The 72,089-nt window shown below is 33.3% G+C and overlaps 2 protein-coding genes across 2 annotated transcripts; both read left to right on the top strand.

Annotated features, from left to right (window-relative positions):
- The first annotated feature begins 14,108 nt into the window (after positions 1 to 14,108).
- LOC127713878 (uncharacterized) lies at positions 14,109 to 39,528 on the top strand. The gene is made up of 5 exons (XM_052219844.1): positions 14,109 to 14,266; positions 18,281 to 18,368; positions 26,159 to 26,263; positions 27,172 to 27,245; positions 37,247 to 39,528. The coding sequence occupies exons 4-5, from the start codon at positions 27,194 to 27,196 to the stop codon at positions 39,526 to 39,528; spliced, it is 2,334 nt and encodes a 777-aa protein (XP_052075804.1). The 5' UTR covers positions 14,109 to 14,266; positions 18,281 to 18,368; positions 26,159 to 26,263; positions 27,172 to 27,193.
- Positions 39,529 to 40,031: 503 nt separating this feature from the next.
- On the top strand, positions 40,032 to 43,445 carry LOC127713877 (uncharacterized; the record flags this gene model as incomplete). The annotated part of the gene is made up of 3 exons (XM_052219843.1): positions 40,032 to 40,792; positions 41,850 to 41,973; positions 43,383 to 43,445. Coding segments are annotated over exons 1-3 (948 nt in total), but the record flags the coding sequence as incomplete, so codon positions are not given.
- Positions 43,446 to 72,089: the final 28,644 nt, after the last annotated feature.

Here is a 72,089-nt window from a genome sequence, read left to right as displayed (position 1 = left end):
ACAAACATGAAATGGTTGATTTGTGTTTGTGCCAGAAATAATCTCAATGCCAGATGAAAACATGAATATGATTTTTTGTGCTTTTCGCTAATTTGTTGTTATAACAAACTTGAGCCATTTTTTTATATGAAAAAGATCCCTTAACTTCTACATTACTTACTTATAAAACAAGTATAAGTTCAGAAGAAGAATATCACATTTCTGGTAGATCTTAACATCTTTTACTGCATCCTTATATGCAAGCTCCAACCTACAAATATATAATAATGATTGAAAATACATACCAAGTTACCATCATAAATTGTTCATCATATAGTATTATATATGCAATCAATCTGAATTTGAAATATTCATATGATAATACTGAGTGTCAGTGAACTTGTTTAAATGAAGATGTAATACATATACCTTTTTCTAAAAAAAAAAGGCATGTATGAATTATCAAGAATACATAAAGAACATTCAAAAATATCAGATGAGGTTCAAACGTATAATACCTGTGTGCCGAGAGAAGAATATTTTTAATATCAGTAACAGTAAATGTTACTTTTTGTAAATCACAGTAAGGGTGTATGATATCTACAACCTCCATTTTAAGTTGTCTACTGTATAAGTCCATTTTGTATGCATGCAGCTCCCAAGGGTGACTGGGGAATAGAAGTATGGTCACCATTGGTATTCCTCCGACGGGCAGTGAAACCCTTGCCAAAGTGGGGCGTCCGTTTGGCTGTGCGGGATGTACAAATTTGAGCCACGTCCGGTCAGAATGGGGACGTTAAATCCGATGCCTCGTGTAAAGAAAGTGCCACGCTCTTGCACGTTAAGAACCCTTGCAACAACTCTTTGAGGGGTCCGTAGGTGACCTGTTGCAAGGCTAAATTTCTGTCCCTATCCAATATACCCTCATTTCCCGTGGCAGTCTAAATTTCGCCGACCTTAACCCCGGACGCCCCTATCACAGAACCTACCTTTTGTATTTTTTGTGAATTTGTTCTCGTCCTGAGTATGCATGAAATGTTTGCCACTGGACGTTAAGCAACCAACAATCAATCAATCAATGTATGCATTCAACTGTTACTTTCTTGATGATTGTCACATACTTATAATTAATTTTGTGAGGTTTTTATCAATTAGCTAGTGTTCCTTCTAATAATGGGTAAAGAGTTTGTACCTGTCCTTCATAATGTCACATGATATTTGTTTGTTCAAGCATACCATTAGGTAGTTGTAAATTTTACGAGAGAGAAACCAGACAGATTGATTTTGTAGTTTATGTTGTGTTTTTATTATTTGATAATTCTATACAGCTTTTTATTAACAAACAACTTCTCATTTTTGTGTACTAATTGTTTAACCTTAACATCACTTTAACATTTGTCGTTTTTTTCAAGCAAAATAGTAGTAAATCAGATAAAAAGGCAATATTCAAATGAAAAAGTAAATATTTTGTTTATTATTGAAGAAACAACATAACTATAAATTTTATAATTGAACATTCATTTGTATCTTTTCTTTAAAGTTACAGACAGGTAAAATAAAATCACAGGTTTATATTCAATCATAAATCACCTCAATACAAAATATTACTGCAAGAAAATGCCATATTTTTTCCAACATACTTTTTTATACTCATGTACTGATAACAATAACAAATATAAATCAATTGCTTTAAAAAAGCAATTGTAAACGGTCTTTCCCCCCTTCTGAAACATGATTGATTGATATGTGTGTGTGTGTTTGTTTGTTTCTTTCTTTCTTTCTTTAAAGGGTCCATATTAGTGTGTTGGTTAAGTTTCTATATTTAGTTTGGAAAGTTTTTATTCTATTTTAGGTCCCGCGCGCGTCTTTTCATTCGCGCCAGATTGTGGCGTCACGTGACGAAGCTTTATAATAGCGAAAACTTAGTATTTTTATTTCTTTTTAGGTGGAGACGTTGGACAGATAACATGTATAGCGACGGAATACACACAATGTATTTCTTTTGTCATTGTAGGTAATTGACGTTTCGATCACAGTTCACGAGCAGTGCATGCTTTGGATTTAATTGATCCTGTGTAACTTTAAAACAAGTTTATCGATTATTTTCATACAATGTACATTTTTCAGCAGCAGTTTGTAACACAGATTTGTATTTCAATCTAGGAGCGGACATTTTATTGTAGGATTTCACTGAGATTTACGGAACTAGCAAGCGATTTTTACGGCATTGCAATTTCTTTTCTCTAGAATTCTTGAGAGATATCTGCACCACGTTGTTTTATGAAGATGTAATGCATGTATACCCTGCTGACTGCAAATTTTGGGGTCAATTGGACATGTAGTTTCCCAGAACATCTGATAACAAGCATGTGGATTTTTTTTTTTCAGAAGAGATGTAAATACAATATTACACACATGAGACGGAAACATGCATACAATGAATGATTGATTGATTGGTTGGTTGGTTGGTTGGTTTATTGATTGATTGATTAATTAATTAATTGGTTGGTTGATTGATTTGTTGATTGGTTGGTTGATTAAACACGTGGGATAGGGTCTCTTGAAACAAGCGAAAAAAGAAACAAAGGAAATCTTGGAACCCCGTATTAAACACATGAGACGGAAACATGCACACAATGAATGATTGGTTGGTTGGTTGGTTGGTTGGTTGGTTTATGGATTGAATGATTGGTTGGTTGGTTGGTTGGTTAGTTAATTTAACATGTGGGATATGGTCTCTTGAAACAAGCGAAAAAGAAACAAATGAGATCCTGGACCCCATATTAAACACATGAGACAGAAACATGCATGCAATGATTGATTGACTGATTGATTGATTGATTGATTGATTGATTGATTGATTGATTGATTGATTGATTGGTTGGTTGGTTGGTTGGTTAACACAGAGAACGGATTCACTTTGATCATGCAAAAACGGAATAGAAAGCCTAAATACTATATCTTAACACATGGGGTTTATCTTTTGAGAGATCACTTAACAAGTAGTAAGGTCAAAGGTCAATGTCAACCTACAAAAGCATCAAAACACACATCAAACTCTTTAAAAAGTGCCAAAAACACATAATTTGCCTCTTTGTACATGACCTTGACATTTGACCTTGACCTATATTTTCAAGTTATGGTCCAATGATTTCAAATCAAAAGATCCCCCAAGGGTGACTGGGGAATAGAAGTATGGTCACCATTGGTCTTCCTCCGACCGGCAGTAAAACCCGTGCTAAAGTGGGGCGTCCGTTTGGCTGTGCGGGATGTACAAATTTGCAGCCACGTCCGGTCAGAATGGGGACGTTAAATCCGATGCCTCGTGTAAAGAGAGTGCCACGCTCTTTGCACGTTAAGAACCCTTGCAACAACTCTTTGAGGGGTCCGTAGGTGACCTGTTGCAAGGCTAAATTTCTGTCCCTATCCAATATACCCCCATTTCCCGTGGCAGTCTAAATTTCTCCGACCATAATCCCTTAATCTATTACAGAACCTACCTATTGTATTTATTGTGAACTTGTTCTCGTCCTGAATATGCATGAAATATTTGCCACTGGACGTTAAGCAACCAACAATCAATCAATCAATCAAATCAAAAGACCCTAGGTCTTTATAACTTACGGTTCATGAGATTCATATGCATATTGAAAAGTAAAATATTCAAGGGGAAATAACTCCTATAAGAAGTCACTGGATCGCTTCGGTTAAAATTATTTAAAGTTGCGACATGTGGCAAGAAACATTTAAAAAAAAACCATTTGCCGGTAACTCTTATAGTTTATGAAGTGTAGCGATAACAATGATTTTTGTAATTGGGGAGATAACTCCTATAAGGTAAATAGTACACTTTGGTGCTCCTAATACAAGATAGATTTTATTAACTTGATACTTAATACCAAAGATCATTTGGATCTGTCGCGTACTTTTTTTGACTTTTGACTTTGAAATCGGACGAGGAAAAAGAATAATAATAATAATAAACAAACGAAATACAGTAAGGTCTTTCCATTAAGAAAGGAAAGACCTTAATAACTTAAATTAGATACACACAAAACAAGTCATATTTTTGGTTTACATTTCGTTTGATGTGTTTTATCATTTGATTTTGCCATTTGATTAGGGACTTTCCGTTTTGAATTTTCAACGGAGTTCAGTATTTTTGTGATTTTACTTTTTTCAACAAGGTAAAAAAAAAAATTATATCCTTATGAGCCAGTTGGAATGAGAGGATGAATTAGTAATTTAGTTAAAATACATTTTTTTCGAGGGGGGGGGAGGTAGATATCAAGTTTGTTTAATATACTCCAACCTATTTGTTTTTATAAATAGCAGTCATTTACCAAAAATGTTGATCCATTTTGGAGTAACACTGTACAATTTTTGGTTGCAATTCCAGCAATAAAATCTTTAAAATAATATGAATTTGTTTAACAAAATCTAATTGTTTATTTCCAAATTTGTCATATTCAATTAATACATAATACCTAATTCAAGACCTAACAATCAATTTATTTTCAATTCATATGAATCAAAAAGGTTAAAAAATAAGGAAATGTTTCGACCATAATTACAAAACATATATTATTACATATGTTAATGAAAATAAAAATGGACAATTTATTCCACATATTTAATAATAATACTTTTGTAAAAATCATGCACAGTGTATAACATAATGTACAATGTAAAACAAATAATTTATTTTACTGGCGTAATGTTCGTTACCGCTATATGAAAATGTACTCTACTAATGCATCATATGTGATGTATAATACTTATTCATTTAAGACAATTTAAAAATTTGACCACAAAGTGTTTCACAAATATTCACTCCTAAATCCTTTTTAAACTATGTTGCCTTGTTAAATAAATCAATTGACTTTTATTCATTTATCTGACTTTCATCTAATATTTATCTTTATTGAATTTAAACCCCCCAAGGGTGACTGGGGAATAGAAGTATGGTCACCATTGGTCTTCCTCCGACCGGTAGTAAAACCCTTGCTAAAGTGGGGCGTCCGTTTGGCTGTGCGGGATGTACAAATTTGCAGCCACGTCCGGTCAGAATGGGGACGTTAAATCCGATGCCTCGTGTAAAGAGAGTGCCACACTCTTTGCACGTTAAGAACCCTTGCAACAACTCGTTCTGTCCCTATCAAATATACCCTCATATTCCGTGGCAGTCTAAACTTCTCCGTCACATCTTTTACAGTTAGCTAGAAAAAGTTACTCATTTAGGGTCTGGTTACATCTAATACAAGTATATTTAAAACTAATTACTATGTCCCAACATTCAAGAATTTAACATGGCTGTGATTGATTCTACAAGGCAAACAGTGTCCACAAATGTCTCATACTGTGGCAGCATAGCAAACTTGGTATCTATGAAGTAATTCATTAATGTGATAGCTTTGATAGTGGATGATTCCGTAATTATGGTCCATGGGTAGTTGTCCGATTGATTGATTGATTGTTGGTTGCTTTACGCCGCATTAGCACAACAAGGCTATATCGCGGCGAGAGCTAATTCGAATATTTTTTACAATTTAAAGCATATTCTTAAAATCAGACAAAAGGTCCTTCAATAAACTAAAATTCTAGATTAAAGCAAATTGATTATTTACAAATAAAAATGAACATTAAGATAACGTGATAAAAATTTTAAATCGTTTTAAATATAATAACATTTTTATATTTTAGAATATATTCCAACTTCTTTTAAAAATGAAACAATATTTGTAAATGAAACATTATTAAATAAATCATACATATTATTGACATTGAAATGCTTCTTACGAATATCAGCAAAGTCAATACATTTCATTAAAACATGTTTAATAGTATACTTGCAGTTGCAAGGTATACATTGTGGTTCTACTTCATTGTTTAAAAGATATTCGTGTGTTATTCTAGTATGACCAATACGACATCTAGAAATAACACACTGATCTTTTCTGCACATAAAATTATTGAAAGGTTTACATAAATTAGGTTTAATTTCATGTAATTTATTACCATCTTTTTTACTCCATTCATTTTTCAATATATTAAAAACATATTCTCTAATATTAGATTTAAAATCGGTATATGGTATATCACAGTTAGATAAAGGGTCACCCAGGGCATTCTTTGCCTCAAGGTCTACAGCTGTGTTTCCAAGGATTCCAACATGACTCGGCACCCATAGAAATAATATTTCTTTAAGAAGAATTTTTAAATTCCTCATTACATATAAAATTTTGAGAATTGTTGGGTTTTTAATTTTAGTATTTTGTATAGCTTGTAAACATGAAAGTGAATCAGAACATATAATAAATTTGGATTTATCTGAAGAAGCAATAAATTTCAAAGCCAAAATTATTGCTTCTGCTTCAGCAGTAAAGATCGATGCATCAGATGGCAAACGGAGAGTTGCAGCTCTGTCCCTGAAGACAGCAGCAGATGCAACTCTGTCACCATCTTTTGATCCATCAGTATAGACAGTTGAAAAATCTGAATAATTGGCTTTGATTTCAGCATAGTGTTGCTGAATTAAAAGAGGATTTGTTTTATTTTTATTGTGTTCACGGAGATCAAATATCATTTTTGGTTTGGGAAGTTCCCATGGAGGACATTTGCAAGTTTCAACTTGAGCAACAGATTTTAAATCAAAAGAAGCTAAATGTGGTTTTAAACGTATACCTAACGGGGGAATTTTATTTTCATGTTTTGCAAAAATATCTTCATAAATTGGATTAAAAACACAGCTGTAGGCAGGATTATCTGAGTAGGTTTTTAGTTTGACAGCATATTGAAGTCCAAGCTTCAAACGTCTGTTAGAGAGTGAGTGCTCATCAGCCTCTACATACAGACTCTCAACTGGTGAGGTTTTAAATGCGCCAAGACAGAGACGCAAACCCTGATGATGCACAGCATCGAGAATCTGTATGTAGGACTTCCTTGCAGAGCCATACACTATAGAGCCATAATCTAGTTTAGATCTAACTAGAGATCTATATAAATTAAGTAAAATGTTGCGATCAGCACCCCAGTCGGTGCTGCCGACAACTTTTAAAATATCTAATGCTTTTAAACATTTCGATTTTAACATTTTGATATGGGGTAGAAAGGTTAACTTTTTATCGAAAATTAACCCAAGAAATTTGGTTTCATCAACCATTTTAATTGGGTTGCCGTACAAAGTGAGTTCTGGATCAAGATGCAATTTCCTTTTGTTACAAAAATGCATCCCGACCGTTTTTGATTTGATTGATTGATTGTTGGTTGCTTAACGTCCAGTGGCAAATATTTCATGCATATTCAGGACGAGAACAAGTTCACAATAAATACAATAGGTAGGTTCTGTAATATATTAAGGGATTAAGGTCGGAGAAATTTGGACTGCCACGGGAAATGAGGGTATATTGGATAGGGACAGCAATTTAGCCTTGCAACAGGTCACCTACGGACCCCTCAAAGAGTTGTTGCAAGGGTTCTTAACGTGCAAAGAGCGTGGCACTCTCTTTACACGAGGCATCGGATTTAACGTCCCCATTCTGACCGGACGTGGCTGCAAATTTGTACATCCCGCACAGCCAAACGGACGCCCCACTTTAGCACGGGTTTTACTGCCGGTCGGAGGAAGACCAATGGTGACCATACTTCTATTCCCCAGTCACCCTTGGGGGCCCGACCGTTTTTGAAGTGGAAAATTTAAACCCATTTTCCGAGGCCCATTTTTCAATTCTTCCAAGACATAACTGTAATTGTCTTTCTATGTTATTCATATTTTTGCCTCTATAACATATTAAAAAGTCATCAACATACAATGAACCTTCAATATTACTTTTTAAAACTTCAACAAGGCTGTTGATTTTAAGACTAAATAATGTAACAGATAAAATACTGCCCTGAGAGACACCCATCTCTTGATCATACAGATCAGACATGGTTGAATTTACTCTAACAATAAATTGTCTGTTAGATAGAAAATTCGAAATAAAATTTGGCATATTGCCTTTCAACCCCATATCAAACAGATCTTTTAAAATACCATACTTCCATGTAGTATCATAGGCTTTTTCTAGATCGAAAAAGACCGACACTACATGTTCATTTTTCGCAAAACCATTACGGACAAATGATTCGAATCGAACAAGATGGTCAAGAGTACTGCGACCTTGGCGGAATCCACACTGGATATTGGCTAAAAGCCCATTGGATTCCAGGAACCAAACAAGGCGATCATTAACCATCCGTTCTAGTGTTTTACAGACACAACTGGTAAGAGCAATTGGCCGATAATTAATAGGATCCGTGTGATCTTTACTTGGTTTTGGAATAGGCACGACGGTTGCAAGCTTCCAGATTGATGGTAAATCACCAGATTCCCAGATGTTATTCATAAGCTGCAAAAGAGCTTCCAGCGAGGAATCTGGCAAGTGTTTTAACAGTTGGTAGTGAATATTATCAGGCCCACAAGCTGTATCATGGGCTTTTGATAGAGATGTTTTAAGTTCTTCAAGAGAAAAGAGTTTATTATAATTTTCACCATTTTTTGATTTAAAGTTTAATTTAATTTTTTCTTTTTGTTTTTTAACTTTTTTAAAATCTTCCCTGTAGTTGTTAGAAGAAGAAGATTTCGCAAAAGTTTCACCAAGCTTGTTGGCAATATCCTTTTCAGATGTTAATAAATCATTGCCATTTTTTAACTGTTTAAATGTGGCTTTAGAATTTTTACCTTTTATCTTTTGTATCATGTTCCATACTTTTGTCATCGGAGTGCGAGATGTTATCTCCGAGACAAATTTCTTCCAAGACGTTCGTCGTGCTTGCCTGCAAGTCCGCCGTGCCTTAGCGCGAAAAACACGGAAATTACTCAAGTTTTCTGTCGTTGGTTGTTGGTTGAACCGTCTTTCAGATTTTTTACGGTCACCTATTGCTTGATCACAAGCATCATCAAACCATGGTTTGCTGGGATGTTTCGGATTTGCCGAGGTCTTAGGAATAGTTCTGTCAGCAATTGACGTTAAAACTGTATTAAAAGTTAAAATTGGATCTTGTACAGTCTCAAACATCTTTGACTGAAGTTCTGCTTGACAGAGATTCTCAAACAAGGACCAATCCGCCTTGTCAAGTTTCAAACGTGGTACTCTCTGTTGGGCAGAAGTAAAAAGATGTTCAAGTACTATTGGAAAGTGATCACTTCCACATAGATCATCATGAACACGCCATGAATAATCCAGAAGAAGAGAGGGATCGCAAATAGTGATATCAATAGCAGAATAAGACCCGTTTCCAGGATGAAGATAAGTATTAGATCCATTATTAAAAATGCATAATCCTTCTTGAGAGACAAAGTCCTCAATGATCTTACCTTTGATATTATGAGACTTGCTTCCCCACAAGGGGTTGTGTGCATTGAAGTCGCCCATAAGTATAAATGGTGAGGGTAATTGATCAGTGAGGTTTTTGAGTTTAGCTTTATCTATAATTGAATTGGGTGGAATATATATAGAACATAATGTAATTGTTTTATCTAATGATAAACGAATTGCAACTGCCTGCAGATCCGTGGTGAGTTGGACTGTGCTATGAATGACGTTGTCCTTCACAAAAATGGATGATCCGCCTGCAGCACGTTCATCTACCTTAGAAAATGTGCTATACATGTTGTATCCTTTTAAAGATACATTGTCACTTTCTTTTAAATGAGTTTCTTGAAGACAAAATGCAGTAGGTAAAAATGACTGAACTAGAAGCGTTAACTCGAGAAGATTTATTTTAAGACCTCGGCAATTCCATTGGATGATATTAGTCATGATTTGTTAATAGACGGGCGAATGCTATCGAGTTTGCCAGCATTCTTATTTCGCTCACCCTGAGATTGTAAACTTTCGGGTGGCGGAACACTTTCGATTTCCATTTCTGATTCGTCGTTAAGTGTTGATAATCTGTTGTATGAGGAGAGTCGTCGATCTCCAGGACCATGCGCAGCTGGTTTTACTCCGCCTCGACCCCTACCCCGCGACCTCGAATCAGAAGACTTCTGAGAGGATGTATTTGCTGGCTTCTTTGGGACATCCTTCTGTTCTGGAGAACGAAGAGGAGACGGGGCTTTAGAAGACTTTGTACTAGATGCAGAAGATAAACTAGTTTTATTAGATGCAGATGAAGGAGGACTATTGGAGATGGAAGAATCATCTTTGTCACTGGGAAGATCCCAGACAGATTCACCGCCCAAACTGTCTGATTTAACTGTATCTTTTTTATTTGATTTCTTTTTTTCATTATTTTTAGATGATGACATTGAGCTCTGTAAGGAAGATTGAGTTGACTGAGTACTGGTTTTAGAAGGTGTTGGTTTTCTTGGAACTAATATTTTATCGTTAGGTTCTGTTTCAACAGGCAGCATTGTAAATGTCTCAGCATCAATTGGCCAGGTCATGCGAGTTTGTGTATGCTCGTGACTGAATGAGCGGACAACTTTGCTGGCGTACGATGGTCTGTTCGAAACAAGGAGATCATTCGAAACAGAAGCTATCTGTTTAGCTTCTGGGTAACTGATGTTTCTTTCTGTTTTAATTTTGATAATATTTTTTTCTTTAAGGTAAACAGGGCAGTCCCTAGATGATGAAAAATGGGATTCACCACAGTTTACGCATTTAGAAGATTCAGAGCTACAGGTTGTTCCCTCGTGTCCTTCGTCAGAACACTTGAAGCATCTCTGCGTACCACGACATTGTTTGCTTCCATGACCAAACTTTTGACAAGTGAAGCATCGAATTGGGTTAGGGATAAACCTGTCAACTCTGATTCCGAAGCAACCTAAAGTAATAGATGGAGGAGGAGTTGGAGTTCTAAATGTCAAAAGATATGTATTTAATTTGATTATATTTCCATTCTTTTTTATTTGAAATCTAACAACATCAGTTACACCTTGGCTTGAAAGTTCCTCACAGATTTCTTCCACGGTAAGGTCACCAAGGTATTGACTTCTGTCTCGAATGATCCCCTTACAGCTGTTCAAACTGTTGTGAGGAGAGGCAGAAACAGGAAAGTTTGTAATTGTTGTCAGTGTAAGCAAATTTGTTGACTGACTTTTGTTGGAACATTCAACCAACAAATTGCCTGATCTCATTTTTGAAACTTTTTTTACAGTACCAGCAACGCTTTGAATTTGTTTGTGAATCACAAAGGGAGATATTTTGGAAATTGGTTTTTCATCTGTTCCTTTTATTACAATAAATCTGGGCCAACTGTCATCTTCCTGACAGGGCACTGAATCATCACATTTTCTTTTTTTATGTATTAAAGCTGATTTAGAGGGTTGGTTTTGTTGTGCCATAGGAAATGAGAAAGATTCACCATTCTTGTCATCCACCCACCTCGGAGTGCCTACAAGGGCGATGCTGTGTTTCCGTGGCGAGCCGGGGTCAAGTGCTAATGCTGAAAACGAGCTCCAAGTATAACATGTATAACGTAGCTGGTCCCCAAAATTAGCACCCAAGATCCACTGCGGAAAGCACCAGATGTTCCAAGAATAGTATACTCAAGCAGAGCGTATCCATCAAGCGAAATAGAAAGCGTACCACTTGATTGACCCATGAGCCATCGCCTTCTTCAGTTATCCGGAATATAAATAGCTTAATTTAAAACACATGTGTATATAATGAAAATTGTTACAAGAAAGCTTATTGTTGAGGATTAACTGAAGGGCTCGACATGACCAGCCGATTGATCGAACCGGGTCCATCCGACCTCCCGTTTAGATGATATTGGAGCCAAAGCAGCTTATTGAACTATAGTCTCGTCCGTCCGGGTATTTTTCTGACCGTAAGAAGTCTGGCTACAGCCCTCATCCGCAAGGATCTCGTCAACCACCGACACGGGTAGCAACCCACGGCCAACGGGTTGGAGAGCCTATTTTATTTAAAACATCGGGCAACTCATACGATGTTCGGATCACTTTAGTCTGGTCTCTACCCTTCGACCTGTCCAGCATGGGTAACCCTACCAGGAGACGAAGCTCCAACTGGCATAGCTCTTGGGGTCACTGAGACACGCAAGCCCCCCGACCACGGCAAGGATAGAGATCCACCGGGGGGAAAACGAATAGACAAACAAAATTTAATGTCAATAACTGAAAAAAAATATCATATATTTTTATACGCCCGTTTACGGGACGTATTATGGTATACCGTTGTCCGTCTGTCCGTCCGTCCGCGTTTACATACACATACATATGTGGCTACAATTTAGTATTTTAAATACTTATGTGGCTTTTTTCTCTTATGGGTCTAGCCACACAAGAGACCAAGTTGGACAGTTATTTTTAGCATACTTGGACTATTTAAAATCATTTTAAAAAAGAGACTCCCTGTATATGGATTTTAAAGTTCCAATTAAATGGAAGTCCAAGAGAGGTGAAATTGAATTACCCCCCTTACACCAGTTGAAAAAAAGAGCGCCAATATAACTATTTTTCGCGCCTTTTGATCACGTGATCGGTACTTGTAAATGATAAGTCCCGAGAAGTTACGAGTAATTTTGATGGCCATAATGGTGGGAAGAAAACGTCGAAATAAGTGAGTATTTTCTATGAGTTGTTACTACCCATTAAGAAGTAATAAAGCTATCCTCTTTTTATGTGGCTTAAGTTATTTCCGGTGATCGATACATTTTTAATATGCCATCGATTTTTGTTTTGAAATTAGAAGAAACAAGTGCAATTTCGTCATTTGATGGCCACATTTATCAGTATGATAATGGTTGGCTACTTTGCTTCGATAGCTGGGGAGAGTTTACGATTGAAAAACTGCTTTTAGATTGATTGATTGATTGTTATTTGCTTTACGCCGCATTAGCACAGAAAGGCTATATCGCGGCGAGAGCTAATTCGAATATTATAACAATTTAAGGTATATTTTTAAAATCAGACAAAAGGTCTTTCAATAAACTAAAATTCTAGACTAAAGCAAATTGATTATTTACAAATAAAAATCAACACTAAGATAACGTGATAAAAATTAAAATCGTTTTAAATATAACAACATTTTTATATTTTATAATATATTCCAATTTCTTTTAAGAATGAAACAATATTTGTAAATGGAATATTATTAAATAAATCATACGACATCTAGAAATAACACACTGATCTTTTAGAAGAGGCGCGTGTATTTTTTTCAAGAATTTAATACTGGAAGCTGCAGGTGAGGTTTTCAGGCACGGACCAATTTTTTTCGAGGGAAATGGGGAGAGGGGGGATCTTTAGAAAAAAAAAATGAATTGAATTACCCCCCTTACACCAGTTGAAAAAAAGAGCGCCAATATAACTATTTTTCGCGCCTTTTGATCACGTGATCGGTACTTGTAAATGATAAGTCCCGAGAAGTTACGAGTAATTTTGATGGCCATAATGGTGGGAAGAAAACGTCGAAATAAGTGAGTATTTTCTATGAGTTGTTACTACCCATTAAGAAGTAATAAAGCTATCCTCTTTTTATGTGGCTTAAGTTATTTCCGGTGATCGATACATTTTTAATATGCCATCGATTTTTGTTTTGAAATTAGAAGAAACAAGTGCAATTTCGTCATTTGATGGCCACATTTATCAGTATGATAATGGTTGGCTACTTTGCTTCGATAGCTGGGGAGAGTTTACGATTGAAAAACTGCTTTTAGATTGATTGATTGATTGTTATTTGCTTTACGCCGCATTAGCACAGAAAGGCTATATCGCGGCGAGAGCTAATTCGAATATTATAACAATTTAAGGTATATTTTTAAAATCAGACAAAAGGTCTTTCAATAAACTAAAATTCTAGACTAAAGCAAATTGATTATTTACAAATAAAAATCAACACTAAGATAACGTGATAAAAATTAAAATCGTTTTAAATATAACAACATTTTTATATTTTATAATATATTCCAATTTCTTTTAAGAATGAAACAATATTTGTAAATGGAATATTATTAAATAAATCATACGACATCTAGAAATAACACACTGATCTTTTAGAAGAGGCGCGTGTATTTTTTTCAAGAATTTAATACTGGAAGCTGCAGGTGAGGTTTTCAGGCACGGACCAATTTTTTTCGAGGGAAATGGGGAGAGGGGGGATCTTTAGAAAAAAAAAATGAATTGAATTACCCCCCTTACACCAGTTGAAAAAAAGAGCGCCAATATAACTATTTTTCGCGCCTTTTGATCACGTGATCGGTACTTGTAAATGATAAGTCCCGAGAAGTTACGAGTAATTTTGATGGCCATAATGGTGGGAAGAAAACGTCGAAATAAGTGAGTATTTTCTACGAGTTGTTACTACCCATTAAGAAGTAATAAAGCTATCCTCTTTTTATGTGGCTTAAGTTATTTCCGGTGATCGATACATTTTTAATATGCCATCGATTTTTGTTTTGAAATTAGAAGAAACAAGTGCAATTTCGTCATTTGATGGCCACATTTATCAGTATGATAATGGTTGGCTACTTTGCTTCGATAGCTGGGGAGAGTTTACGATTGAAAAACTGCTTTTAGATTGATTGATTGATTGTTATTTGCTTTACGCCGCATTAGCACAGAAAGGCTATATCGCGGCGAGAGCTAATTCGAATATTATAACAATTTAAGGTATATTTTTAAAATCAGACAAAAGGTCTTTCAATAAACTAAAATTCTAGACTAAAGCAAATTGATTATTTACAAATAAAAATCAACACTAAGATAACGTGATAAAAATTAAAATCGTTTTAAATATAACAACATTTTTATATTTTATAATATATTCCAATTTCTTTTAAGAATGAAACAATATTTGTAAATGGAATATTATTAAATAAATCATACGACATCTAGAAATAACACACTGATCTTTTAGAAGAGGCGCGTGTATTTTTTTCAAGAATTTAATACTGGAAGCTGCAGGTGAGGTTTTCAGGCACGGACCAATTTTTTTCGAGGGAAATGGGGAGAGGGGGGATCTTTAGAAAAAAAAAATGAAGAGAAAAAATAAACTGGCCCATATATTTCTGTTGACTGTTAAGCAAAAAAAAATCAAAGAAATTTTCTTCCAGTATCATGTACTTGTAGTTGTATACGATATTTAACTTTAAAGCTACCACTCAGTGACTGTGTATCATCAGAACACCGGTTATAGGTACTAACCAAGCAGGTGTGATCGATTTTTGCCTCACACGGTATAGAAAATCTTTGTTTTGTTCACATAATATCAATGTGTACTTCAATCTGTCAATCTAAACCTAATTGTTGTTTTTAGAAATGATTTGTTGGCAGGTTTATGATAAATGATGTCTAATTATCTTCCCAAAAGAAGAACGAATATTAAAAACATGTGCAAAAACTTGTCAAAGAATTTGGCATTCGTCTCATCCGATATAATTCTGTATTTATTGCAACTCTTTTTCTGATAGAAGGCCACTGTGCATGTGCATTAAGTATGGCTGTATCAATAATTTCATTTGCATTGGAATCTTTCATGCATATATTTTTTTGATATTTTATTCTGAAAAGAAGCGTTGTGTATGGTGGTTAGCTGACCACATAAATCTGTTTGTACGGTGCATAGTTTAAAATAAGTAGCTGTATGCCATACACAATTTTCATACTCGTTTACTACCCAAAAGGTTTCAAGGAATGAATAATCACAGGTAGGTTTATGATTGGTAACTATTCTTTTTTGCCCTGTATTGGCTTTCTTTCAGGTAAAACATGTAAATGTCTCAATTGTATCGAAATTGAAAGTTGGTGTTGACATTCACAACTACATGTATTTGCGCATTTGCTAGTCAATTGTTCTTATTACAGGGGTTCAAACTAACATTTGGTACTGGAAGGTCCAGGACCTTTGACACTCGAAACTGAAAGGTCCACAACCTAAATAAAAAAAGGCTAAATTCCAGGTCCTACTTTTACTTGAAATATTTCCTAGCTCAGTAAGATACAATATTAATGTGTTTTTAGTGTTAGGTTAATTTTAGCTGGTTTCAATGTCAAAATCACTGTTGTTTAACATGTTTAATAAAAAAATGTAATTGTCTTGTATATATTATCAATTCAAATAATCTTTTTTGGGGGGTATTTGGGAGGGTGTCGTTGTGGATGGGTGTGTAGTGTCTCAACTATTTGTAATAAGTTACTAATTATACCATTATATTTAACAGTTCAAATGCATACAAATGACTTCTTTTAGAGAACCACTGAATAGAATGAAACCAAACATGGCATGAATGTTCCCAGGGGTTTATCTGGGTATTTTGGGAAAAAGGACCCTGGCCAGTTTTGGGAATTTTTTAACGCGGTTTTCAATGAGATTGGGAAAAACAACCAATATTCCTGATGTTAGTTTTAGTGTGTTTAATTCATTAAAAACATTTTTTTGTTGGTGAAAATAAAGTAAGGACTATACCTTCTTTGTTTTTAAATATAACAACATGACATTTGAGTATCAAAATAATGAGTTCTAACTTCTTGAGGATTGTTACATTTTTTGTTTTGACATGAAAATTTGTGAACTGAAATATTGTGAGTTCTGTATAAAATATATCCTGTTTCTATTTTCTTTTTTTATATATCTTTTAGTTTTCAATTTTAGTGTTGCTAAGTCAGCTGTCAAATGTTTGGTTCTTTTAATTTTTTTATTTACTGTTTTTTATTGACAAACCCGGAATTATATACTTGTCCGTTTCCCGATTTGATCTGGTTTTAGTATTTCCCCCATACTTCCTGTTTATTTATGGCAGCCATTTTTTGTCAATGTTGTTTGTTTAAAAATGTTCAATATGTTTTAACTTGGATTTACACATTACTTGTTGGCAATTTTTGACATAAAGCTAGCGGTTCAATGAATAAAATAAACATCTATGTCATTAATAATAAAGATGGAAATGAATTTTGTGATCATTTGGGAATTTTGCTCCCAAAATTGGGAAAAATGTAGGGTTTTTGCCGTTGGGAATGGGTCCGAAAACTGGACCCTGTGGAATGCTAGAAAAATCCATGGTTCCTTATGAGGTACTGACCAAGTGTTGTTACTTTGTAGCCGATCCATCATTCAAGATGGGCGCCAGCGGGGGACTTAGTTTAACATAGGACCCTATGGGAAATGCATACAAATGACTTATTTTAGAGAACCACTGAATGCAATGAAACCAAACATGGCATGAATGTTCCTTATGAGGTGCTGACCAAGTGTTGTTACTTTGTAGCCGATCCATCATTCAAGATGGCCGCTAGCGGGGGACTTAGTTTAACATAGGACCCCATGGGAAATGCATACAAAAGACTAATTTTAGAGAACCACTGAATGGAATGAAACCAAACATAGCATAAATGTTCCTTTCGTAATGAGGTGCTGGCCAAGTGTTGTTACTTTGTAGCCAAATTTTATCTTTTTTTTATATGATTTCAAAAACCCAGGTAGAATCAGGTGAGCGATACAGGCTCTTGAGAGCCTTTAGTTTAAATTCTAGTTCTTATTTTTCATAATTTATTATAGATGTATTTTGTCAACTGCCTGGAATTATTATTTTTTCATTGTATTTGGTTGGCAAACCCGGAATTATCCTTATCTGCTCCAGAATCTGATCCGGTTTAATAATTGTCTTTATTTCTGGTTTATGGCATCTGTTGTTTTCAATGTTGTTTTTGTCAGTCAGATACGAGTTTACTTGGATTTACACATTTCTTGTGTTGACGATTTTGGGTATAAAGCTAGCGGTTGAATAAAATGAACATCGCTTTCATGAATAATGAAGATGAAAATAATTTTGATATCGTTTGGAAATTGTGGTCAAAAGGTCGGCAAAGTTAATTTTTATTTTCTTTCTAATAATTTGAAGATCTGTCGGGCCTAACTAGTAACAAAAAAGAAAGTCCGAAGGCTAAAGTGGAAGGTCATGGACCTCAGACCACAGCTAATTTGAACCCCTGTATTAGAATATCAAAGTTGTCTCATACATGTAGGAAAAAATCAATGCGAAAATTATTTTGGAGCAGGAATTTCAGATGTTGAGAAATGTACACTGAGTGATAAAAACTATAAAAAAAAAGATTTTTATTTACCGTGTCAGTTGAAAATCTATCATGCTCGCTTGGTTAGTACCTATATCTGCTGTTCGATGATACACGGTGGCTACCCACCCTATAAAAATGATAATACCGGAAACACAGATTCTTTTTTAGGCCTTATTTATATATATTTAAAAAGAGGGCAATAAAGTAGTTTCAGATGGAGACATCATGAAGTGGGGGAGGACCTGCTAATAAGCTTTGAATGTTATTATATATTTGTAGGTTGGATACACCATGTGACTTTAGAAAAAAAAAAGAAAACTGTGAAACAGACTATTAAAGAATCAACTGGTGGCATTCAATCAGATAGGTAAGTGTCTGAAACTCATTTGCAGTTCTTATTATTCTTTTTGTACTTCACCTGGCTGAAGACCATGTCAGCTTATGCCATCACTTTGTGTCCATCATTGTCTGTAAACTTTAAAAAAAATCTTTTACCGTTCAGAAGTTATGGTTCTTGAAAGATTGAAAAGTGGCTTTTCCAGTTGTGTCCGTGCATTTACTCATGAACCATTCAACTTAAGCTTTTCAAATTTTAATATGTTGATACTGATGACAAACTGGAGGTCAAATTTGATATTGACGATTTTCACTTTCACCGTTCATCAGTTATGGTTCTTGTGATATTGGCAGGACACAAATTAATGTTAATAAATCCGATTTGCTGTTGTTGTGACAGCCTCTTGTTTGTTGTTGATTCTAAGTTTTAACCGGATTTTTGTGACAAAAATGTCTGTTATTGATTTGGGGATGTAGGGCGGGCGGGCGGGCGGCAATCAAATGTTGTCTGTGCATTAACTCATGAACCGTTCAACGAAAGCTTCCCAAATTTTAATATGTTGTTACTGATGCCAAATGGAGGTCAAGTTCAATAATGACGAATTTCAGTCACCATTCATCAGTAATGGTTCTTGTGATATTGCCAGGACACAAATAAATGTTAATAAATCCGGTTTGCTGTCGTTGTGACAGCCTCTTGTTAGCTGTTGGTCTAGATTTATGTCTTAGGCCACTTTTTTTTATTTGTTGGTTTACGGATCCGCCGACCCTGTATTTCACGATTTTAAAATAAAAATAAAATTCCGCCGACCCTTTTCTGTTTGAAGAAGTACAAATAAAAATAAAAACATGATAAAAAAAAGATCGGTCTTTCTTCTTCCAGTCAGAATACCCTCGGAGTGGATTCGAAAATCCCGTGCGGTTCCCTGTTCAGTCAACGTTTCATCATGATCTAATGTGGTGAAAAGGAACCAGTTGAAAGGCGGTTCCCTGTTCAGTAAACATTTCATCATGATCTAATGCGGTGAAAAGGAACCAGTTGAAAATGGAGGACCAGATACGATTTTACAAATTATACTTACATGTACTTAGATTTACACATTAATTGTTGGAGATTTTCGGTGTCAATCTAGCGGTTGAACAAAATGAACATCGTAGTCATGAATAATAAAAATTAAAGATCGTTTGGGAATTTTGGTTTAAAAGGTCAGACCACCGCTAATTTGAACCACAGGCACTTGTTTCTATCCATATTCTATTTATATGGATAGTCGACCTTCCTATGGATAGAAACAAGTGCCTGTGATTTGAACCCCTGTTTCAGACAGTCAGTGAGGTTGACGGCGGGTCAACTTTGGTTCAAGTGTTGATCAGAAAGTTTGAAACCCGTTGAAAGGGGCTGTTTTAGTTTCATTACACATATGAGGTACTAGTCCAAATAATTATGACGTCTGGCAAGGCTTCCTGGCATCCCATATTTGTTTTTAAATAGCCTTGCCAGACGTCCCTAAAGGGAAGGATCTTTTTACTTGCTGCCAGGGATGAGTGTCTGATTAATTGGTCTTATTATATAAATACCTAAATACCATCCAACGGTACCCATTGAGATTTAATGGAACAGAGATGGGATATGGTGAACAAGATCCCAACACAAAATCAGAACATGTATTACTGTCATAGAATGCCTGACAATTAAAATCACTTCGACATTAATTTTATAAAAAGGGACAATCACAGGACACTTCGAGATATAAGCTAATACTTAGCAGTGTAAAATAGCATAAAAAGCCTAAAAAGGACATGTTTTCATGTACCACATATGTTATTATGAAGGCATATGACATGCAGAGTGCATATGATATTTCCTCAATAAGATTGTATTGTGTTATGAGGAATTTTGTCACTCCCTGATCTAAATTTGATAAATAACTTTACACACTTCTTAGTTATATTAATCTTAATATCTGTATACTTTTTGCTGATGATTCAAAATTTCATTTTTGAGTTATTGAGTATTTTGTAAAAAAGGGGGAGGGTTTTTTTACATGTCGTGCCGTATCTCAAAAACGATTTATGAACATGCTTAAAACTTTACACACTTCTTTGTTATATTAATCTAAAGATCTGTATACTTTTTGGTGATGACTCAAAATTTTATTATTGAGTTATTGAGTATTTTGTAAATAAAGGGGAGGGTTTTTTTTACATGTCACGCCGTATCTCAAAAACAATTTATGATTATTGCTTGAAACTGTACACACTTCTTTTTTATATTAATCTAAAGATCTGTATACTTTTTGGTTTGATTCAAAATTTTATTTTAGTGATATTTGTAAACAAAAACAGGGGGGGGGGGGGGGGGGGTTTCACATGTCCCGCCATGTCTCAAAAACAATAAATGGTTATTGCTTAAAACTTTATCAGAAACTATTTTTGATTATTGCATAAAACTTCCACACAAGACGTCGGGCGTATCATGCGCTCATGGACCAGCTGTTTATTAGGCCTTGTGTTCCTATTCCTGTGTGTGATTTTTTTTTATTTGCAGTCAAAAAGTACTGGATGAATGTATGATAGAATCTGATACATGTTTGTCTAGGCCAACATTTTTTTTGATATCTGTTTTGAGAGAGAGCTTTCACTATTTCCGGAGAAATTCTTATAAAAATAAAAGTGAATGTTATAGCTTATATTTTTATTTTCACTCCCTATCCTATCATAATGTACATGTAGCAGTGTTTCCCATTTTAGCACCGCAATGAAAAACATTTTATTTGTCCATGCCTCAATATTTTTTTTTCTTTTAGATGTTGCATTCACCAGACACATAAGTTTTGTCCAAATATGCCCAATATTATGAGGCTATTTCTCCAACCCATAGATGTTGCATTCACAAGACACATAAGTTTTGTCCAAATATGCCCAATATTATGAGGCTATTTCTCCCATAATGCAATTTAAAAAAAATGGATTCTAGTTCTGAGGACCACATGGAATTACCTGTTGGATTTTTGCTCATTCTATCTGACTACGATTTCTCAGTCATTTGCAGCTTTTGTCAAGATAACAATTTGGATGTGCTTGAACTTTATATTGATGGAACCAATGCACTTGCTTTTTATGATTTAATGGAATTTAATGCTGTAGTTATTTATTCAAACAACAATTCAATTGAATACATGAAATATTCTATAGATTTTGAGCAAGGAAATTAGGTATTTATATGTTGATCTTAACAATACATTGTTTTGTATTCATAACCCCGTAACACAGTTTCAGGTGGTATATTTGGAATTACCGTCAGTCTCTTGTCTGAACATGTTCATAGGTCCCCACTTTTCTTGTGAGTGGGATTTCTCTTACATTTAAACAAAAAATTAAAATAACAATCAGATTTATCAATGTCATATAAAAATTGGTAGAAGTTTCAGTACATATATTGTTACTCGAACAACAGCATATACTAGGTACGTTCTTGGATCACATGCAGTGACATGGTGACATTGATGAATACTACTCAAAACAGATTTTTATGGCCTTGCCACTGAATGGTACGGGCAAATAGTGTTTCAGACTGCAGGGTCACCAAAAGATTGTTACTGAATTTTTGTTTGCTTTTGAATTGAAATAATTGACTGTGAATAGAAGAAGCCAGTTGAAAGTATATATTTTAAAGCTCGACTATTTTATGTATTACTTGGGACTGTACATAATGTTTCCAATTATAACTCTTTGGCAAATTCTTATTTCTACTAACCAGATGATTTATGCAAATTGCACAAACCTATCGCAATATAAATTTATGCACTCAGTTTGCTTTATAATCTAGAATTATGGATGCCTTTATTTTATCTATCATATCTTTATATTTTGCTTAAATCAATTCAAACATTATACAGGGAAACTTTGTTTTGCCGAAGAATTTCTTAATTCAGAAGTTTATGAATACCTTCACACACGTTCGAAATAACCAATTTATATAAATAGGTATGTAGCTATAAAAAGATACCAAAATTAAAATGATGTTCGCCAGACACGAGTTAAGTCTACAAGAAAAGCATCAGTGACGCTCGAATGAAAAAAGTTAAAAGGCTAAATACATGTACATTTCAAATTTAAGGAATCTATTCTTTGGGTAGAATGAATCTATTTTCAAATTCAAACATTCCACATTGTGAATATGGACCATAATTTGGTATTCGGCCTTTGGTTTCTTTTGGTATCCTTTTTTATAAGTTCTAAAACTTTAACTTTTATTCTGTGGGTTGTGTTGGTGTTAGAATAGTATTAATGGAACAATTGAGTTTTTCAAGAAAAAATTAATACATTTTGATTCACCGTTTACGTGACAGGAAACCAAACAGGAAACCAATCTTTATTTTCTTTATTTTGCACAATATTTTTCAAAAGACATAAATGAACACCATTACTAGTGTTACTTGCTTCATGTTGATATTTAAAATCTATTTTCAATGTTAAATTAAAGTTTTTTTTAAACGCGACAGGAAACCATAAGAAACCGAAAACATTTTTTAAGTTTTATTTTATTGCAAAATCTGCTTAAAATAACCTGAACAGTATACCTTTTCTTAAAATCCATCTTTAATGTAACAGTACTATGAAACTCCTAAATATGTGCTTGTTTTGAAAACAATTAGTACAATGTATTCAGAAATTTCCATTTTTTCTTCATTGATACAGGATACCATAATCGTTGTATCTTGATGTTTAAGCCAAAAAAATGTATTTATATTTGGTTTTGAAATTCCAGTTATATACAATTTATTCCAAATCATTGGCAATGTAAAATTCTTTAAATCCAGTAAAGAAAAAAACTTTTAACTTGGAATTAAAATCTTTAAAATAGGCACCATGTGATATTTGTGACCTGTACACCATCTACATGGTTTCCACATTTTAACCTACTTTAGTGGGCTTAAATCAATAAATTACTTCCTTTCAAGTCATGCATGGTAAAAGTTTACTTCTCCTTTGACAAGTTTATTGCGTTTCTGATAAGTGTTTGCAGAACATGAATAAAAAAAAATAATTAAAAATTGTGACAAAGATACCAACTTTGTACATTCCAAGTGTAACGGTATATTAACATGTATTTTTTATTAAATTATATTTATTCACCTAAAATATCCAGTAATATTTACTGCTGAAGTAAAATTAATCCAACGAGCATTGGTACAATGATAAGAGACGTAATTTCGATTGAATTTTCCAAGGACTCTTTACATCGTTATCGGGAAACGAAGTGTGTTCTAACGTCTGTCAAATCTGAAATCGATTTTGTCAAGTCATTGGGCATTTATTTTCACACAGGATCGTATGTAACATTATGCACATAGGAAAAATAATAGACCCCCGGCGCAATATCTTTGAAAATTGTATTTTCCTCTTTTAAACAAGACGAAACAAGTCTACAGATTATGTTTGCTAACATCCCGTTGGAAACAAAAACAATGTTTAGACCTAGTATTTCGTATATCCGGCCGTAATGGCGTGATCACATGTTAGTCACATGTTTCACGTATGACCGGAAATGAATAGACAAACATTTTTTATTAAAAAAAAGGAAATAACTGGACTTCTGTTTCGTGTGAAATGTAACGCATAACGATAACGTCATTTTTTAACTTGATTATTACGAAGAACAGAACTAGAATGTAAATCCTCTCTGATTTACCTGTTTGAACATCTCGCGAGAGTTCATATTTGCATATTGTTATAAAGAATTCTATTACAACAAAGCAGATTACATCATCTAAAATTTGCGTTACGAAATCGGACTCCAAAGTAACGCCACTATTCTTACATCTGCTACAGAAATACTTATAATTCTCGGCATTTTCTTTTGACTATTCTTATTGGTCGATGTTCTTTATTATTTGAAAGCAAAAGTTACGAATTTGCCGGTGACGATTATCTATAAATCAGTCAGCGTTATGCACTTCGGAAGCGAAAAGTAACGCGAGAAACGACACAAAAATACGGTCGTATAATCTTTGAAATTTGTAAATTTCAATTTTTTTTCTAGGGATGAGTAGCATACACTTGTATGTTGATAAAAATAAAGGCTTCTTTAGATGTAGTTACGACTTTTCTTACAGTAATACACATTTTTATCACTTTTCTATAGTTATAGGAAACGAGCCCAATAGCAAATTATGGTCCATATATTACTATGCAAAATATAAGCAAATGCTTCTAAATCCATGCTAAAACAGTATGAAATAATCAACATTATGGTCGTAATTAAATTTTGTTGTGATAATTGTAAATTATTTTTAGGGTTGATGTGAGCTGCAAGGATTAAATCATGCTTTATGAATTGAAAACACACAACTATTTATATTCACGACCGTTCAAAGTTTGAATATTTACTAAATTTATCTTACTTTCTGTTTTCTGAATATATAATAATACAAAAAACAAATAATTACTCATCAAACCCAAATAACAAAATGGTATGAAATAAATAACGGAGAAATATAAGGATTATTGTTTATAAACATTTTTTTGTATGATGCAAGAATTTATTAAGATTTAATTTTTATGTTTCTTGTACAAATGAATATTTAAAAATATCAAAGGAGAGTATCTTGTCATATAAAATGCTTATTTCTTATTTGCAACTCTGAAAACTTTCTGATTTCAATTATTGTTAGTTTCTTCAGACACATAAATACAGTATATATTTTATACATATTTCTATGATTCGGATTGAATAAAATAAATTTGATAAGAATGATATTATCTTTCTGTTTTCCGATCTGATATTATTTTTTTAATCAGAATGTTTTCTCTCCCAAATCTTTGATGGAATACACAGTATCCCGTGGTAAAATCTTCAAACATAATTAGTTTACATGTTATCGAGACAACAGACACTACCACTTTATAATTGACCTAGATACACACACTGTACAGTGGTCATTTTAAAACATATAATTGCATCGTCAAGGGCCATCAAGGGACCACATCAAAGACTTGTTAACGACCTGTTAAGACCTGTATTAATGACCCAAAACTTTCGAGACGTTTCAAGAAATTTATTCTGACTTCCGGCCGAGAGATATCGAGTGGCCCATAGACCCATCTAAAACTCGCCAATATATAAGCAGGGGGTTCATGCAAAAATCCTTCCCGAGTCCGAGAGTGATTGAAATTTTACCTGAGGGTGTCTGAGATTTTTCTATCTTGTACGTACTTCCATCTGTGTTTGATTCATTTTCTAACTTTCACACTTCATGCCAACCATTTTTTCGCTCACTTTCATCCGCCATTTGTAAACATTGATTGAAATATAGAGAAGAAAATGTGGTGCAATTGCCAATTAGACAACTCTTCACAAGAGACCAAATGACACAGAAATTAACAACTATAGGTCATGGGGCATATGGCCTTCAACAATGAGCCAAGCCGTTACTGCATAGTCAGCTATAAAAGGCCGCCCTGAAATAGCAAATGTAAACAATTCAAATGAGAAAACTAACGGCCTAATTAATGTACAAAAAATTAACAAAAAAAACAAATATGTAAGTCTAACACAGCAACAAACAACTATCACTGAATTACAGGCTTCTGACTTGGGACAAACATAAATGTCAGTGACGTCATAATGCTCCACTGTTTTGTCTCAACCCTAGGGTGAAATAGATAAATCTCAAACCAGTTAAAAACCAGAACAAATGTATCTCAAAAGTGAGAAAGTTACTCTGAGTTTGGTATTTTTGTAATCTACTTTCTACTGTTTGAACTATACATGTCATATGTGATTTTTGTTTATAGAAAACATTTTGTTAATTGTAGGATTGTATGGTCCAAACTGCCACAAACACCTATCCTTTGGCCTGTAAGAGTGGTGAATCAGGAGCATTTAGAAACTGAAATATATTGCTACTCAGATAACGCATAGTAAGATTATTTACTTATTAAATTCACAGGTCTTCCTTTGTCAGTTACAAGTATTTTACTGTAATGTTGTTGCAATCTCCCTCTTTGGTCCATAAAAATGTGGTTCACTACATTTTGTGTTTACTACAGCATTTGAGGCCTTGTATGCCAATAGTAAAGGATTTAGTAATTCATTTATATTTTGAAATTAATTAAAAAAAAAAAAAATAGTGCAAGATCATTAGATGTACATGCAGGTTGCAGTATTAGAAAATTGAGCATGGCACATGGCGTTTTCAACCCCTGTCATAGCCTTTATAGCTCACCTCATAAAGTGAAGGAGGCTTTTGTGATACCATGAGTGTCCTCATTGTTGTCCAGTTAGAAAGAATGATTAGTCCATTCCTGCTTTGGACTGTTCAATTAAAACATACCAGGTATCTAGGAAAGTTACATTTTATCCAGGGAAGGAAGTTGATTGGATGAACGCTTTGTTAGCTGTGACCTATATTTATATAAGGTTGAATGACTCCACCTCAGTCTTGGTAAGGCTGAATGGTTAAAGTCCATTCCCAACATTTTGGGTTTTTACAATGCAAGAAATATTTGAAAGTATATTGTGGACATATGCCTACATCATTATTCCTTCATATTCCTTTTCTTACACAGTCTGTGCGCAAACATATTACAAAATTGTGCACAAACATGTTTCTCCTGTTTTTATCACAGGGTTAGTATACGTAGGTCAAGAAAGGGCATCCAACAGAGTAAATACATATACATATCACGTCTATCAGAGATATAAAGGTTATAAAATGCCTGATAACCAAGATATTAAGTTTTTAGTTTCTGTCATGTCTGTATTGGCTTATTAAGTCCCTGAGCCAATTTCAGATCTAGATATTCACTTAACATTTCGTGCTTTTCAGCATTGCAGTAAAAACAAAAGACATGCATGTGTTTCCTGGAAATGACTTTCACAAAATAAAAACTGAAGCACTAGGTATCTGATAATTCTGTTTGTTGTTTGTTTATAAGGGAAGGACCATTTAACTTCAAAAGGTAGAGTGTTTAGTTTTAAAAAAGAAATATATATTTCATCCATAATTAGTTTATGTTATGTTGAAGAAAAAAAATTTGGTGAGGGAGGGCAAGAAAAAAAATGTAAATAAAAACAATATTCTGATGTAAATATTGAAAAAAATATTTGATTAAATATGTGCTCAATAATTAAGTAAATGAATTTTCTTGCGCTGTGTGTGAAAAATAATCTGAGCTGGGGAAAAACCCAAGCCCCCCTTGAAATGAAATGGTCAGTCCCTTACTGAGTTAAACTTAGTTTTATAAAGTTTGTTATTGACTTATTGAGTTTATTGTTACTCTTGCTCAATTATATATATGCTAGTAGTCTGTTGTTATTTATGTATTATTGTCATTTTATTTATTTTCTTTTGTTACATCTTTTGACATCAGACTCAGACTTCTCTTGAACTGAATTAAATGTGCGTATTGTTATTCGTTTACTTTTCTACATTGGATTGAGGTATAAGGGAGAGGGTTGAGATCTTATAAACATGTTTAACCCTGCTGCAATTTTGCGCCTGTCCCAAGTCAGGAGCCTCTGGCCTTTGTTAGTCTTGTATGATTTTATTTTTAGTTTCTTGTGTATAATTTGGAGTTTAGTATGACGTCCATTATCACTGTACTAGTACACATATTTTTTAGGGGCAAGCTGAAGGACACCTACGGGTGCGGGAATTCTCGCTACATTCAAGACCCATTGGTGGCCTTCGGCTGTTGTATGCTCTATATTCAGGTTGTTGTCACTTTGACATATTCACCATTTCCTTTCTCAATTTTATTCAACTTACGACTTTGTATAAAAAAAAAATAGACAATTTATTTTTAGCTCACCTAGCTTGAACCATGTGAGTTTATGCATTCACTATGTGTGTCCATCGTCCATACACTTTTTCAAAAACCTTGACTTCATGGAAACTACTGAATGATAATGTTCATGGAAGTAATTTTCAAAATGACTGCCACCTTCCTAAAAAGTTTTTGGCTACATGTATGCTTTTCTGTTAAAATTTGTAAAGCCTTGATGTTGGTGGTGCTAATTCCTCCAGTTCAGTGTGATGAGTTCTACCTGTATTCAGATTTTCATGAAAATTCTTGAACCTATATTGGAGTTATGGCCCTTGTTATTATAATTTAATGTGTAGTGTATTAAATCGTTGTTCAAAATTACAGTAGTTTTATTTTTCAAAGTGTAATATGCTATAGGTGAGCGATTCAGACTTGATTTTTGTCTCGCCTTGACATAGCAAGACATAGATATAGTTTGTGATTATATAATTAGGTGTAGTTTATGGTGAACAGCAAGTGGTAGGTCAATCATACTTGGTATGCAGTTGTAAAAACATTGGCACATCTCATATCCATGGAGATTATTTGGCCCTGCCCCCTCAGTCATGGTCTATTGACTCAGAGTACGCGAACATGTTTTTTGAAATGTCGGTTCATGGGACGGACAATGCAAGATTATTTGTCAGTCCTACAAAATCTTAGCCAGTCCTAAAAAATCTGTCAATTTTATCCTCAAATAAAAATAATAACATATTTTATCAATAAATAATTTTATTATTATTAGTTTTATTTTTCACAGCCACAGACAAAGTAACAATTAAGCCAAGGACCAGTTCTGTTCTTCTGATTGTTCTTATTTAAAGTCATCTTCACTATCTATTTCATCATCTGAATCACTTTCTCAGTATTTGTTATCTCCATCAAAAGATTCAAACCCTGATTGATTGCTTGGGATGGCTATATGAACAAATTTAGTAGGTCACATGTAGATCAGCACTTTGGTTTCAGTTTGTTTATAATAGGAAACCCGTACCAGATATTAAGCTGCAGGTAAATCTGATGACCGATGTAAACATGTACTGGAATTAATTGCGGTACATCTAATTACCAATAAAAAGGCACTGCAACGGCCATTTTACATCTGTCATTTGGACTGGCACTAGCCTTCAAAATACTCGTCCGAGACTCATTTTGACCAATAGGACTGACAGGACTGACCATTTTCGCGAACTCTGTTGACTTGGAAACTTGCTTATTTTGCATGTGTTTGTTTGTGATGAAGTCAGTTTATGGGGAACCATTAGTGGTAGGTGAATGATATTTGGTATGCAGTTGTATAAGCATTGGCATATCTCGTTTCCATGGAGATAATTTGGCTCCGCCCCTAAGTCATGGTCTATTGACGTTGAAATTTTTTCTAAGTTATCTTGTATTAGTTTGTGATTAGGTTAGTTCAAGGGGAACCATTAGTCCATTAGTGGTAGGCCGATGTTAATTGGTATTCAGTTGTATAAGCATTGGCACATCTCATTTCCATGGAGAATATTTGGCCTTGCCCCTTAGTCTAATGACTTTGAAACTTATCTTAGTTTACATGTACTAGTTTGTGATTAGATCAGTTTAAGATGAACTGCTTATGTTAAGTCAATGATATTTGGTATACAAATTTATTTGCATTTGCAAGTATTGTTTCCATGGAGATTATATAGTCCCACCCCCTCTTTATGGTTCATTGACTTTGAAACTTTTACAAAGTTTACAAGTTAATGTTTGTATTTATATTTGGGAACGACTTATAATAGGACAATGGTATTTGGTATGCAGTTATAATAGCATTGGCACAGTTCAATTACATTGGACATTGTTTAGCCATATTATGGTTTATTGACTTTGAATATTTGCATAACTTGTGTAAGATCTTAGATTATTGCTATTTGGATTTCAACATTTGCATAATCAAAATAACAGAAAGGCGAGACATATCTCTGTGATAACAGTTTTTTAAATCATTAATAGAAATATTACAAAATATATATTCAAAGCCTCATCAAATCTTTCAGTAATTATTATATGACCGCAAAAAAAAATTTTGTGGTCGTATATTGGTATCATGTTGTTGTCCGAAGACGGATGTTTCTGGATAATAACTTTAGTAAAAGTTAATAAAAATCAATAAAATTTTAACACAATGTTTATAATTACAAAAGGATTGATTGATTGATTGTTGGTTGCTTAACGTCCAGTGGCAAATATTTCATGCATATTCAGGACGAGAACAAGTTCACAATAAATACAATAGGTAGGTTCTGTAATAGATTAAGGGATTAAGGTCGGAGAAATTTAGACTGCCACGGGAAATGAGGGTATATTGGATAGGGACAGAAATTTAGCCTTGCAACAGGTCACCTACGGACCCCTCAAAGAGTTGTTGCAAGGGTTCTTAACGTGCAAAGAACGTGGCACTTTCTTTACACGAGGCATCGGATTTAACGTCACCATTCTGACCGGACGTGGCTGCAAATTTGTACATCCCGCACAGCCAAACGGACGCCCCACTTTAGCACGGGTTTTACTGCCGGTCGGAGGAAGACCAATGGTGACCATATTTCTATTCCCCAGTCACCCTTGGGGGGTAATTACAAAAGGAAGGTTGGGATTGATTTTGGGGGTTATGGTCCCATTGGTTTAGGAATTAGGGACCCAAAGGGGCCCAAAACATACATTTATCCAGAGATGCAAACAGTTTTTTTTTCCTGTCAGACATTGGGGCCTACAGGGTAACAAGTTTTGCCAGACCCATCACATTTCTGCCAGACCTTTTTTTTTCACTCAAATAATCTGCTTGTATATAATGGAAAAAACCCAGCCTAAAAGCACATGACTTTCAACAATTGTAAACAAAGCATTCAATTTGTGATCATGGATTACAGCTTTTAATTAATTTAATTTGGATATAGATATTAAACTGAAGGTACAATCAAGCAATGTTTTTATTTTTTATTTTGGATTAAAACGAATTTGAAAGAAAAGTATAGAAAATAAAATAATCTTTGACATCAAAACAGACGATCTGAAATATATTGTGAATATGCAGTGACCCATATATATTTATGAAATCTGCTACGGAGGTCAAAATGACATCATATTTCAAACCAATGGTGTGTTTTCTCTGTTACAACTTATCAACTGCATTTGAAATAAATATTTCAATAAATTAATGCTGTCCAACATACGATTTCAAAACTGAAATTTATTCTGCAAAAGGTTTACTTTTTATACAACTGCAAAAATTGAAAAGCTTTAGGTTGTATATTGGTATCACGTTCAGGTGTCGTCGTCGTCCCAAGACTTGGTTTTCACACTATAACTTTAGTATTAGTAAATAGACATCTATGACATTTTAACACAAGGTTTATGACCACAAAAGGAAGGTTGGGATTGATTTTGGTGAGTTTTGGTCCCAACAGTTATAATTAAGAATCAGGGGCCAAAAAGGGCCCAAATAAGCATTTTCTTGGTTTTTGCACAATAACTTTAGTTTAAGTAAATAGAAATCTGTAAAATTTTGACACAAGGTTTATGACCACAAAAGGAAAGTGGGGATTGATTTTGGGAGTTTTGGTCCCAACAGTTTAGGAAATCGGGGCCAAATTTATGTCATTAAAATGCCTGAAAGTGCCTATATAACATGCCTAAAAGTGCTTAAAAATAAATGCTGAAGTGTCCTAATTTTGTGGTGATTTGATGAAAAAGATGGTAGTCATTATAAAAAAAATAGAACATGCATGTAAACCTTGTGTAAATGCAGTTTTTTGCTAGATTTCAATACAAAAAGGAAAAAACTGTTTTAAAGATGAATATGATATCCCAAGTTAAATAGCCATAATGTAAAAAAAAGTAGGTGTGCCTTTTTTCCAAAATGGCTACCAATTTTTCCCCCAAAATCATAATGGATTTCTAAAAAAAAGTTGATCTTCCTGTTTGCAAAATTAAACAAATGATGCATGAACTTGACTAGCATTATATCTAGTTAAAAGTAAAGACTCTTTCTGTATGACAATTAAACGAAGTAAGAATGGACTTGAATCAATCTTTTGTCTAATGGAAAATAAAGACTTTCTGTTTAGACCATTTAACACATTACAATGTTAGTATGGACTTTACTCAGCCACTTATCTAATGGAAAATAAACATGAAAAAATCTCTTACTGTTACATTAAACTCTTTAAATTTCAACTATGGACTTGACTTGGCCACATATCTAATGAAAAAAATATACTCTTTCGTTTTGGGCATTAAACACATTAAGTATGGAAGACTCCCAAATTTATCTTATGAAAAATAAACGACTCTCTGTTGGACAATTACAAACATTAATTATGGACTTGACTTGGCCACATATTTAATGGAAAAAACAGACTCATTCGTTTTGGACATTAAACACATTAAGTATGGACTTGACCCCCAAATTAATCTTATGAAAAATAAAGACTCTTTTTGGACAAATAAAAACTTTAATTATGGAATTGACTTGGACACATATCTAATGGAAAAAACAGACTCATTCGTTTTGGACATAAAACACATTAAGTATGGACTTGACTCCCAAATTAATCTTATGAAAAATAAAGACTCTGTTGAACACTTAAAAACCTTAATTATGGAATTGACTTGGACACATATCTAATGGAAGAAAAGCTCTATGCTACTGCCTATTTAGTTTGATTATGTAGGGAAATAGATGAAAAAATAACAATTTTGCTTCCATTCAGACAAAATGCATTGGTTCTTAGAACATATTTAAACTAATATAATTGAGAAATAATTCATGGAAGCCATAGAATTATTCTAATATGACGTGCTTCTTTCGCTTTGTAAACAACACTTTGGTAAAATTCTTGATATATCTATACTTAGCGCAGACTCTGTGGTGTACATAATAATGGCTGTTCAGTTACAATATATTTCCCACGTAAATCCACATGTATTGAAACCTATTTGCAAACCCTTTGCCGATTTCATTGTTTTAAAAATTGCAATTAAAAAAAGACAAAATCACTTTTATTCTTATTCGGATGCATAATAAAAAGAAGTAATGCACAAGACCTCGGAAAAACCAACAAATCAAAATTAAAATAAAATTCCGCGAAAGTCTATTAATGTTTTTGGCTCATTTAAGTCATTTCAAAACATGACGTCATACAAATAAAAACGCTAGAGTCGAAAGTTTTCTGTTACCTAAACCATTGAAATGTTGTTTACTTTTGTATTAAGATTGATTATCAAGGTAGGTTTTGTTTGATTTTCTATTCTATTGCATTATTCTCATATTTACTTATTTCGGCAAGTCAATATGGCGGCTCCTTAGTTACGAAATGTCAACTTTGGATTTGACGGTAGCTTACGAGAAAAATATGTAAATCAAAATGACAATTGTGGATTTTAAGAATGAAACAGATTTTTATTTTAGCGGTTGTTCACGAAATAATCCATGCAAGCAAAGGATTTATTAGAATGTTTGAGCTTTATCTAACCAGGAGTAAAAAAGAACAGCCACAAACACAGCTTTACCCACCTTCGCTTCAGTTTTTTTAATGATAGTATTTGTCCTATTAGAATCGAAATAATTCATGGAAGCCATAGATTGTTGGAAATTTACACATGGCCTAGCTAACACTCAGGATAAAATTCGAATATCACAGCCCAGGCCATGTGTAAATTTCCAATAATCTATGGCTTCCATGAATTATTTCTGAATTTACACATGGCCTGGGCCGTGATATTCAAATTTTATCCTGAGTGTTAGCTAGGCCATGTGAAAATTTCCAACAATCTATGGCTTCCATGAATTATTTCGATTCTAATAGGACAAATACAATCATTAAAAAAACTGAAGCGAGGGTGGGTTTTCTGTGTGTTTGGCTGTTCATTTTTACTCCCCGTTAGATAAAGCTCAAACATTCTTATAAATGTGTAGCTTGCATGGATTATTTCTTGAGCAACCACTAGAAAAAAATTTGTTTTATTCTTTAATTCTCAAAGCCAACAATTGCCATTTTAATTTACATGTTTTTCTCGGAAGCTGCCGTTACTGAATGCAAAGTTGACATTTCGTAACTAAGGAGCCGTCATGTTGACTTGTTGAAATCAGTAAATATGCAAATAATGCAATACAAAAGAAAATTAAACGAAACCTACCTTGAAAATCAATTTTAATACAACAGTATACGACATTTGTATGACGTCATGTTTTGATATGTGCCAAAAACATTAATAGACTTTCGCAGAATTTTATTTTATTTTTATTTTGTTGATTTCTATGAGCTCTTGTGCATAACTTCTATTTATTATGACCCCCAAGGGTGACTGGGGAATAGAAGTATGGTCACCATTGGTCTTCCTCCGACCGGCAGTAAAACCCGTGCTAAAGTGGGGCGTCCGTTTTGGCTGTGCGGGATGTACAAATTTGCAGCCACGTCCGGTCAGAATGGGGACGTTAAATCCTATGCCTCGTGTAAAGAGAGTGCCACGCTCTTTGCACGTTAAGAACCCTTGCAACAACTCTTTGAGGGGTCCGTAGGTGACCTGTTGCAAGGCTAAATTTCTGTCCCTATCCAATATACCCTCATTTCCCGTGGTAGTCTAAATTTCTCCGACCTTAATCCCTTTATCTATTACAGAACCTACCTATTGTATTTATTGTGAACTTGTTCTCGTCCTGAATATGCATGAAATATTTGCCACTGGACGTTAAGCAACCAACAATCAATCAATCAATCTATTTATTATGCATCTGAATAAGAATAAAATTGATTTTGCCTTTTTTAATTGCAATTTTTCAAACAGTAAATTCGGCAAAGGGTTTGTAAATAGGTTTCAATACATGTGTTGTTTACAAAGGGAAAGAAGCATGTCATATTAGAATATAGGATTAACTACTGAGAACAGATTTCTGACACCTTATTGTTGAAAACATAACTTCAAATAGGTTTAATCTATGAAAAATTATTATCATTAAAGGAAACAGAACAAAAATAAGATCTAAAAAACAAATTTTACAAGTAATGGAAACTTTTTAGGAGAGTTATAAATGGGATACAGACAATGTGAAATTACCTTTACTGGATACAACTTTGTTATTTTCTTTTTGGACTCTTTTCAGGGCTTGTACAAATCTATAAAGCATTTTAAGTAGTGCCCAGTGCACTCCCGATTTTTTTTAAAATGTATTATCATAATTCATATATAGTAATGTAGTATTTGTGTTAAAAAGGGCGACTATCATTACTGAAGATTTTTCAAATTATTAAATTATCTTTCCTGAAGAAAAGTGATATGTCTTTTCAGAAGAAAGTTTATATATCTTGTTTAAAGTTTAAAACTTTAACTTTTAGTTATATTGAACATTTAAAAATTTGTAAATTTATGAAATGAGTCAACACAATGTAAAAAAAAAATATGTAAGTTTTGTTGTTAAAAATATACTTATTTTGATTTGAAAATCTTTCAAAAAGAAGATAGTTTATACAGAAACAGAGAGATTCAAGGGAAACTGGAAAATAAGTAGATTGGGCATTTCTTTAGAAAAAATACAGATAAAAGGTTATATATAAAAAAGAAGATGTGGTATAATTGCCAATGAGACAACTACCCACAAAAAGACCAAAATGACACAACATTAACAACTATAGGTCACCGTACGGCCTTCAACAATGAGCAAAGCCCATACCGCAAAGTCAGCTATATAGTCAGATATAGTTCATTTTGTGATTCTGACAAAAAGTATATGAATCATCAAACGAACAAAAAACAAGAGTGTAGACTTGAGTTGGATTTTCCAGGAATAAATAAATTAATATGCACTGTTAAATCGTATAATCTAATAAATTGCAGATACAGTATTGGAGTCCAAAATTGTGATGAATTAATAATATTCCTACCTTGGATAAATTACCACCCATGTTTTACCTAATTTATATCCTCTTAATCTCTAGATTTTAAGACTAAATTAAAACTGTAGCAGTAATTTCTAAGGGTCAGTCCAAAAGGGGAAACAAACAATATTTTAATTTTGGCCTTTGATCCATAGAGACAAAAATGTTACGACATCACTGAAAGAAGCCAAAGCAATCAACATTATTGTCGAGCCTTCAACTTTAGTCGAAAAAGCGAGACTAAGATAGTATCCAGAAGTAAAGTTTGCAAAAATAAAATTCCATTTTTTCTGTTTTTTACTTATAAATGGACTTAGTTTTTCTGCGGGGAAACATAACATTCACTCTATGGTTAAAGTTTTAAAAATTTTAATAACTTTCTTTAACTATTCTGGGTTTGTGCCAAACTTGGACAGAAGCTTGTTTATGATCATAAGATAGTATCCAGAAGTAAATTTTGTTGTAAAAAAATAAATCCATTTTTTTTACGTATTATACTTTTAAATGGACTTAGGTTTTCTGCCAGGAAACAACACATTCACTCTGTGGTTAAATGTTTTGAAAATTTAATAACTTTCTTATACTATTTTAAATTTGTACCAAACTTGGATAGATGCTTGTTTATGATCAAAAGCTAGTATCTAGAAAGCAAATTTTGTTAATATTTGGTACCTGTGTATCTGTATTTTACTTATAAATGGACTTAGTTTTTCTTCCAGTTAACAAAACATACAGTCTGCAAGTTTTTAAAACATTTATTCGATTCATAAACTATCCTGAAATTTTTACCAAACTTGGACAGAAGCTACTTACAATCAAAAGATAGTATCAAGAGGAAATTTTATTGATTGTTTTCCTCATTTTTGTTGAGCCTCGGAGTTACAGCAAAAGTAGGCGAGACACTGGGTTCCGCGGAACCCTTACACATTTTTAGTTCTACTGGCTTTCAAAATTGTAATGGCTTTCAAAATTTGGAATACAGGTTTGGCAGGGTTTTATCTATTGTCCATTAATGCCATATTCTGGCTTGATATAAATTATGAGCCTGGTACCTTTGATGTGTATTTAGCTTTAGTTTTCAGGTCCAGGTGAATTGATTTCTGCTCTCAGAGCCTTGGATGTGTTTAAAGTCAATTTCTCATTATCTCCAATATGCTATAATAGATTGACACATGATTGATATAAGTATATTTAATTTCAGAATTACTAAAGAAGAAAAAAATGGTGGAAACATCAAAATTATTTCTTCAAGATCTTGATTGGGCGATGAAGATGAAATCATCCGTCATTGACCCAATAACTGCAATGGATAGTCAATTGCAAGCGTCAGAATCTTTAGATAGTACATTGAAAAAATCAGTCACCGTTAACACCATCACTGCAATGGATAGTCAATTGCAAGCGTCAGAAACTTTAGATAGTACATTGAAAAAACCAGTCACTGTTAACACCATCACTGCAATGGATAGTCAATTGCAAGCGTCAGAAACTTTAGATAGTACATTGAAAAAACCAGTCACCGTTAACACCATCACTGCAATGGATAGTCAATTGCAAGCGTCAGAAACTTTAGATAGTACATTGAAAAAATCAGTCACCGTTAACACCATCACTGCAATGGATAGTCAATTGCAAGCGTCAGAATCTTTAGATAGTACATTGAAAAAACCAGTCACCGTTAACACCATCACTGCAATGGATAGTCAATTGCAAGCGTCAGAATCTTCCGAGAGTACATTGAAAAAATCAGTCACCGTTAACACCATCACTGCAATGGATAGTCAATTGCAAGCGTCAGAAACTTTAGATAGTACATTGAAAAAATCAGTCACTGTTAACACCATCCCTGCAATGGATAGTCAATTGCAAGCGTCAGAATCTTTAGATAGTACATTGAAAAAATCAGTCACCGTTAACACCATCACTGCAATGGATAGTCAATTGCAAGCATCAGAAACTTTAGATAGTACATTGAAAAAACCAGTCACCGTTAACACCATCACTGCAATGGATAGTCAATTGCAAGCGTCAGAATCTTTAGATAGTACATTGAAAAAATCAGTCACCGTTAACACCATCACTGCAATGGATAGTCAATTGCAAGCGTCAGAAACTTTAGATAGTACATTGAAAAAACCAGTCACCGTTAACACCATCACTGCAATGGATAGTCAATTGCAAGCGTCAGAATCATTAGATTGTACATTGAAAAAATCAGTCACCGTTAACACCATCACTGCAATGGATAGTCAATTGCAAGCGTCAGAATCTTTAGATAGTACATTGAAAAAATCAGTCACTGTTAACAGCATCACTTCAATGGATAGTCAATTGCAAGCGTCAGAGTCTTTAGATTGTACATTAAAAAAATCAGTCACCGTTAACACCATCACTGCAATGGATAGTCAATTGCAAGCGTCAGAATCTTTAGATAGTACATTGAAAAAATCAGTCACTGTTAACAGCATCACTTCAATGGATAGTCAATTGCAAGCGTCAGAAACTTTAGATAGTACATTGAAAAAAACAGTCACTGTTAACACCATCATTTCAATGGATATTAAATTGCAAGTGTCAGAAACTTTAGATAGTACATTGAAAAAATCAGTCACCGTTAACACCATCACTGCAATGGATAGTCCTGCGCCAGAAACTGCAGATAGTTCAAAGCTAGAATCTTTAGATAGTACATTGAAAAAATCAGTCACCGTTAACACCATCACTGCAATGGATAGTCAATTGCAAGCGTCAGAATCTTTAGATAGTACATTGAAAAAATCAGTCACCGTTAACACCATCACTGCAATGGATAGTCAATTGCAAGCGTCAGAAACTTTAGATAGTACATTGAAAAAAACAGTCACTGTTAACACCATCACTTCAATGGATAGTCAATTGCAAGTGTCAGAAACTTTAGATAGTACATTGAAAAAATCAGTCACCGTTAACACCATCACTGCAATGGATAGTCTTGCGCCAGATAGTTCAAAGGAGAAATCAGTCATTAACACATTCAATGCAAAGGATATTCAAACTACAGAACCTTCAAATAGTACAAAAGATCTGTCTGGCATGATTGAGTACAGAGATCCTGTATATATTTCATTGGATTCTGGATTGTTTGCAGTGCAAGAAATTAAGAAGGGAGATGAAGTTATTATATCAATTACCCCAGTAACCATAAAAACTGGCAATGATCAACAGACTGTAAATAAAGATGAAGTTATATATGTAGCTGAGCGCTTGGGGTGTTCAACTCAACAAGAAATGAACAGTACAATTCAACAAAAGTTGGACAGCCCCATTGAAATAACACAAGGAATCGATTTTGATGATGAAGACCTTGATGAGCAGCATGATAAAAATGATCCTGATTATGTCCCGTCTTCAGAAGAACAATTATCAGACAAATCCTTAGAAGATGAATTTATTCATAGTCTAAACAAGATACATAATGATGAGGATAGTGTTGCCAGAGACTAGTATGGAAGATGAACATGGGGAAGCATCTAACATCCTACATTGGCCTGCCTTGGAAAAAAAGTCACCTAACAGTATACAAGAAAACAAGATTATCAGAGATGTAAGCAACCCTGGCATTTATGTACGAAAGGTACAAAAAAGTAAAAAGGCAAGTAAGGCTCAAAAAAAAAGCTGAGAATGAAAGAGTATATGATAATTTTCACAGCTGTCTATTTTGTGGAGGTATGAGACAACACATAAGCTCACACATGTATGTGCACAAAAACATACCTAAAGTGAAAGAAATACTGGCAAAAGAAAAAAAAGATTTTTCAAAACTCCGAAAACAAGGTGACAATAAGCACAATAAAAAGGTGGTTGAAGAAGGAAAAGGGGAGCTTATTCTTTCAAGGAGACCAGAATCAAATGCTGTGGTATTTGATAGTAGTCAATATGGGCCGTGCATTAATTGTTATGAATGGTTACTGTTTAAAAACATGAAAAGACATTTAGAGGCCTGTACAATGCAAACTGTGACAATGAGTAGAAGACAGATTGTAATTATGTCTCAAGTGGAAGCAGGGGTTTTAAGCACTAAACCCTCAAATCTCATGCTCAATGAGGTTTTCCCAAGCATGATAATTGACAAAGTTTCAGAAGTTGCCAAAAAAGATGAAACTATTGTTGCATTAGGGGAAAGCTGGTTAAGACGATCTATTGATAATCGGGAAAAAAGACGCTATTATACCTCACAACATATGAGGCTGATGGGAAAGATGTTGCTTGAACTTCGCTCACTAGAAGGTGAAGATGAGAAAGACTTTGAATATTACCTTCATCCCAGTAGATTTGACATGCTTGTAGGAGCTGCTTTACAATGCTGTCTCCCATACATGGATGACATGAAGGAGCTAAAAGCTCCAAGTAATGGTATAAAGATAAAATATGATTTACGAAGAATGATAACCGCTAGATGGGCAATTACAGTTAAGAAAGATGTTCACTCATTATGTGCGAAAGAATTAAAGACTTGCCTAGAATTGATAAAAATGGAGTGGGGTGAGAGAATAACAAAGTTGGCTAGATCAGTACTGGTTAGAAGAAGTTTTCAAGTAAAGCATGATCTTCCGTCCCCAGAAGATATAAGAAAACTTACCAGCTATTTAATAGGATGTCTTAAGGCTGTGGACCTTAAGGAGGAAAACTACAGCAGAATTGTTCAGCTTTCCCAGACCAGAATACTCATGTATAACAAAAGAAGAAGTGGTGAAGTTGATGCCATCAGGTTAGTTTTTGAAAAAAAGAAAAAATAACTTGGGGGGGGGGGGGGGGGGGGGGGGGAATTTGTGTTTAGTATGAAAAATGGTTGAAGTCCGTACCCACTTTCTGATAAGTCCTACTTCAGGTAAATTTGTATTTATGATGCAGCTAGTATAGTTCAGGGATGCCAACCATAATGCATGCTTGGGGTTCGGGGTGTGACCTACATGTATATGTCACTGTTGATAGGCTGTCAAGTCCATTAGCTCTTAAAGATAAGTCCCATTTCAATTAATTATTTAAAGATGCTTAAATGATGCAGGCTGAAACCTTTATTTAATGAACCCTATTATTTTCAACACTGTTTGAGTTTTCATTTTATCGTACTTTTGTAAACCTGAAGATATAAAGGTGGTCTAACTAGTTGAGTTAGGGAAGATCTTCTTTTGCTCCATTGGTTAGAGCTCAGCCTTTAGATCCCGAGATTGAGGGTTCGAATCTCGCTGGTACCATCCATGGATTTTCACAACAGTACTCATAATAATTGTGTTGCATACCAATGCATTTACTGCATTTTATGGGGACTAAAACCATCGTTAAAAAACACAAATACATTTGGTGTAGAAAGTCCAACTGAAGAGAGTATTTCTACATGTTTTTGTTTGTTTAGTTTCTAAATCCGCAATTAAGAGACATTTATTTCAGGATTTCAAAAATAATGTACAATTTCTCTTACCTGTGTATACATGATACATTGTATAAGCTTATTATTACACTTGCATATATATATATGAAGAACTCGCCACAAAATGGTTTCATATGAAATAAAATTAAAAAAATTAAACCCTCCCACCTGCCCCATTTTTTTCAAAAATTTGGATGAAAATCTACTAATTAATTTTAGTTGGCCTTACCTACATGACCTAATGTATAGTAAAAAAAATGACATCAGATCATTAAAAAAAAATAATCCATAGCCCCCCACACCCTGAAAATCAAATGTTTGCTGGCTTATATAAAACAAACGTGTTTGGAAAATGTGCTTTTTTTTTAATTAAAACTAATTAATCATTCTTTTATAGTCTCAACAGTTATGCCAGCAAGACAACAGATATTGATGATTTGGACGAATCTCTTGTTGGAGAACTAAGCAAAGTGGAACTTCATCTTTTAAAAAGTCAGGACTTAATGAAAGTCCGGGGAAAGGTGAGGCCTCAGCTTAATTATTTTTTTCGAGTCTTCGCATTTAGTCGAAAAAGAGAGACTAAGTGATCCTTCATTCAGTCAGCGGCAGCGTCCACAAATATTCACTCTGTGGTTAAAGTTTTTGAAATTTTGATAACTTTCTTAAACTATGCTAGATTTCTACCAAACTTGGACAGAAGCTTGTTTATGATCATAAGATAGTATCCAGAAGAAAATTTTGTAAAAAATTTAATCTACTTTCTCTGTATTTTACTTTTAGATGGACTCAGATTTTCTGCCAGGAAACAACACATTTACTCTGTGGTTAACAATGGTTAAATTATGCTATTTTAAATTTGTACCAAACTTTGACAGAAGCTTGTTATGATCAAAATCTAGTATCTAGAAGGAAATTTTGTTAATATTTTGTACCTGTGTAACTGTATTTTACTTATAAAAAGACTTATATAAAAAAGAAGATGTGGTATGATTGCCAATGAGACAACTATCCACAAAAGACCAAAATGACACAAACATTAACAATTATAGGTGACCGTATGGCCTTCAACAATGAGCAAAGCCCATACCGCATAAAGTCAGCTATAAAAGGCCCCGATAAGACAATGTAAAACAATTCAAACGAGAAAACTAACGGCCTTATTTATGTAAAAAAAATGAACGAAAAACAAATATGTAACACATAAACAAACGACAACCACTGAATTACAGGCTCCTGACTTGGGACAGGCACATACATAAATAATTTTATTAGTTTTTCTTCCAGTTAACATTACATACAGTCTGCAGTTAAAGTTTTTTAAACATTCATTAGATTCATAAACTATCCTGGTTTTTATCCAAACTTGGACAAGCTTTTTACAATCACAAGATAGTTCAAGAGGAATATTTTTATTGATTTTTTTCCTCATTTTTGTTTAGCCTGCGATTTACAGCAAAAGTAGGCAAGACACTGGGTTCCACAGAACACTTAGGAATTTTTTTCCCAAAAAGTTCAGCAAAAAATGTTTTTCATGTTGATTGTTCCAAAAAGTTTATTTCCTTTAGGTATGCAACAGTAACATTTGTGGCAACACAAGGTCACTTAAATTGTTGATTACAGCTATCGTTCTAGTTTTTAGCTCACCTGGCTAAGGCCAGTAATGGCCATGTAAGCTTATTTAAATACTTAATATTTAAATTTGCTGTATTTATATTCACACCTGTCAGATTTCAGGTGCCCAGGTGAGTGATTCAGTGTTATTTGAAATTTGGTTTATCAAGTTAACATGACATTGTGATAATGATTTGAATGACCAAAGTTTATTCATCTCTTGAGAGTTTTATTTAATCAAAACAATATAAAAGTTGGAGTTATTGAAACTGTACTCACATTTATATATATGATATAAGAAACATTTCTATTTCTATAGGGTAACCGCCCAGTACCTGTATTGATACCTGCTGACCTAAAGGGACCACTTGATTTCCTAGCATCGAGTTCTGTTAGAAAACAAGCAGGAATTCCAGAAGCTAATTGCTACCTTTTTCCTGTTGTATCTAAAAAATCTGGTAATTATTATTAAAGACCAAATATTAAAGGGGCTTGTTGTTCCAGTCACCTGCAAAACCCTAGTTCGTAATTCACCTTTAGCAGTAAACTTTATTTAGGCTTATCTAGAAGAGAAAAAAAAAATTAACTAGCCTCATGACATTCATAGTCAAGCTGACTGTTCATACTGTTATGGCAAAATTCTATTGAGTGCTGAGGGGTTAAACTTAAGTACTGCTTTTTTTTACAAATTTCTTTTAAATCATTAGATTTATTATTGTAGTTTAAAAAAAATATTTCTTAAACGTTTCAGCCATTGGCCTTCTTCATTTCGCTTTATTTTTTTATCATCTATAGTCACCGTCAACTGAAATTCGTAGCGGTTATCTGTAAAAATAATCTGAACTATCAATCGCGTTCACTTGAGATATAGTTTTTCACATTCCATTCATAAATCACCAAAAAAACCCACTTCTGACCTACCTTTTAATTGATTGCACTGTGATAATCCTGACCTTCACATTTTACAAGATGATTTTGAATGGTGGAATCCACCATTGTTTTTACCGGAAGTGTTTCCGTGGAGTTCAATTTCATCAAATTTGCATAAAGCGCGGGAAACCTAATCACATCAATGAAAAGAACATTTTAGGAAAATGCGTAAGTGACGATTGTCATATGTAAACAAATGATCCTCATAGAAACCAAGATGACGGAATTACAATGGAAAACATTTTGAAAAATGTGAAGATCAGAATTATTACAGTGCGATCACTTAAAAGGTAGCTGCCCTGTTGACTTACTAAAATGAGTAAATATACGAATAATGCAACTGAAATTGAATAGAAAATAAAACACAAGAGTGCACACACTGAAATGTCTCGCCTTCTTTACTTATCATTGATATTATGTTGATAGTCCTCAATATAAAGCTTTATTACAACTGTCACATAAACTTATTATTAACCAAGTTAACTAAACATTGACCAATGAACCATGAAAATGAGGTCAAGGTCAGATGAACCATGCTAAGCAGGCATGTACAGCTAACATTTCTTCCATACAACAAATATAGTTGACCTATTGCTTTTAGTTTAAGAAAAACAGACCAAAACACAAAAACTTAACACTGAGCAATGAACCTTGAAAATGAGGTCAAGGTAAAATGAGGTCAAGGTAAAAAAAAAACTGTGTGACTGACAAATAGATCATAAAATATTTCCATACACCAAATATAGTTGAACTATTGCATATAGTATTAGAAAAAAAGACCAAAACTCAAAAACTTAACTTTGACCACTGAACCATGAAAATGAGGTCAAGGTCAGATGACACCTGCCCGCTAGACATGTACACCTTACAATCATTCCATACACCAACTATAGTAAGCCTATGGCATACAGTATAAGAAAAACAGACCAAAACACAAAAACTTAACTATAACCACTGAACCATGAAAATGAGGTCAAGGTCAGATGACACCTGCCAGTTGGACATGTACACCTCACAGTCCTTCCATACACCGAATATACTAGACCTATTGCTTATAGTATCTGAGATATGGACTTGACCACCAAAACTTAACCTTGTTCACTGATCCATGAAATGAGGTCGAGGTCAAGTGAAAACTGTCTGACGGGCATGAGGACCTTGCAAGGTACGCACATACCAAATAGAGTTATCCTATTACTTATAATAAGAGAGAATCTAACATTACAAAAAATCTGAACTTTTTTTTCAAGTAGTCACTGAACCATGAAAATGAGGTCAAGGACATTGGACAAGTGACTGACAGAAACTTCGTAACATGAGGCATCCATATACAAAGTATGAAGCATCCAGACCTTCCACCTTCTAAAATATAAAGCCGCCGCCGGATCACTATCCCTATGTCGAGCTTTCTGCGACAAAAGTCGCAGGCTCGACAAAAACCCTACCTCAAAAATCAGTTTTAATACAACATCATACAAATTCCGATGGTTCACGTAAAAGAAAACTTTCCACTTAAGCGTTTTTATTTGTATGATGTCATGTTTTGAAATGACTTAAATGTGCCAAAAAGATAAAGGGACTTTCGCGGAATGTTACTTAATTTTTATTTTCTTGATTTCTCCGACCCCTTGTGCATGACTTCTTTTTACTTTGCATACGAATAAGAATTAAAGTTATTTTGTCTTTTTTTAATTGCACTTTTTAAAACAATAAAATTGGCAAAGGGTCTGCAAATAGGGTCCAATACATGTAGATTTACATGGGAAGTATATTGTAACAGCCATTATTATGTATATCTCTGAGTCTGGGCTAAGTATATTTTATCAAGAATTTTATCACAGTGTTGTTTACAAAGCTAAAGAAGCATGTCATAATAAAATTAGTTTTTATTTAATTTACTTTAAAGTAATTCAGTTTTTATGTTTATTCCAAATGGTCTGGTTGTATTCAATCTTTCCATCCATCATGCTTCAATATGTCTCCTATAATTTGTAGATCTTTCATAAATTTGTTCCAGGACAGTCATGTCCTGTTGGCAGTGGTCTTTTTCAATAAAATGTTCTGCCACTACTTATCCCTGTTATGCTTAATGTCAGCTAAATATTCCTTGATCCTATTATTTAAAGTCCTTTTGGTTTCTCCTATATAAACATGACAGTCGCATTTTTTACAGTGTAATCATTAGATTTAGCCAAAATCTGACAATGTAAAAATGTTCAGTATACTGGTATACAAATTTTCGTGAAAATCTGTTGGCGTTTATTGGAGTTACTTCCCTATTTCACAAATTTTTGACATTTTCCATGTTATAAAATAAAAACTTGAATGCCTACAAAAGTATCAAACCAAAATTAGCACAATTGTTCCCCAAGGTATCCTCAACAAAAGTACTGTGGGGATTTTTGATCTGATGAAAAACATGACCACCATTACTAAAAATATAACTTGGGAGCCAAAAATAAAGTTTTGCTCATTATTTCATACTCTATTGTATAGAATTAAACATGAAAGGTATTTAAATGTGAAATTCTAATATGACGTCCTTATTACACTTTGTAAACAAAGCCGTGTTCTAATGAGCACAAACAATATGTTTGACACATGCGCACGGACTTACTGTTTATATTAACGTTATTTCCATCGTTATCCTTTTAAATATTTAAATTTAAGAACTTTTATTATATATTTTTATCAAACAACATATATTTGCTCTGCTCGTAGTTTTTAACATATCAAATATGAAATGTAATATACAGACTCCTCGGGGAGGACACGGGAACAGCCAAACATTCTTACGGTATTTTCATACGCTTCGACCTTTAAATATATTGTATTTGTCATATTAGAATCGAAATAATTCCTTCATGTCATGCTCTATGCTCATTTTAACATGGGTAGGCATTATATTTGACCACATTTTACACCTCGCTAACGCTCAGTGTAAAATATCGACAAATATAATGCCTACCCATGTTAAAATGAGCATAGAGCATGACATGAAGGACCCCCCAAGGGTGACTGGGGAATAGAAGTATGGTCACCATTGGTCTTCCTCCGACCGGCAGTAAAACCCTTGCTAAAGTGGGGCGTCCGTTTGGCTGTGCGGGATGTACAAATTTGCAGCCACGTCCGGTCAGAATGGGAACGTTAAATCCGATGCCTCGTGTAAAGAGAGTGCCACGCTCTTTGCACGTTAAGAACCCTTGCAACAACTCTTTGAGGGGTCCGTAGGTGACCTGTTGCAAGGCTAAATTTCTGTCCCTATCCAATATACCCTCATTTCCCGTGGCAGTCTAAATTTCTCCGACCTTAATCCCGGACGCCCCCTTTACAGAACCTACCTATTGTATTTATTGTTAATTTGTTCTCGTCCTGAATATGCATGAAATATTTGCCACTGGACGTTAAGCAACCAACAATCAATCAATCAATGACATGAAGGAATTATTTCTTAAATGATATTTTGAGTTGAATTGTGCTAATGAAATAATTTGGCGGCGCATTTCAAAATGGTTGCCATTTTACAGCAGAGTTTCAACTTGGTTTGATTTCAATGAAATTGGGTTTAACTTTAAATAGGACCATCGTATGCTGGGTTGATATAGTTTCATCATTTTATGCTCACATGACATGTCCTTTTAACCTTTCTATCTATTTGCAGGATTAAACCCAGCTAGATCTTATGAATCATTAAAGAAGACTTGTACAGAATGCTCTCTTGCTGCCCCTAACCGAATAACAAGCGTTTCCATGAGGAAGTACACTGCTACTCTCACTCAGGTAGGTATATGTTGTGTACAAGTTATCATTTTGTACAAATTATAATTTGTACAAAAATATTGTACAAAATAATAATTTGTATTTTGACTTTGTACGAATTGTAAATTTTACAAAATGTGCTTGTACAAATTAAAATTTGTACAAAATAGGACAAAAATTCACTTATAACTTGTACAATAATTTTTCATATGGATTTTGGCGAAAAAAGCATTGATACACATTATTGAATTGCTACTAAATGACCAGACAGTACACCTACAATGTGTAAGTTACAAAATTTAAAAGTAGTTCTTTATCATTCGTTTGAGCAGGTGATCTGGTGATTTATGGAATCAGGTATTGCACACTATCTTTCATACCTGTCAACTGACCCGTATTCAGCGGGTGTGACCTGAGATTTTCACAATTCTGAGGGATCACCCGGGACACCCGCCGGGTCATTGAAATGACACGGGAATTCCAAAAATGACCCGATTTCACCTGTATTTCTTAGCCTTGAGATTGATTTCATAAGTAATATTCCTTTGAAATAGCGGCAAATTCGTAATTCTTCCATGAACAGGAAGTTCATCTAGCTATGTAAACTGTCAAATTAAGTGACCCATTAAGTGCATGGCTTCACTTGACAGCTTTGGTGTCAAACACACTGTTAATTAACACCAATTACCAAGCTTTAGGTCGTAAAAAAATTGCACTATTGGTTTACAAACATATTAAAAGTAGTGTAGTTACTTCCCCTTATTTGTCACCATTCAAAATTATTCCTTATATTTCCGTTTTATGGTTGAAAAGATTAAATCATAAAAATATAAGATCTAAATACATATTGAAAAATAACTTTTCATTATTTTTATACCTTTATACAATTTTTAAAAAAAAGTTGAAAATTATTTTTTACATTTATACTTCCTTTAACTGTATTACTATATTTTATCATAGTCTAATTTCCTTGTAAATTGAAAGATTGTATATATTAAGGCTACTAAGCCAGTAGTCTCAAACTTGTTAAAATTACAGTTGAAAAATAACCTCTAGTATTAGATCACCACAAAAAGTAAAGGACATGAGACTGTGTTACACAAATTTATAAAAATCTTTAAAAGTGCAATGAAATAATAATTAATAGGATTTAAAATGACTTAACCAAGTGAACATGCATTGATGTTTTGGTGTCTTCGATATACATTATAAGATTGATTGATTGTTGGTTGCTTAACGTCCAGTGGCAAATATTTCATGCATATTCAGGACGAGAACAAGTTCACAATAAATACAATAGGTAGGTTCTGTAATAGATTAAGGGATTAAGGTCGGAGAAATTTAGACTGCCACGGGAAATGAGGGTATATTGGATAGGGACAGAAATTTAGCCTTGCAACAGGTCACCTACGGACCCCTCAAAGAGTTGTTGCAAGGGTTCTTAACGTGCAAAGAACGTGGCACTTTCTTTACACGAGGCATCGGATTTAACGTCCCCATTCTGACCGGACGTGGCTGCAAATTTGTACATCCCGCACAGCCAAACGGACGCCCCACTTTAGCACGGGTTTTACTGCCGGTCGGAGGAAGACCAATGGTGACCATACTTCTATTCCCCAGTCACCCTTGGGGGTTACATTACAAGAAAATGTACCATAAATACTGAAATTCAGCTCAAAAAAGTTTGTACGCGTTATGACCTGAGATTTGATTCTTCAATGCAGGTCATGACCTGCATTTTCATCGTCGCAGGTTGACAGGTATGCATCTTTAGACTCTCAAATCAATAACAACCTGTTTTACAGGCATTTTAACTGTTTCATATAGCGAGCGTTGAAGCTCAGGAACCGTTGCTGTGAATAAATATGTGTATTTAACTGCTTCAGTCAGACTTTAAGACAAAATAAATATCCCAGAAGATTAAACACCCATTTTGGTTAGGAATATGACTATGCTAAAGTCAGGAATATGTCAGTTGTTTTTTGCCTTTTTAGCTCATCTTTCCTAAAAGGAAATGTGAGCTTTTGCCATCACTTGTCGTCCGTCGTCGTCCTTCGTCGTCGTCGTCGTAAACTATTTCAAAGATCTTCTCCTCTGAAACTACTGAACCAATTACAACCAAACTTTAGCTGAATGATCCTTAGGGTATCTAGAATAAAGATTGTGTTTTATTTTCCATTTTGTGAAAAAACATGGCCGAGAAATGATTTTTTTTTGCTTTTGAAGAAAATAGGACGATTCAAAGAACATTTAAATAAATTGAAAAGCCAAAATAATCATTGATGAGAGATTTAACCAAAAAAATTAAGGTGAGCGATTCAGGCTCTTGAGAGCCTGTTGTTTTTATCAATGTTTTTTTTCAACACAGATGGCCGCCATGGCTAAAAATAGAACACAGGGGTAAAATGTAGATTTTGGTTTATATCTCTGAAACCAAAGCATTTAGTGCAAATCTGACACGGGGTAAAATTGTTTATCAGGTCAAGATCTATCTTCCCTGAAATTTTCAGACAAATTGGACAAACCGTTGTAGGGTTGCTGCACCTGAATTGGTAATTTTAAGGAAATTTTGCAGTTTTTGGTTATCTTGAATATCCCAACTAACTAGTTTCATTTAGTTCGATTAAAAAATATGCTAGTGTGAACGGCGTCTTATACTCATCTAATAGTAACATAAATTAAGTTTTAAGTTTGGGAAATCTATCCCTTCCGTATTCGTAATTTGCTGTTTGTGTAAAATTACCTGACCCTAGAATGTGGAACAACAAGTCACTGGACACGAAGTCTCAATTATTTTTTCTACGTCACACAGGTTATAGCAAATAAATTTGTCGTTTAATGTATGATTAGATGCAGTTATACGGTTCCAGAATTATTACTGTTCGTTGCAGAAATAGAATTTCTCAATAAAAAATAGAGTAGACCACTTACATTGTAATATAAAAAAAAAACATATTTTGTACTTCTTCTGATACAGTTAATAAGAGAAAAAAAAATGAAAAGTTGTTGATAACAAGAAACCAAATGGCAATCGTTTACAGATGGTCCTTTTGGTCCAGTATGCTAAAAATTACATACTAGTACATGTCAAAGACGGAAGCCTAATAGACCAAGTCAAATAATAAGGGCGAAAAAAAAATCCAAATAGTTCAGGAGCATCATCAAATCATCCTTAATACTGTGCATGCATAAATCTTATAATTTGACTGGACAAAGCTAACTGCGGAAGTTATTGTTAAACAAAAGAAATGCATGCCTTTAGTGACAGACAGATTATGAAACTCCTCACTTTTCCTGAGAAACTGATTCCAACCCTGGCTTAAAGGGGGTCTTGCTGTTTGTTTCTATTTGTATTTTTTGTTAGTTTGTGTTATATGTTAGTTGTCTGTCTCAATCTTTTTGATGTTCTCAGTTTTGTTCTTTGTTCATGAATTTCCCTTCTTTTTGGCACTTCCTTTACTTGAATGAGGTCTCTTAATGCTATCTAGCTAAAAACAAACCTTCTCAACATGTTTCGCACACCATCTTTCAAATCAACTCCTCCAACTGACAATAACTTTTCTGTGTAAAACATATAATAAAATGTCTAAAACATATAATAAAATGTCTAAAACATATAATAAACATAAACTTATACTTTCACAAAGTTGCATTTCAATTGGTGCAAGCGTTTTTGAGTTAAGTTAATGTGTGAAAACTGGAACTCCCCCTGTTATGAATAAATTTTTGTATTTTTAGTAAAAATGAAAAATTGGGATTTAAAAAAAATATATATTAAAGGGAGGTTAACCACTGTGGATATATGCACTGTACCAAAGGTTCATTTTAATTGGCACAAGCACTTTTGAGTTATCTTGTGAAAACTGATGGGACTGACAGATAGGGTAAAACAATACGCTACCCAACTTAACTTTACTAAAATTGTCCGTTTATAAATTTTGAAATTATTAAGAAACTAAGGTTTCAACTCCCTCAGGCAAAGTTGGCTTTAGATGAATTTGGCTATTTATTTTAGGTATTTTTTGACATATAGCTCTTCAACGGTTTCGGTACTTATACATCTTTGGATTTCAAATGTTTGGCTTTGAGCGTTCCTGATGAAGATAAATCCAGAAAAGCGCTTTGGACGCAAGAAATTATTAAACGTGTTGTTTTCAATTTTTTTATCGTTACTGGGGCATAAAAGTAACAAAAATCTACAAATGCTTAAGTTATATGCACCAGTTTGTTCTTCATTTCTTTATCTTGGACAAAAGATTCCTCCAAGTTGTCCAGGTACATAAGTGCTTCCAATCTTTCGACCAAAAGTTCAGACTCTACTTCCTGTGTGGCGTAGTATGGTTTGAACACAAAGGTTTCAATGATAAATTTTATTTGAGTTACATATGAATAATAAACGAACACGAAATGTCTATTGGCACATAGGTCTGAATCCAAGAGAGTTCGGAATAGTTCTCCCTCGTTACAAACTGTCTAACAAATAAATAGTCAACAGAATGTCCGGTGATCGTAAAGTGTTGGTCCATAAACGGTAATGTTTATATTAGAGGTTCTGTTCTACGTACACACGGTGGGAAACTAATGTTCTAGATGATAAGTTTTATAGAAAGTCAATCAAGGTTCTGGTTTCTGAATTAATAGTAATCAGGGACAATTGGTTTGTATATCATGAAGGCTAGTTACATGGTCATCTGGCATCTTGTATTTTTCTTATATATAAATAAACGCAACAATAACCTTTACCAGTAGAATGGAGATGGATAGGTTATTCCAACTGAGTTAACTTTAATATTCATGAATTTTAGATCGGGGAAATCAAGATCGCTAATGGCTCGAAAAGAAGATAGATGGAAATTAAAAATTGTGGCCGAACAGCTAAGCTGACGGCCTGGAATGAAGTAGCAGAGAATATAAGTGACTGCAACATCCACTCCGGAAAGCTGTATTCGATAAACAGCATTACGCCAACTGATGATTTTATGGGATGTAGTTGTTACAACGCTACTCAACCACATTTGAGGTATTTCGTATACTTATTCGTTTTCATCTTTTTTCATAAAGTTTCATCATTTGATCATTAAGAATGATAATGGACGTAATACTAAACTCTAAAACATATATAAATGTACTAAAATTAAAAAAAAAAACATACAAGACTAACAACGGCCAGAGGCTCCTGACTTGGGACAGGTGCAAAAATGCGGCGGGGTTAAACATGTTTTGTGATATGATGGAAGTTTTTAACGACCTTGCCTGGCTATACAGCCTTCGCACGCTCCACCCTTATACACGCAGTAAAACTCAGTTTAAAAGAAGTCGGAGTCCGATGGCAGAGACTACTTTCTTTTTCAACATTTCATATACTCTCCATGTATATACATGTGCAAGACCGTACTTTGACCAATAATTGTTTACTTCTACAAATTGTGAAATTGGATGGAGAGTTTCTGCGACACTTATTAGACGAATCATATGTATATATAAACAAGAAAAATCGAACCATATGTAAATATATATATATATATATATATATATGATGTTTTCAAAAGCTTGATTCAAGGAATTAGAAAATGACATTTTTAAATATGATTTAGTATTTAGTAAAGCAGAAATTAATTGGTATTATTTTTCGCAATTATTGGAAGACATAGAGGAGGGAATTGGCTTGCTCGAAGGAGAAGTCATGTCAGTCTTGTTTGAAAGGTATGTTTTCACTGGCGGCACGTCATTTCATTGCATGGCTATCGTTAAGAAAGATTTTTGTTGATGTAATTGAAAACATCTTAAGCTTGATTTAATAGCTTAACGTATCGTATAACACTTGTATTAACCCTTAAAGTATTTTTGAATTGCTTGAGCGTTTGGTTGGTCAATGACTTTCATTTACATTGTCTTTACATATGTTTATGTAAATTAATGCATGCGTAGGAAGTTATGGAGTTGAGCGAAGGATTTTTGAAAACACAATTTTTCGGAAACACCAGAAATAATGTATCCGAAAAATTGCAAATTTAGTAAAAATATAGTGAGGAATGTTAGAATGAGTAGGCGACACTACCTAAACAGAATAAGAAGAGCCAAAAAAAGGATTTATAGATCAAAACTTTCAATGCCAACACCACTACCAGAAAAAAACAATTAAGTCAATTGTGAAAAGAAAAATAGAAACAAATGAAGTCAATAATGGTATTAAAATAGCGCCGAAAGATTTCGTGCAACCCCAAGTAAATGCTGATAGCATGTTAACGGAATCCATTTCAAAAATATATGGTAAAATATTCCTTTAAATGACATTACATCAAGTGGAGTAGAGCGTCTCAACACAGCTGGGGTGATGAGATTCCGCTCAAACGAATCGTATGATCAGATGTCCTTAGTTGAAATATCTTAAATACGTACAGAATACCATATAATATTAACAACCTTTAAAAAGCAGAAGTCGTGGATGTCATAAAAAAAATGGAAAGAACCAGAAAGTGGAAGATGTGGCATGACCACTTCGAAATATTAAACCACATATACATCAATTTTATGGTTTCCCTACTTAATGATCCTGCAAACTTCCTGACACATGAAGAAATAGACATTTCAATTTCACCAGTGTCCTGTTGTCAAGGGACAAGTATTATTGATAAATCAACCCGAGTTTAGTGAATTATCTTTAGGTAACGAAAAGAGCGAATCAAATATGAATGGACAAAACGGAAACTTCATTAAAGCAGGCACTTGACCCCGCCTGACACGGAAACACAGCATCGCCCTTGTAGGCACTCTGAGGTGAGTGGATGAAAAGAATGGCACATCAAAATAAGCCTTCTCATCCGGCATCCAACATTAAAGAGAAAATGTGATGAATTTGCACCCTGTCGGGAAGATGCCAGTTGGCCTCGAGTTTTTGGTTATAATGGTACAGATGAGAAACCCATTTCAAAAAGATCTCCATTTGTTATAGAAAAAAAGAATTCAGGGCTTTGTTAAGAATGTAACTTAATGAGATCTGGAGATCTGCTAAGAGAATGTTCTGACAAAATCAATCTTCAAATTGATTGAAAATGAAAAAATAATATACTCAATTTTATGGTGGCTTATTTCTGACATCGGCATAATTTTGTTCGACATAGATTTATCTCGATAAGGCATGATATTATCTTGACAAGCCATGATATTATCTCGGTATGTCGACCTTCATGTTATTTTTATCGTGTCATGTCATGATAAATTATCGCAACATTCCGTGATACATGCTGCAGAATGTCGACATATGTTTCTCGTTACCGTGACTTTTTCTTCCACCCTGCCTGCTCCTGCCATTCACATAAGGTCTTGTCAACATAGGGTTATCGCAACCTGCCATGACAAAAAATATAGTCGGACTGCTGAAATAGAAAGGTTGCAGTGTAAAATTTAATTTAAAGGAGAAGGTAAAGTAAACATGCATTGCATTGCCTGTCAATTTATTGCTTAGTTATTGGGTAGGCAGCTTTTTCAGTTTTCAACACATGACTTTAGTTGATCTGAAAGATGTGACTTTTTTTATATAAACTAGTAATATTTTGCAGGAATATATGTTTCAAAGAGATTAACTTGATATGATACAAACATATGCAAGCAGGGACAAATGTATCATATACTATTATTACACTAAAGTTTAGTATCTCCCTCACTCATAGATATTAGTCATGTGATAAATAATTATATAAATACCTATATATTCATATAGTTTGAATTGATATTTAACCCTATGTCATTATGAATGCATTTTTTCTTCTTCAAACAAATGTTTATACTTGTATTTTACTTTCTTATCATTTATTACTGAGTAAATATAAATACATATTTTACATCATAAAAAAAAATATAAAAAGTGAAAAAAAGTTGTCTGTTTTTAGATTATTTCCTAGATTTGTAATAACATAAGCAACACGACGGGTGCCACATGTGGAGCAGGATAGTGTTGTTAATTTATTTTTGAGGTATGAGTTTGAATGTCCCTCTGGCATCTTTAGGCCCTCGTGCATAAGCAAACTGTTAATTGTGATATAGATCTCCACTCATGTTACTTAAAGTTAAAGCACACCTCTGGTAAAAATGCAGGGAATCTAATTCTTTTTCGACCCCATTAGTTATAATCCGGAATATTGATGGTTTAAAACAGCATTTCATTCATTGTAAAAGATAGGTATGGTGATTCCATGAAAGTAATTTGAATTTTTAGTTCCTCAAAACTGCATAAGTTAACAATGGGAGAACAAAAATACACTGTAGAGCAAAAAAATATTTTTAATTTAGCAAATTCATTCATTTTTACAAGATTGGTTTTCCGGAAGGCTCCTATAGGCTTAAATATTTTTTTCGCCCTTATTGAGCCTCACTAATAGGCTATTTTCAGATTAAAAGTGTTTAAACAGTCATATCATCAATTAAATAAAAAGAAAAAAAAATAATTTCCAATTATCCTTTTCATTTAAAAAGGTTGGGAGTATGTTGCGAAGATATATAGATAATAATGAGCAAATTCGCAAATTTACCCCTTTTTGAGCCTTAAAATTTAAAAAAATGAAGATTTCTTCTATTTTTTTAAGAAAACATGTCATGGTAATGTATGGCATTCTGATATTCATTGTTTAAAGCATTTTTTGGCTGTTTTTTTTTCTAACCACTAGATAATTTTAACCTTAGATTGGCAAACAAGATAATTTAAAACCTAATTTATCCCCAATTTTCAAATTAATTATTTGTCTTAAATCAAATATTACCACTCTATTTTTTATTTAAAATGTAGATAAGACAAAGTTGTTAATAAATGGCAAGATTTTTAAAAAATTTTATGCTGCAATTTTTTGTAATAATTCGTCAAAGATTGAGAAAATCTCAGTTTTACCATTTTTGAAAAAAAATGGTACTTCCCCCTTTTTAACCGACTAAAATTAATAAATTGCAAAAATATTTTTCCAAAACGTTGAATTTTTTTGAAAGGCAAGGTTAGTTGTTTAAGAAAGTATAAAAATAATTTGTACTTTCTGAACACATTTAAAGTGAATTGAATGAGAAAATATTGAAAATTCATGAAAAGAGTAAAAAATTGAAATTTTGCGGGAAAATCTTCAATGGTGGCTACCATGGCAACCGAATATTATTTTGGAGTAAAAACTTTTTTTTTAGAAACTGATGCAATATATAACCATTTTCTGAAAGTTTTGTTAAAATCTGAATCCACCCATTTCCCAATTTTTTTTAAATCCTTTGATATTTACAGAGAGTGACTCTTAATTACTCATCAACGCACAATGAACCCTCAATATTATACTTCCCTGTGCATTAGAATGGAATCTTTTATTATTTCTTTTATTTAGTTCTTAACAAGTAAAATTATATGTCTTCACAATTCAGATTCCGATAGTTGCAAAAGTCTGCCCGATTCATTACACGAACCAGAAATGGTCGGAACCCTGGATGAAGTAGCCACAGGACCCCAGTCAGTGAAGCAGCATATACACAGAAAGAAATAAAGCTTACAGAACTGTTTCAAACTTAAAAATATTCTGGTATAAATAGAGGGATTATTTCAATGTGACAAAGCTTACTAACTAAAACAACCTACCAAGAAATTTTAAACGAAAGAGAGGAAAATATTACGTTTCAAGTAGATGATCTCTTCACCAACCTGAAAATTGAAAGCGCCCACTGCAATCGGCTAGCTTATACATGATCACAAGTACAAAATTACAAGCTGAAGGTAGCCATGGTAATTATAATTTATAATTAATGGTAGAAACTGGTCACAATCAACATGTGTGGTTAAAAATAACAAATAACTGTGGTTAACGAATACAAAAAGCATGAGAAAAATATACCACTAGTTAAAACTGACATAACATGAATTTACCAACTTTACCTCCAAAGACTGTCGAGGGTCATATAAATGTAATGCACTTGTTTAAGGTAATTTTTTCAATATTTAAATGCTAGGATATGAGGTATGATTGCTCAGAGACAACGTGTATCCACCAAAATTCAGATAAAGTGGGTGTAAGCAATAATACGCAACCATAAGACCTTTAACATAAAAAAAATAAACAATATTTTGTCTGTAAGATTTGAAACATCGATAAATCATTATGTTACCTATTTGATAAATATTTTTTTAGTGGGTAGTCAATTGTTACCCCCTTCTGTCTTTTTCCAATGTTGACATTAAATTTTATTTATTTATTTTCATTTGTAGAAAAAACGCCAGTCCTGAAAGTACATCAAAATGACTGTACAGAGGTTGAGAAGAAAGGATGTTTTTGTTATAATGATGTTGAAGACAATATAAACAGAATTATATCATCTAAAAAATGGCTTACATTGAAGACATTTGTGCCAATCATTCCATTTAATAGAGAAATGTGTGACGTTTGTTCATAAACAGTTACCGCCATTCTGTGTACTAGTCACATACCATAGGTTCCATAATTTACAGGATTGAAGACTATAAAATTTTCAGCAGACAGAAATATACTCATTAGAAAGATTCACTGCTTTTGTTTCGATAGTGGAAAGAATGTTGTTGTAAATTTGAAACTGTATCTAAGGGGATTAGAAATTATTATTCTTGTCATTCTATGACATCGGAAAAAGATAAGATTTTGCTGACATATGTTACAGATACTGTTGAAAAAGAACACATAATTAAAAAGATAACATGTCAATCATATAATAGTGGGATGTACTTTTTATCTAGACATTTTGCTGACATGCATGTCCAGAGGAGTACAGAGAATTCACCAGAATGCTGGCAAGCAACTCACCAGTGTGTGCAGCAATTCCATATTACGAAATTGCTAATGTGAAGTTCATCACTAATCACACCGATTATTGTAAAGAACTTAATGTAATGAAGCACATACAGAGTTCATTTCCTCTTCTGTTCCACTTATCACTGCTTTATATTATCTTTTAAGATTACAAGATTATCTTGCCTTCTTCCTTTTAAAACAAAGCCGAGGAATATATGCAATGGATAAAACGAAGAGTGAAAAGGTGTGCACAAATAAGGGAAGCAGTCATCCATCTCTCCTAGTGATGTTCACAGTGTTCTGTCTTCATGGTATGCATTAATATCAAGTTAGTGAACATTGGCAATACAAATTGAAAAGCCCCAAAGGAAAGTTTTGAATGACAAAGCTGATAACAGTAGTTGAATGAATTCAAACATTTCTGACTTATTTATAAGTTATGTTATTTAATACTTTATTTTTCAATTATTCAATACTTTATTTTTAACAACACTGGATTTTCTGATTTCTTTTGAAATGACCATTAGTCATCATTTTAAAATCTCTATCTAGTGCTTCTTATTTTGTAGTTTATAGCGGAAGGAACAAACAACATTTGTGCGGCCAGAGTACTTCTTGAAGTGGCAAGACAGGAAATTGTTGATGGTCTGGAGTATATGAACGATTCCCAACTGTTGCTTCAGCAGGTTCTCCATACGAAAGCACAGTTGACGTATCAACCATCTTGCTACACAAACCATGTATGTAGCGAAGACAAATACTGCTGACAGTTTCCACAGACAGTATTCCAAATATAACTTTATCAACATGCTATACATACAACCACAATTTTAAGAAATAATCCTTGCAGACATCTTTATGGCCAAGATATCAATGCAAAGATTTCGTTAAACAAAAAAAAAACGTTTGGATGACGGAGTAAAGAAACATGCACAGTATTGTTGGATTCGTGTGCACTATCGTGTTGAAATGAAAGCTGAGATAATTACTTTTGTACATTCTCAATTTTATAAGGAGATACACAAGATGCCAAAGGCAAAGTTCCTGCAGATATTGATTATGTTCAAAATACAAGTAAACGTTGAAGAAATCTTAAAATAAAAACGAAAAAAAAATATTGTTGAAACTATGTTTTATGCTGCATGCGACAAGCTTCATTTTTTAAAAACCGGCTATTTTTAGGCTGTCCCGCGTAACATATTTCATTTATTGTAACCACTAAACTATGATTTTTGTCTAAACTATTTGATATTTTGAAAAACGTTTTTTTCCATTATTTAACCGAACGGTTCCTTCAGTCTTTTATGCATTTTTTATGACGTTATGATGACGTCATAGAAAAAAAATCTTTCCATACTACAAGGGCAAATCTGTCCCTCGGGAAAAAAAATTGGGATTACAGAATTGAGAATCAAAAAACATTTATCTAAAATGGAAAAAGCTTACTATTTGTATTTACTACATCAATGTTAATTTGCTTAATTTGATGAATTTAAAGACAAATATCCTGAAAAATGATATATGGTAATTTATGAGCGATTTTTCAAAGGCTTACAAGGTTGTCGCACCGCCATTTTTTGACGTAAAAACGAAAACAACTCAAATTTACGTCAATTGTTTGCTAATCAGTGCTCTTATAATGGTAGAATTTTATGATTTTTTAAAATGTTATATTAATTTTTCAAAAATCTAAAATACATCAATTTTCAATAAGTAGTTAAAAAGCACCGTCGATTTTGCGGAGTTTTACAAGAATGTCGATCGCACTTGCGTAAAAACAACGTTTCAGTCGAAGTTTTGGTTTGAACGTTACGAAATATTTTTTAATAATTTCAGAAATTATGAAAACGGTTATGATATGAATATTTGTCATATTTAAATACTTTCAGTTAATATTTGTATCAATAGATGTAACTTTGACCGAGACCCTATTTTATTTACAGAAGTAAAGATTTCTACCGCAGATAGAATAAAACTCTGGAAAACAAAGAAAATTGAGAAAATGGAAGAAAAAAACAAAATTATTATTTGAAAAAGAAACTAAGTAATGAAACAAAATAGCCAAAATAAAACACTTTCAATGACAAATTCTGAAATAAAAGGGAGAAAAGATAGAAAAAGCAAAAAAGAGAAAAAGGAAACAAAAAGAAAACAATGCTATCGCAAATCCGCGAAGGAAACTGCCGTAATTGAGCAAATATCCCTATATCGGAAAACTTTCGCAAATAGAACGGACAAAAGTTGCACCTTAAAACAATCTTTAACATTAACGCCGAACCGAAGTAATGGCTTCTTACTTAAGCAGTAAAAAATCACCGACAGATTCCATGTGCGATAAGTTCCAAACAAGCTAGCTGTCAATTCTTGCTTTTGTTTTTTTTCATACAATATAAATCAAAATGAAGGAATTAAAATAACTGTTTGTCACATACTGATCATATTTAAAGAAAAAAGAAAAAAAAAGGTGTGTTGTTCACATACAAACAAACATTTTCCCTGATCAATTCATCAATTATAGTGTTTCGGGTCTTTCTCAAGTTCGCCTCTGGATGCGGGATTTTATCACTGTGTTGAATGCCTTTTGTTGGCCGTTGATTGTTTTGTACATTTTTGGTCGGGTTGTTGTCTCTTTGACACATTCCCTGTTTCTATTTTTTACTCTAAACAAAAAACAAAGGAACACGTATTTATGGTCAATCACATAAACGTAAAAAAACCCTTTAAAATACGATTGCTTGATTGATTGTTGGTTGCTTAACGTCCAGTGGCAAATATTTCATGCATATTCAGGACGAGAACAAGGTCACAATAAATACAATAGGTAGATTCTGTAATATATTAAGGGATTAAGGTCGGAGAAATTTAGACTGCCACGGGAAATGAGGGTATATTGGATAGGGACAGAAATTAAACCTTGCAACAGGTCACCTACGAACCCCTCAAAGAGTTGTTGCAAGGGTTCTTAACGTGCAAAGAGCGTGGCACTCTCATTACACGAGGCATCGGATTTAACGTCCCCTTTCTGACCGGACGTGGCTGCAAATTTGTACATCCCGCACAGCCAAACGGACGCCCCACTTTAGCACGGGTTTTACTGCCGGTCGGAGGAAGACCAATGGTGACCATACTTCTATTCCCCAGTCACTCTTGGGGGGTTTAAAATACGACGTTTTGTAGATAAAAACGTCGCGACAATGTGTTACGCTAACATGTACGAACATCGTGCGTAACGTCTGTATATCTAACTCCAATCACACTAAATTGGAATTGCCCTGACTGAAACAAAAGATATGCTGGGTTGGTTCTCGACCCGATGGATTTTAATATATGTCCTTCGTCGGTACTAGCTGCGAAATACCACCCTACAAGAATGACCTATAGTTAGCCTCAGAAGATGTTCTTGTAATCCCAGATGTTGTAAGAACAGTCTTCAATTTAGATTTGATATAACTGTTTTAACTTATCTGTGGCATTGTATAAGAAAATTTAAGGTGAAAATTCTTTAAAAAAACATATGTTACTGCATGCAACTAAATGGGGTAGGAAAAAAGAGTCGATTGCAAGAATTGTCTATACTAAAGTAATGAAAATGTTTTAGATCAAACAGAAGGGCAATCGTTACATCAGTTGTGACATTCTATAAGAAAATTTTAGGTGAAAATTCTTCAAAGGAAGTTGAACAGAAAAGAACAATTGCCCATGTGCGCATTCATGTGGAGAGGGCAATTGAACAGTTAAAAAATCTTCAACATTTAACAACAAAATGAATATTTATTTGGTGCTTCAATCAGACGGCATTGGTTCATTATGTTCTGCAGTGTGTATTTTACTAATGTCTTGATATACTGCTTGCATTTTTTCCATGATTATAGTTCATATTACTTATTCATTTCCTTTGAAAGAGCCCCCAAGGGTGACTGGGGAATAGAAGTATGGTCACCATTGGTCTTCCTCCGACCGGCAGTAAAACCCGTGCTAAAGTGGGGCGTCCGTTTGGCTGTGCGGGATGTACAAATTTGCAGCCACGTCCGGTCAGAATGGGGACGTTAAATCCGATGCCTCGTGTAAAGAGAGTACCACGCTCTTTGCACGTTAAGAACCCTTGCAACAACTCTTTGAGGGGTCCGTAGGTGACCTGTTGCAAGGCTAAATTTCTGTCCCTATCCAATATACCCTCATTTCCCGTGGCAGTCTAAATTTCTCCGACCTTAATCCCTTAATCTATTACAGAACCTACCTATTGTATTTATTGTGAACTTGTTCTCGTCCTGAATATGCATGAAATATTTGCCACTGGACGTTAAGCAACCAACAATCAATCAATCAATCCTTTGAAAGATTGTATTCACATGTATTTGTAATAAAACTGCGTTTTTATTAATATTTTATGAAGTTATCATACATTGTAAACTATATTACACGTTTTATGAAAAAATGTATGATATTTGTTTATTATTGGACTTTCTTGATGCTTTTAACACAATAAAGCATGCAAACAGTGATATTATGTATGTATTGAAAATGTTGATATAAATGTCATAAAAGGCAGATACTGTTTTTAAAAGTATGTGACACATGCAAGTAACGTTCACAAAATGGTGCATGCATTTAAAATGAGGAAGGTGATTCTTTCCCAACGAGTTTAGAACTTCGACTTCTACATTACCATAGAGCTAGAACATCTGTTAGATAGTTTACGTATTGTACCCAAATATCTCGTATAAAAACAAAGGGAAACATACTCTGTACTTTGATTAGAAATTAATGTCAGCCTGACAGTGATTGCATAGGATATGAGAAGTTAGTTCGATTCATCTTAATATTCATCTCTTCATTTACAGATCGTATAGGTTCATCTGCCAATGTGCTTACAGACGATGTCATCGCCCGACATGCACAGCTGTCTAGTAGAATTGGCCAAACCTTAGAGTTTGTACCAATATTCAGTTGCCGCATAGACAGCCTATTGTCATATTACTGGCTCGACAAGGAATTATGAAAAGAACATTGCAACATTTAATAGACTCTTAAAAAAGTAAAACTCACTACAAAAGACAGAAAATTCTCAGTTTCCTACAATTGTTTTCACTCAATACAAATTCCTGGAATTTTGAGAAAAAAATGGTGCAACTGTCCATTACGTTGGACAAGAGGAAACACTTGATGAATAAAATCTATGTCTCCATTGATATAACCTTTATTGTATTGCACTACTGCTGTATTTGCAAAATCTGCTAACCCGAAACTTTTGGACTACAAAATAAAAATGGAATCGATATAACATCCCCCCCCCCCCAAATCAATTAGGGAGGATCGAATTGAACTTAGCTTACAGCAGGATCTTAATAGTTCTTTTCCTTTCAAAACTAAAAAAAACAATCCAAGATATGTATGCATAGTGTTTGCACTTGTACGATATTTTGATATTGGACTTATTAACTGTGCAAAACTTATGTTTGATATACAATGTATGCCAGATATAGTTGGAGGTATGATGAATGGAGATATTCAAAAGATTTCAAAGCAATTGATACAACCTAGAAACGTATAAATAGGGGAGTTAAATCACATTTCAATTAAACTGGGGGTTTCACTATAATCCAGTTTATTTTGCAAAATAACTTGACAGTTTGTTAGTTTATCTGAGAATACGAAAAATTGTTAAAAATTGACTATAAAGGGCAATAACACGACTCAAAATACAGAGAATCCAGTCTAAACAAAATAAATAAATAATATGTATGCCAAAGTTTGACTGACATGAGTTTTTTTACAGCTACACTTAAATCATGGAACAAGTGTAAACATTTAAATTTGTATTAGTTAACTTGTTATTGTAATATTGCAATCGTTCTATATTTTCAGATTCATAAGTAATAGTACGTGACTATGGACCCAATCAAAAATGGACCCAATTAAAAAAATATTTTTATTATAATCCATCTTTTGACCAAATATTCACCATAGTCTATTTAATATTATTTTACATATAGATCTTAGTCCAGGATGTTTACATATTTTTTCTTTATCTATACAAAAAAATAATTTTCTTATTGTTTTGATATAATTATATATTAATTTTATTCCAAAAAGTTTTAATTGTTGCATTTTTAAACTTTTTTAAATAAATTTTTTGAATAATAATTTTTTTTATTTCATCTTTAGATAAATTTTTATTTTGTAATCATTTTTTCCAATAATTAATTCTTCTTGTAAGGTTATCATCTTTAATTTTTTCACATTTTTTACAAAAACATCTATAATAAGTGGGTAACCATGGAATAACGTTGAAATTATGAAGTGGTAATTTTTTTTTACAAGTTGTACAAAATTTCTGTAAACAAAATAATAATAAATATAATTATAAAAATTATTTTATAATATAACAATATATTTATTAACTACAATAATAATTTTAATATTTCAGCATTTTCAGAGATTAAAATTAAAATTACACATAATTAGAAAATAAAAAATTTATCCATGCATATCGAATGTTTCAATTTGTCTATCAATTTTATCATATAATCTAGAATTTTAAATTATTTTACTATATATTTGTCTATTAAATAATAACTGTATTAAATTTTCTTTATTTCCAATTTTTAATTTTTAATACCTGTTTTGAAATATAAAATTCGTTGTATTACAATATCATCATTACCAACAACATCCCCTAACATTTGTTCATAAATTTTGTTTAAATGAAAATAGTCGGTAGGAGTATGAATAATTTGATTATTTGAAAATAAGTTATCATAAGGAAAATCATAATCGATTAGAATAATTTTTAATACAGATAACATATGATTTTTATATTTTAATTCCTTTATTTTTTTTTACTAAAATATTGAAACATTAAATTTTTATAATTATTTTTTATTTCTTTTATATTTTGTTCATGTTAAAGCAGTTTTATTTTTTAAGGGTTTTACAAATACATATCTTGAAAAAACATCTATTATTATTAATAAAAAAGTAATTCCTTCATTATACTCTTTAATATTAGATACATCCATTAAATCTCCATCCCACATATAATTTATACCATTTACTATTATTTTATTTGTTTTAACTTTACGTATGACTTTTCTTCTTACACTATAAGAATCTTGATCTTGAAGCCATTTTTGAATTGTTCTTTTACTTATTATAAATTTATTATCTTTTAAAATATATTTATTTAAATCATATAATCCTGAAAAAGCTACAGAACTTTTAGGATCATACCATATTTTTGTTAAATATTCTTTATAATTCATTTTTTAATATAATTTAATATTAAATTAATTAATTAATATATAATATTATTATTTTTATATTTATTTACAGAGTAAAAAAATATGGATCCTATGGAATATATAAGAAGCAAATTAGAATATCAACGTATGTTACTTTTTTACGTGTTATATATATTATTCACGAACATAATGATTTTTCATATGGAAAACAACTAGTAGTTAAATGTTTATGTGAAGATTTGTATGTGAAATTAAATCATAATAAATATTTAAAATTTTAAGAAGACTATAAAATTTTATTAAGAAATAATTACCTTAATTATTTATAGAAAATGGATTTCACAAGATTGAAATATCAAGAATATAACACAAGTGAATTACAAATACAAGCTGAAGAAGAAGAATTGAATGATATGTCTAAAATGATGGAATATACTGACATGGATATGGATAATGAACCTAAACCTTTCATCATAGAAACTGAAGAAGAAGAAGAAGAAGAAATAGAAGTAATTATTATTAATAGTGGAAAGAAAAATTGTTCCTCCTGAGATGATCTTTCCAAAAGAATTTTTTTTTAAAGCAAAAAATTGCAAATCCAATGTTAAAACCAAAAAGTGCAAAATCTTATAAAAAAATAGCCTGAAGAAAATAATAAATGTTGTTTAAAAAAATAACATTTGTTTTTCATGATGGATCTAGATTATTAACTCTATTAAATGATATAAATAATAGTTTGTTATTAAAATAATTTAATTATTAAAATAAAAAAATGGTTATAGCTCAAATTACTTTAACTGTAGGAGGAATTTTAGCAAAACTTATACCTTGGGAAAAATTAATAAAACGACAAAAATATAGTCAATTTGTTTATAAAACATAAAAAAATAGCCTGAAGAAAATCTATAAATAAATGTTTATTTAAGAAATAAGTTCATTACAATTAATAATAAACAAGATTATTATAAAGATTATAATACTGTATTAGATTTTAGATATCATTTTTAAGAAACATTAGAAGTTGATGAAAATTGGGAAGTTGCTTTACTTTCAGTATCATTATCTAAAAGTCACGTACTATTACTTCTATTCTTATTGTTTACAGAGTGCCCACATTTGTTGTTATACTGATTTTAAGTGCTTTTCATGTTTAGGTATTAGATGGAGAGATTTAAGATGGTGCAGAGAGCGTTTAAGGATGATATGGGTATATATCGTGGTTAAGTCCGGATTGATGTTCAAATGAACAGTACATGCAGAGATTGGATGAGATCTGTACGTGCCTGCTTCCAGCCATCACTCGATCTCAATCCAAATATACCCAGCAGCAAAGGCAACTTAGACAAAATGAATCAAAGCTATCAATTAAACAGCTTAGGTTAAGCCGAAAAGAAAAAAAAGGTGGCATCAACAAAATATGCTATCCGTCCTTTCGCAACCGTCATTGCAGTTCCTTTAACTGACCTGTAAACAACAAAGGCGGAAACAGTTGATTATTTCAATATAATCAATGAAATATTGAAGACGCCACAAGAACAAATTACAATAGATCCTGGTGCCCGAGATAGGATGCATTTGTACAAAAGATACTAGTGCTCTAATAAGGTGGCATTTTAACTATAGATCCTGGTGGTCCAGATGAGTGGCATTGTTACAATAGCTGTATTTGCCGATTAGGTTCAATACCAATATGCCAAAAGAAAATTTGAAGAAAGTTGCTCCTGCTAGAGGACAGGAGATAAAAGAAGGAGAAACAATCAATTGGTGAATTCAATCACAGATCATTTTGTCACATATCACTGTGTGGATAATGGGATCGTCTATTCTTAAGCTTAATATGGATAATTTAGGTTCGAAAATGATCAAAATACATCAGAAAAAATGTGTTTCTGAAGTGTTCGTTGCAATATTGTTACTCTATGAACACAAAACAATTTTGCAACAATAAAGAAGAAAATCATTATATAGATGTTAGTACAAATACAGCCGAAATACAAGCTCCTACTCCTAAGAGATTATTGAACCAGGGATAAGATATAAGATATATTGAACGTCAATTGCAGGTATGTCTTGTTAGAATTGAAAAATTGGCTTCTGAAAATGGTTTGAAATTATCTGCTTCAAACTCTGTCGAATGCATTTTTGCAACAACCTGAAATTATATCTTGATAATCTGGCTTTCAGAAAGAATTTATCCCAATGAAAGTGTGTGTTAATTACAGTATGAATTGATTAGATGACTTATCAGTTGTATGTTAGTAAATTTTCAGAAACTTTTGATGTGTAATAGTAAAACAAGACTTTCCAGCATTAATTATATGTATGATACTCTGGAACAGAAACTCAACACGAGATTTAAAAGCGTGTCCACTATAAATTGTATGTCTTTCAAGATTCCGAATCCTAAAACCGGTTCTTTGACTTCGTTCAAGTGGTTGAAAATTTATCATTTTTCACATAAATGAGGGCCAAGTTGATGAATGTGAAGTGTTTGTAAAATTTAATGCAAACATTTGCTTAACCACTGTTATTGTACATTAGTTTTTTTTCACATGGACAGCCTGTTTATTGCATTGATTAGTGAATTATGTACCACCACTGGTTAGTTGATTTCCTTATCTTAAATCTCAAAAGGGTGACTGGTTATTAGAAGTAAGGCCGACTGGCAGCAACACGCTGGCCTAAGTTGGGCGTCCTTTGAGCGGTGCTGCACGTTCAATCCGATGCCTCGTTTACAGAGAGCTCGACGCTCTCTGCACGGTTAGAACGCTAGCAACAATCTAATAAACTCATTATCCAGTGACAGTCCTAATTACCACGACCTTATACCGCGTATGGTCTCTTTTACAAGACGTACCTATTGTATTTATTGTCAACTTGTTATCGATTTCTATCTGATCGAGGCGATGCGATTATCTTTAGTATGTCTTTTAAAAAACATAAAATACGTTGTCTTCTCTAATATGAATTTTAATTGAACAAATTATTTTGAAAATTATAAGGAACTAAAATGTTGATAGTGCAACCTTATTATGAACGACATTGGAAGCAAACCGATTTGGTTTCAACTTCATGATTAGCACTTGCAATGTACGTCACTTGCCCATTGTTGACTTTACACCTGATGGTAGTCCCCTCTTGAAAGTTGTGTGTTGGAAAAATGTTCCTCATTATGTCCCGGGAAACCGTGTGCATTCCCTCATCCTCTATATAGATGCAGAGTTCTTCACTGAAAAAAGGTAAAGACTTCTTGCATGTTTTCAATCTTTTTTTTTTCTTTTACTTTAGCTCTTTCCAGTAAGGCATTTATTATCTTTTTTGGAGATGAATGTATGTTGGTTAATGTCTCTTTGAGAGCTAACTTCGTGGATATGTCGTTAATCTACATTGCATTTGATATAAAAGATACAAAAAGGAGACATCCAAGGTAAAAAATAGATTACATGCAATTATCATAGCTTTGCTGCCTAGATGTCCAGTACATTTTAAAATGTTTGCTTCCAAATACATTTTACCAACTCTATTTTCTGATTCAGTCTTAAAACACAGAAAGGGTTTGGCTTAATGATGAGCCCTTCGACGGTCTCTTCAAACTCTGTGTCATTCTGCAATATAATTTAAGTTAAGTTGGATTGACAAATAAAAATGGTATGTGGTTTATATAAGTCTCAACAGGTAAACAAACTTTCATATAATTGCAAAATTGCAAGTTGAATGGAAAACATTTTTTTTCAGTCTTTTTCTTCAGTGTTTTTTTTTTTTTTTTAATTAATTAAAAAACAATAATTACATTGTATATAATTGGTCAAAATGCTACTAAATTTTAGCTTAAATGTGTTTTAGTATATGTTTTAACAGATTGGGTTGTACCACATGTTTAAAAATCAAATTAAGAATTTTTTGTACATATTTATCATTTCAAACATCAGTTAATATGTATTTGTTTTTTGAAATATATTTAATTGATAAGCGAGTGAAATTTTGGGTCTTTTGAAAAAGTTATCATTTTTTTGTTTTTGTTATGTTTTTTACATTTTATTAGGAGTGGAGATTTGAAACAAAATACAGCTCACTATTATGTTGTTATCACACATGGAATTCAGAAAAATCGAACCCCGATATTCTGCCACTTTTAGATTTTTGACCACAACCTTGTCGGCCACTGCAAAGATGGTTGTCATAGTGACCTTCTGTCAAAGTTTTATTTTCAGGGAGCAGGGCCTCATGATCGTATTTGTTACCCGTAGTCCCCTGTATGTGTTTTCTGTCTGGTTTGATGGTTCAAGCTTGATGAAATCTTATTGTATGATAATTAAACAATGTAAGTTTTTAAAGCATGTTTATCTTTTATGATTTATATAATAATTAATCGGAAAAAGATTTCAAATATAAACAAATATATAAAAGTATGCAAAATAGTCTTCAATGGCAACCAGTAAAAGTGTAATTACAGAAATGTTCTGCTACTGGGCACCACTATCATTGTTCATTAAAAAATTATGGAAGCTAAGTTTTGATATTAATTTACACTTGGCCCAGGTCGTTTGAAATTCATCGTGAGCATTAGGGAGGTATAAAAATAACAAACATCTTAGCCAATGCCATCTGTGTATTTATAACAATTGAACAGCTTTCATGAATTATTTTTATTCTTGTAACCCCCAAGGGTGACTGGGGAATAGAAGTATGGTCACCATTGGTCTTCCTCCGACCGGCGGTAAAACCCTCGCCAAAGTTGGGCGTCCGTTTTGGCTGTGCGGGATGTACAAATTTGCAGCCACGTCAATCCGATGCCTCGTGTAAAGAGAATGCCATGCTCTTTGCACGTTAAGAACCCTTGCAACAACTCTTTGAGGGGTCCGTAGGTGACCTGTTGCAAGGCTAAATTTCTGTCCCTATCCAATATATACCCTCATTTCCCGTGGCAGTCTAAATTTCTCCGACCTTAATCCCGGACGCCCCTATTACAGAACCTACCTATTGTATTTATTGTTAATTTGTGCTCGTCCTGAATATGCATGAAAAATTTGCCACTGGACGTTAAGCAACCATCAATCAATCAATCAATCAATCTTTTCTTGTAGTCAACTACAATTAACAAGTATACACATGAAATAAAAGGGTAAAATACATATTTTGCGGTTTTGTTACCATTACTTTAACGTTACTTCTTGTCAATCGCAATAGTTACAGTGTGTAATTCACTGTTTTATTTAATGTATATACTTGTCTTTGAAGACACACACTTGCTGGTGAAATGTCAACCATTAAAAAAATGCTTTTTATTTCATGTTTATACCACATTTGAAGAAATTCATCAATGATAAAAGTTCCAACAAGTAAAAAGGTTATTAAATTGATATGTAACTGGTACATGTTAAAAAGTAATAATGAATTTTCCACATACTAATATTCATTGCAATATGTCGAATTAGTTTGAAAAAAAACTTACTCTTGATATTTCTCCTCTAACAGGTATGCGTGTATTACTTGTTAATAAATTACTTGCCTCCACTATGGGCGGACTCATGAAGTTGTCAATCTATGCTTGGAAGTTTGCCAGTGAAAATGATGCTGAATCGCCATTCTTCAGTAATGGTCTGCAATAGACCTTTTTTCTAAAGTTAAACCATCAAAGACCTACCAAATTTATTGGTGACCGGTAACACTTATTATAACAGGCCATGCCATTCTTCGGAGCTGAAATAAAAATAAAAACTGAGGTTGCTGATACATAACCAATTTTTATTATACTTTATACTAATTACATGCAAGGAAAGAAACTGTGTTAAAACCAACTTCCATTAAACGCATGGACTCGGGAAAGTTATGGAATCGATTTATAGTAATATACGGCGTTGCGTAAATGGTCTAGGTTGAGGAGAGTATGGCATAACATATTTTGAGAGTGAGAAATTAATCTCTAAGAGGTTGAGGTGTTGTAGGTGTAGTAGGTTTTGTGACTGATAACGATGTGAGGTCTGCTGTTTTCTGTTTAAAAACTAGCTTTTGATTATATTGCCTTACGTTGTCATGATGCGTTTTGTAGGTAGCCAAACCTGTCACTTGTATGACAATCACATACTTATTCCACTATATTGACAACGTTATGTGCATACATAATAGGTATAAATGTCAATACAATTTTTTTTTCTGAATTGACAGCGGCGCATTAAATTTATACATAACTTCCCTTTTTGAATATCAGATTTTGGTACATCTCTTTGGAAGGAATATGAGATATACATTTCCCAACTTATTCGATATTCAAGAGCTTGTAACCCCCAAGGGTGACTGGGGAATAGAAGTATGGTC

Source organism: Mytilus californianus, unplaced genomic scaffold (genome assembly GCF_021869535.1).
Source record: "Mytilus californianus isolate M0D057914Y unplaced genomic scaffold, xbMytCali1.0.p SCAF_84, whole genome shotgun sequence".
In the NCBI taxonomy this organism is placed as follows: domain Eukaryota; kingdom Metazoa; phylum Mollusca; class Bivalvia; order Mytilida; family Mytilidae; genus Mytilus; species Mytilus californianus.
This window is presented reverse-complemented; position numbering and strand designations above follow the sequence as displayed.

Bases quoted from the DNA above. Each gene is read 5' to 3' on its own strand.
- LOC127713878 (XM_052219844.1), top strand. From the start codon at position 27,194: ATGCATGTGTTTCCTGGAAATGACTTTCACAAAATAAAAACTGAAGCA. The intron at 27,246-37,246 runs GTATCTGATAAT...ATTTAATTTCAG, and splicing joins AATAAAAACTGAAGCACTAG to AATTACTAAAGAAGAAAAAA.